The sequence below is a fragment of the Oryctolagus cuniculus genome, chromosome 1 (genome assembly GCF_051225735.1).
Source record: "Oryctolagus cuniculus isolate XC-2025 breed Fujian yellow rabbit chromosome 1, ASM5122573v1, whole genome shotgun sequence".
Taxonomy (NCBI): domain Eukaryota; kingdom Metazoa; phylum Chordata; class Mammalia; order Lagomorpha; family Leporidae; genus Oryctolagus; species Oryctolagus cuniculus.
The window spans coordinates 225033975-225086893 of record NC_142867.1 but is presented as its reverse complement, the minus strand read 5'-3'; the positions used below and the strand labels follow the sequence as shown (position 1 = coordinate 225086893).

General features: G+C 50.8%; 2 protein-coding genes across 13 annotated transcripts; one reads left to right on the top strand and one right to left on the bottom strand.

Annotated features, from left to right (window-relative positions):
* The first annotated feature begins 2595 nt into the window (after positions 1–2595).
* Positions 2596–22850, top strand: PHF19 (PHD finger protein 19). 7 transcript variants are annotated; one of them, XM_051842548.3, is made up of 15 exons: positions 2596–2729; positions 5495–5695; positions 6304–6385; positions 9270–9365; positions 9755–9855; positions 10241–10389; positions 12801–12896; positions 13537–13605; positions 13775–13895; positions 15549–15616; positions 17461–17625; positions 18000–18087; positions 18693–18778; positions 19646–19741; positions 20553–22850. In XM_051842548.3, exons 2-15 carry the CDS (start codon positions 5510–5512, stop codon positions 20893–20895), a joined length of 1746 nt encoding a protein of 581 aa, XP_051698508.1. In that variant the 5' UTR covers positions 2596–2729; positions 5495–5509; the 3' UTR covers positions 20896–22850. The 7 variants fall into 7 exon arrangements, 5 of the variants coding, with proteins under 5 accessions (XP_051698508.1, XP_069912267.1, XP_051698499.1 ...); XR_007918105.3 differs by lacking the exon at positions 2596–2729 and adding an exon at positions 4813–5027 and having other exon boundaries at positions 17461–17600; XM_051842539.3 differs by lacking the exon at positions 2596–2729 and adding an exon at positions 4823–5027.
* LOC103352023 (protein CutA homolog) lies at positions 16373–52634 on the bottom strand. Of its 6 annotated transcripts, none has more exons than XM_089301666.1 (6): positions 52074–52279; positions 46253–46401; positions 39380–39439; positions 30383–30428; positions 30067–30116; positions 16373–17464 (listed from the first exon to the last, which is right to left on the bottom strand). In XM_089301666.1, the coding sequence occupies exons 1-6, from the start codon at positions 52254–52256 to the stop codon at positions 17044–17046; spliced, it is 909 nt and encodes a 302-aa protein (XP_089157792.1). In that variant the 5' UTR covers positions 52257–52279; the 3' UTR covers positions 16373–17043. The 6 variants fall into 6 exon arrangements, with proteins under 6 accessions (XP_089157792.1, XP_089157796.1, XP_089157805.1 ...); XM_089301670.1 differs by lacking the exon at positions 52074–52279 and adding an exon at positions 51649–51838; XM_089301679.1 differs by lacking the exons at positions 16373–17464; positions 52074–52279 and adding exons at positions 24066–26959; positions 52318–52620.
* Between the last annotated feature and the right edge of the window lie 285 nt (positions 52635–52919).

The window sequence follows — 52919 nt, the reverse complement described above, 5'->3', positions numbered from 1 at the left end:
TTCCACTCCAGTTCCCTGCTAGTGTGCCTGGGAGAGCAGTAGATGAAGGCCCAAATCCTTGGGCCCCTGTACCCACTTGGGAGACCTGGAAGAAGCTCCTGGCTCCTGACTTTGGGTCACCTGAGCTCCAGCCATTGCAGCCATTTGGGAAGTGAACGAGTAGATGAAAGACCTCTCTCTTTCTCTCTCTCTGTCTCTACCTCTCTCTGTAAGTCTGTCTTTCAAATAAATAAATCTTTAAAAAAATAAAAATTGGGGCTGGTTCTGTGGCGTAGCAGGTAAAGCTGCTGCCTGCAGTGCCAGCATCCCATATGGGCACCAGTTCGGGTCCTGGCTGCTCCTCTTCCGATTCTGCTCTCTGCTACAGCCTGGGAAAGCAGTAGAAGATGGCCCAAATCCTTGGTCCCCTGCACCCGGTAGGAGGACAAGGAGGAAGCTCCTGGCTCCTGGCTTTGGATCGACACAGCTCTGGCCGTTGTGGCCAGTTGGAGAGTGAGCCAGTGGATGGAAGACCTCTCTCTTTCTCTCTCTCTCTGCCTCTCCTCTCTCTGTGTAACTCTTTCAAATAAATAAATAAATCTTTTTTAAAAAATTAAAATTAAAAAAAATTAAAAATAACACTGGTTCCTTCATGACCGTGTTAAAACTGTTATCGTTTATCTGTGCAGTGGCCCTGTGAGATGGGATCCGATCATGATCCCCTTTGAACAGATGGGAGACCTGGCCTAACGGGGACTCACTCACCCCGGCTCTCACACCGGCTCAGAAGTGAGCTGGACTCAAAACCAGCTCTCCCCGTGTCCACGCACAGTCCCTTACACAAGCCCCTTCTTGCTTGTTTACACGTGTGTGGCTACTCGTCCAGCACTGACTCCCAGTGAGACTGAGGGCAGCTTTTCTCCTATTCCCCTGGACGCCCCAAGCCCCCAGCTCTAGTCCCACATTGGGGAGCCACACACTGGAAACAGTTTCTGGATGAAATTCAATAATCACCTCTGTACACCCACTGGGCGCCCGGGGGTTTGCATCTGTAGCTCATCTTCTAAACAGCTCTCTTTAGATGAGGAAGACAGGCTGAAGAGTTGAAGTGACCCTCTGAGGGTCCCTCAGCCAGGAATGGGTGGAGCTGGCCCGTGACCCTCAGAGGTGGGCACTTCCCTCTGTCACCTCTGCCCCCAGCATCCTAAAGGGGGGATCCATTCAGCCTGGAAGCCAGTGGCAGAGCCTTGCTCCCGTCATCAGTTCTGCCCCAGTTGGACACGTGTTCTTGGCAGAGCGTGATTAAGTAGCGCATTCCTGAAGGCCCATGTGGGACTTGGAGATCTGCCTTTGCAGACTGGGAGCCTGTCTGGTGGGGCTGCTCCCAGCTTTCTGTCCAAGCTCAGGCAGAGTGCAAGCAGGTGCTCAGGACTACAAGGTTCTGCCTTGGCTCAAGGACCCAGAAAGGGACAGTAAGGCAGGAGGGGTAGGAGGTAGGCAGCAGGGAGGCAAGTGGGGAACTCAGGCTGGGAAAGCCAGGCTAATCAGTGAGGCCAGCTGGACAGACCACACCCCAAGGCCAGGAGGCAGATGGCCAAGGGCGGGCCACTTGACAGCGGCCAGACTGAACTCTGGGGGGTGGGGAAGTGCTGTCCACTGCTCACACCCACAATGCACACACCCCTCTCTTGTGGCGTCTGTAGTGTGATGGCCCAGGGGTTGGTGGCGGGGGGGGGGGGGCGGGGGGGGCGGCGCAAGGGACAGATGGCAGGGCTGGGAGGAGGGGATGTCAGCAAGTGTTCTCACCACCCCTGCACCCCCCCGCCCCCCAAGAGGGAGTCTGGCTGGGGACTTGTCTGCCTCTCCGCCAGGGGGCAGGGACTTTATCTGATTGGAGCCCTGCCCCTTGCCCCCCAAGCCCCTTTGGCTGTGACTGTGTTTGTGGTCTGTCCCTGGGGAGCCGTTTACTCAGAAACTGTGCTTGTGGGCGCAGTGTCTGCTGCTTCTCTGGGTGCCTGATGCATTCCGTGTGTCCATGCCAGGCGCCCGGTACCTGTCCGCGCGTGCGTCCGTGTGCCCTCCCAGTGCGGACCGCGACTCCCTCCACCCCGGGTCTGTGCGGCGGACGCGGTGTGCCGTGGCGTGTGTCCGCGCTCCGGGCACAGTGTGGGTGGGGGGCGCCTCGCGCTATTTCACGCTCTCTCTACGGAGAGTGGCTGCGGAAAGCGCAAGGTGCTGCGCGTCCCGGGCCTTGTATCTGCATGTCGGGGCAGCCGTGCGCCTGGGCCCCGCGCGCGCGGCCGCTTCCGTGTGTGCCCGGGTCGGGCGCGGGCTCCGCGTCCCTGTGCGCCCAGGGCCGGCGGGCGGGGACCCGGGGGCGGCTCGGGGGCGGGAGCGGGCTGGCGCGGGCGGGCGGCGCTGCGGGGCCCGGCGGCCGCGGGCTCCAATGGCGAGGCCGGCGCTGCCCCTGCTAATTACATAAGCGGGACGTCAATAATTCGCGGGAAAACGCGAAAAAGATGGCGCCCCGCGCCCGGGGGGCCCCTTCCTGAGCGCCCCGGCCCCTCCCTCCTCCGCCTCCCCCTCCTCCCCGCGGCGCCCCCGCCCCGCCCCGCCCCCGCCGAGACCCCGACCCCGGCCCCACGGGCGGACACTCGGCCAGGCAGCCGCGGGCCGCGCGCAGCCGCCTCCGCCGCCGATGCGCCTGGTGGCCAGACTCCAAGTGGGACCGGCGGACACGCAGCCCCGCGGTAAGTGGCGCCGCGGCGGCGGCCCGGGCGGGGACGCTCCGACGCACCTTCCCCGCCCGCACTCCTCCCGCGCTCCCCGGACTCTCCCCGCACTCTAGCGGGGGGCACGGAGCCCAGCAGAGCGGCGCGCAGGGCGTGGGGGGTGGCGGTGGACGGTGCCCACCCGGGCCCGGGCCGTGTGGGGAGGGCGTGGGTGACAGGTCGCAGTTGCTGGCCCCCAGCCTCGTCCCTTGCTGTTGGGGGCTGGAAGGGAGGACCGAAGGGGACGTTTGGGATTTTGCTCACGTCCGAAGTCCCGCTGCGGCGGACCGGGGCGGGGAGCGCCCGCGGAGAGAAGCGCGTGCACCGCAGGGGGTCCTCCTGCGAGCCTGGCCCCCCCGCCTTAACACCCTTTTTAAAAAAGCCAACGGCCGCCCCGGGAGAGGCCCCGGCGCATGAATCATCTCGCTTCCTGCCCCCGCCCGGCCCAGCGCTCCGGGCGCCGCGGATTTGAACTGGACGCCGACGGGAACCCGCAAACAGGCACTGCTTTGCCGACGGGTTTGAATCAGCCAATCACAGCCCGCGGGGGCCCGCTCCGGGAGGACGCGGGCGGGCTGGGGGCCGCCACCCGGGGGCCCCCGCCCGGCGGGGAGGGCGGCGCGGCGACCGGGCCGGCTCCCAAGGCGCAGCGGGGGAGGAAGTGTCAGTTTGTGAACCTGCCGCGGCCGGGCCCCTGCCCCCGCGCCAGGGGAGCCAGGTGGCGGGGAGCGAGCAGGGATTCAGAGCGCGTCCCCTGCCCAGAGCCTTGGAGACAGGAGCGGAGCGAGAGCGCCGTGGCGGGGAACCCGGCCACGCCACGGTCCCGGGAGCCCCCAGCAGGGCCCTACCGGCCCCAGAGCCCCTCATGCGCGCGCGTGTGTACACACACACACACACACACACACACACACACGTCTGTAGTTTCACGCCTCATCGGCTGTAGACAGCGGTCTACGCGGGCTCGCAGGAGTACACCCGCGTACCCACAGGGGACGCCAGGTGCCCGGCATCACTGCTAAGCGGGAAGACGGCGCAGTGCACGCAGGGCACAGCGAGCGGGGGCCTCCGGCTGTGGTGGGGAGGGCGTGCAGGGACATGGAGCCAAGTGAGCCCCCAGAGGGGAGGAGGGGGTTTGGGGGAGCCCCGGCAGGTTTCTGGAAGGGAGCTGGTAGCCCTGTGGAAGTCTGGGGGGAGGGGCTCCCGTGCAGCCCTCGGTGCCAGCGGTACCATTCCGCCCTAGCACAAGGCGAGCACAAGGCTCAGGAAACAGGTATTGAAGGAGGGAGGGAGGGATGGGTAGATGGATGGAGGGATGGGTGGATGGAGGGATGGATGGGTCGATGGATGGATGGAGGGATGGAGAGATGGAGGGATGGATGGGTGGATGGATGGATGGGTGGAGAGATGGATGGATGGAGGGATGGATGGAGGGGTGGATGGAGAGATGGATGGATGGATGGGTGGATGGAGAGATGGATGGGTGGATGGAGGGATGGATGGATGGATGGAGAGATGGATGGATGGAGGAATGGATGGATGGAGGGATGGATGGAGGGATGGATGGAGAGATGGATGGATGGGTGGATGGAGAGATGGATGGATGGAGGGATGGATGGAGGGATGGATGGAGGGGTGGATGGAGAGATGGATGGGTGGATGGAAGGATGGATGGATGGAAGGATGGATGGATGGATGGATGGAGAGATGGATGGATGGATGGATGGATGGAGGAATGGATGGATGGATGGATGGATGGAGAGATGGATGGATGGAGGGATGGATGGAGGGATGGATGGAGAGATGGATGGATGGATGGGTCGATGGATGGATGGATGGAGGGATGGATGGAGAGATGGATGGATGGATGGGTCAAGCAAAGATGAGGGAGCCCCATCTCAAACCAGGGCCGAGGATGACTAAAAGGGCATGGATGCCAGAAATCACTGGGCTTGAACTTGGCCGGCTCTGGGAGCCCGTTGGTTGGAGAAGTCAGAGATGCATGGGGCTTGTGAGGACCCTGGCTGTGCTGAGACGGAGGGAGGGAGTGAAGGCAAGTCCGGGAACAGGCATCTAAGGGAAGCCGAGAGACAGGCAGGGAGAGGCTGGTGTGGGGATGCCCTGACAGCTCGGAGAAGATCTGCATCTGGGGGAAAGCACCAGCGGGTTTAAATGCCCCAGAACTGGTTTCCATTAAACCATCCCATAATTGAGAACAGAAAGGGGATTACAAAAGCCTCAGGTGGCGGTTCACAAGTCACCAGGAGTTTTCCTTTCAAGGTGAGTGTTCTCTGGAAAGATCTCAGTGGGCGAGTGGGTCGGAGGAGAGGGTGTGAAAACTCTCCAGCCGCTGCCTGAGAGGGCCCTCCACCCAGAGGCCTCCTGGGACAGGGAGTGGCTCAGGCCCCCAGCCAGGGACTTGGCTGCATGTGGGCAGAGGGAACCACTATAGAAGGCATGGGGTTTAGGTGAGGAGGGAGCAGGACTTAGAATCCGCTCCCCTGGCTGTGAGCCATGGCTCTGCCTCTGCCCCGTCAGCCACTTCTCCTTGCCAGACCTCAGTTTCCCCCTCTGAAAAGTGGGAATAATAACGTCCCCCTCACAGGGTTGTCATGAGGATTTGGTGAGCTATTAGGCACGTGTGGCACACAGCCCATGGAACAGAAATGACAGCTCCCTTCCTTTCCCTAGAGGCTGTCTGGGGCCGGGAAGCAAGAAGTAAAAACTCTCTTCTCTTTCTGTCCCAGTGTCAGCAGAGGCTGATGGAGACTCGGGCTCTGGAGCCAGGGACTCGGGACTCCTATGGTGTCACCAGCCACCTCCCCAAAAAGGGGGCCCTGGCGAAGGCCCAGAACAACTTCAAAGACCTGATGTCCAAGCTGACGGAGGGCCAGTACGTGCTGTGCCGCTGGACAGATGGCCTGTATTACCTCGGGAAGATCAAGAGGGTAAACCTTTCTTCTCAGGCCTGGGGCTCTGCGTCTCTCTGCTCGTCCCCTGGCCTGGCCTCAGAGCAGCGCTCAAGGAAGGGGGGCTGATGGGAAATGCCCTGGTGGGCCTTCTTGCCCAAAAGGAAGAGGAGCTGGAGCCTGGCCTTGCAGGCACCAACCAGCCTTAGCACCAACGTCAGCCAAGCAGTTCCTTAGAAAAGGCTCTGTGTGCTTTCAGCACGGACGACCATCTGCCTCCTTAGTGTCCCACGAGGGAGGCGGGGGCCCAAGCACTTGGGCCATCTTCTGCTGCTTTTCCCAGGCCATTAGCAGGGGAGCTGGATCAGAAGTGGAGCAGGCAGCCCATGTGGGACGCCGGCATTGCAGGCAGTGGCTTTCCCTGCTACACCACCACGCTAGCCCCCTGGCCTGTTCTGTTCTCAGCACTCTTACCAAGTGTCGCCCCCACCCCAGTCCCTGAGTGTACAACGTCAGTGGCCAGGAGTGCACCTCCCTCCAGGAGCTGCCCTGCTCCCTGCTTTCTGGAGCCCGAGGAGAGGAAGACTGCGTCCCAGTCCAGCCTTGTCCGGCCCTTTTGCTCACACCGCCCCCTCTCTGTGCCCCAGGTCAGCAGTTCCAAGCAAAGCTGCCTGGTGACTTTTGAAGATAATTCCAAATACTGGGTCCTGTGGAAGGACATACAGCATGGTGAGTGTGCTAACCTTTCGGGGACCCCTCCTTCCCCGGGGTCTCTCTCCTCTGCTGGCTTCTGCATTTCCCCCTCACTCCCCCCTTCTTATTCCTGGCATCTGCCCTTTGCCCATAAGCCCCACCCCCCTGAGATGGTGGTCAGATGACTGGCCGTGAGACATCTGCTGTCCCCTGGAGTGGCAGGACAGTGGCCCTGGGTCTCAGGCCTGTGTTTGCTTCCTTGCCGCACTTCCTCTCCTGCTCTGGGCCAGGATGGGAGCGAGGAAGAGGTTGTTGATCAGAATGGTCACCGGGGGATCTGAGCAGTGTTCCCCTATCAACATGTGAAGAAACCTGGCGGAGGCAGCTCTATCCCGGGGCGGGGAGCTGAGCATGGGGCACACAGAAAGAGAGCAGAGGAAGACAGAGTAGAGATGGCGAAGCCCAGTGGAGCCAGGATGCAGAGCGACCTGGGTCCAGGCACCATCCCTGCCTGCAGAGAGCTGAGGTTGTCTTCCAGAGGAGGCAGACCAGGGGCATACGGGCCACCCTTCTCCCTCCCCATGCACACGACAGACCTGAGCAGCTGTCACAACACTCATAGATTCTCAACGTGGATCCCCGAGCAGGCGCTACCAGAGTTGGCATGAGAGAAGAAACCGGCCGGCGCCGCGGCTCACTAGGCTAGTCCTCCGCCTAGCGGCGCTGGCACACCGGGTTCTAGTCCCGGTTGGGGTGCTGGATTCTGTCCTGGTTGCCCCTCTTCCAGCCCAGCTCTCTGCTGTGGCCAGGGAGTGCAGTGGAGGATGGCCCAAGTGCTTGGGCCCTGCACCCCATGGGAGACCAGGAGAAGTACCTGGCTCCTGCCTTCGGATCAGCGCGGTGCGCCGGCAGCAGCATGCCAGCCGCGGCGGCCATTGGAGGGTGAACCAACGGCAAAAGGAAGACCTTTCTCTCTGTCTCTCTCTCTCACTGTCCACTCTTTAAAAAAAAAGGAAAAGAAAAGAGAGAGAGAAGAAACCTGTGTTCCCTCTGGAAGGCAGAGGCGGGTCCTAGGGCCAGAGAGACCGTGCACCAAGTTCTGGCCCTGCCACTTGGGGGCTGCAAGTAACATAACCTCTCTGCGTCTCTTTCTTCATCTGAAAGGAGGTGGTGAAAGTCCTGGCTTCGTTGGGTGGTTGGGAGGATTAAATGAGATAATCCACGTAAAGTGCTTATCCCAGTGCTATTGAGTTACAGGGAAGCAATTTCTGAAGAATGTGTTACCGTAAGAGATGATTCCAGGAAGCCTGCCAAGGAGAGGCCACAGAACCCAGCCAGTTAGAACAGCTTTCAAATAGTCCCTTTCTCCAAGAAACTGTGGCCAGTGCAGACTAGTCCTGCTCCAAGCCCTTCTCGCCCTACATTTATGATCTGAGGATCCGAAGCAGTAAGGATTCCCTGTGCTGGTTACCAGCCGGAGAAGATCTGATGTTGAGGGCCCACCGGGTGCCAGGCACCACGGGGGTGTAGGGAGACAACTTGTTCCCCAGCCATGTGACTGCTCCTTCCGGGCAGATCAGTGGCGCCCTGGCGTCTCCCAGGATGAGTGCATATGGCTGGTCACTGCCCTAGTTATGGATCTGTTGCTTCATTAAGCCAGCTAGGACCCTACTCAGTAACTCCGATTTCCTGGGGTCATATTGGGAAATAAGGGGCAAGGTCCCACACCTGCTGTGTGCCACTCAGTATGAGGCACCAGGGCTGCAGACTGGAAGAGACATCATTTCTGCCCTTTAAGATAATTTAGCCCGCTGGGAAAATAAGACAGAAGCACCCATCAAAATGTATTTAATGTATACATTTAAAGCTTTCACACATAAAGACATATCTATTCTTCCCAGAAGAAAAAAAGAAAAAGAGCAAGAGGGAACCAGTAAATTAAAAACAATTGTAAAAGCATATTGGCCAGTCACCATGTGTGGGTTTTATTTGGATCTTGATTCAAAAAGAACACACTTAAAATTGTTAGAATATTTTAATTTAAGAGACAGGTGGAAATGTGAACACTCACTGAATTTGTTGATATTAAAAAATTAATGTTAACTTTTAGGTACAATAAAGGAATGTAGCTATGTTAGAGCCCTCGTCCTTCAGAGAGATGCATACTGAAATATTTAGAGAAAAATGATTACGTATCTGGGACTTGATTCAAAATAATTACAGGAGGGAGAAGTTGGGAGGAATATAATTGAAACAAGACTGGCCATGAATTCATAATTGCTGATGAGAACATGGAGTTTCATTATAGTATCCTATTATTATTCCAATATTTTTTTTTTTTAATATACTTAAGAGGGGAAGAGAGAAGGAGAGAGAGAGAACGAGTGAGCTCCCATGTGCTAGTTTACTCCCTGGATGCCCACAATGGCCAGGGTTGGGCGGTGGAGGGACCCAGCTACTAAAGCCATCACTTTCTGCCTCCCAGAGTGTGCATTGGCAGGGAGCTGGAAGTGGAGCTGAGACTCGAACCCAAGCACTCAGATTCGGGGCATGGGTGTCTTAACCACTATGCCAAACGCCTCCATAATACATGTTTAGCATTGTTTAATATAAAACAAAAGGAGCTAAATTGGGCAGGAGCGGGAGCACGATGTGATTGAAAGGACAAAGGATCTGATGGCAAACAGCCATAGTTTGAGTCCTGCCCCTTCACTTACTAAGCTAAGTGAGGGACCTCACCTCTCCGGTGGGTCTCCCCTGTTTGAGAACGAGGTGTTAACAGACATCTCAGTGTGCTCTGTGAGACTCTGCGAGGTGGCAGATGGAACCCAGTAGTAGGCCTAGCACCCCAACGGGGCTACAGTTTTCAAACCCCTTGTCCCTGGGAAGCAGACCTCACCGGAGACGGCCTCTCTTCCAGCCGGCGTCCCAGGGGAGGAGCCCAAGTGCAGCATCTGCCTGGGGAAGACCTCGGGACCACTGAATGAGATCCTCATCTGTGGGAAGTGTGGCCTGGGTGAGTGGGGGGGCAGGCCACCCGGGGGTCCCCTGCTTCCTGCACTGGCCCTGCAGGGCACTGCTCCAGACTGTCGGGGCCTCAGCAGGCCTTCTGGAATCCAGAGTGAAGGGGTGGGAGCTCATATCTCTGCAAGGGAGGCCCAGGGGTGGGGGCGAGGTGCTGAAGCCAAGTGTCTCTCCACTGGCCAATGCTGTCTTCTAGTCCCCAAACTGGACAGCGGCTTGGCCATCTTGGGACATGGCCTCCCAGCCTGCCCCCCCACCCCCCGTAACTGACAGGCAGAGCTGGTAGGAGGTGCCACAGCCCAGCCAGCCCTGCCGCCTGCGACCAGCTGGCCTGGAGCCACCACTCCTCTCCGGCACTCACCGCCCCCTCCTCTGCTACAGGCTACCACCAGCAGTGCCACATCCCCATTGCAGGCAGCACGGACCGGCCCCTGCTCACGCCCTGGTTCTGCCGGCGCTGCATCTTCGCGCTGGCTGTGCGGGTGAGCCCTCTTCCCAGCCCTCCGCACCGCAGACCCCCAGCTCCCCACAGAAGGGCCAAGCGGGGGGTTCGGGGCAGCGCGACCTTGACCCGGCCCTCTGGCCGCGCCGTGCCTCAGTTTCCCCCGCTGCAACATGGGCATGGGTCAGGGGGCAGTCCTCCCAAGGTGGAGAAAGTTCATGGGGGGGGGGGGCGCCCACACTCGGCGCACACTGCCAGTGGTTCCCTGGTTGCCCGGATCACTGTTGACTGTCTGCAGCGGAGAGCCTTCCCGGATACCATGGGTTGGGGGTGTGTGAGAAACAGGCCCCCAGTTTGTCTCACGCCGGCAGCATCTCCTCGGAGGCACCTTGGGGGTGACTCCGGCCCTCTCCCCCCACCCCCAGAAAGGCGGCGCGCTGAAAAAGGGCGCCATTGCCAGGACGCTGCAGGCCGTGAAGATGGTGCTGTCCTACCAGCCGGAGGAGCTCGAATGGGACTCGCCCCACCGCACCAACCAGCAGCAGTGCTACTGCTACTGCGGCGGCCCGGGAGAGTAAGGCCCCTGGGAGAAGCCCGGGGAGCGGGCGGGGCCGAGACGGTGGAGGCGGGGCTCCGAGGGGGCGTGTCTGAGGCGGAGCCGCTAGGGGCAGACCTGGAGTGCCAGCCCTGGGGGCGGGGCCGCGAGGGACGGACCCGAGTGCCAGCTTAGGGGGCGGGGCCGAGATGGGCGGACCCGGAGTGTCAGCCTCGGGGGCGGGGTGTCGGCCGAGTGGGCGGGGCCTCGAGTGTCAGCACTAGGGCCGGGCTGAGATGGGCGGACTCGAGGTGTCAGCCTCGGGGGCGGGGCCTCGAGGGACGGACTCGGGGTGTTGGCTTCGCGGGCGGGGTGTCGGTCGCAGGGGTGGGGCCTAGATGGGCGGACTCGGAGTGTCAACCTCGGGGGCGGGGCCTCGAGGGACGGACTCGGGGTGTCGGTCGCGGGGGCGGGGTGGCGAGGGGCGGGCCCTGAGTGTGGGCCGCTGGGAAGGGTCTGAGGAGGCCGGGCCTCCAAGGGCGGGCCTTGAAGGTAAGAATTCGGCGCAGTGCCCAGGGCACTCACCGGGAGAGCTGGGAGATAAAAAACCCACGCACCGGGCTCTAGGTGGCGTCCCGCACTCCGGGGCAGCGGGTTGGGATGGAGCCCCGTGGGAGAGGAGGTGTTGAAGCGTGGTTAGGAGCCTAGGCCGGACACGCTGTCCCGACTTCCCCGGACGTCCAAATCCTGGATTGTCCCTTGTTAGCCAGTGCCTGGCACTTGGTAAGCACTTCAGAGGTGTGAGCTGTTCACTGGTGGCGGTGGTGGTCGTGGTTACTAATGCATGCAAGTTGGGATCACCTCTTCGTGGCCGGAGCCTGTGAACCAGGCTTCTGGTGAGGTACTAAGAACCTCGGCCCTAGAGATGTGCAGGCCCCCGGGGCGTGGGGGTGGGGGCTGGGCGTCCTGTGTTGGGGTTGCCGTGGAAGGGGGTCTTGTCCTGGCCGTGGGACCAGAGTCTGATTCTCCCTGACTTTCCTGGGCCTCCACGTCGCCATGGGCAGTTGAGTCTGCTCTCTCGGGCTGACGCACAAGCCTGGTGGAAGAACCACAGAATAAGAGGAAGGGCTTCTGCCCCTAAGGAAACAGCCCTTAAAAGCTGCTGAAGTCGTGAATCTGTGACCCAGGCTCTGCTAATGCGCACTAAAGACCTGGAGCCTCCTAGCTCAGCCGGGCGAACTTGGGCAACTCGCTTAAATGGGCTCAGTTACCTCAGGGCCGTCAGCTTCCTAGGGGGATAACGGAGAGATGCTTACTGGATACAGCTGGGAGTCTGGGTAACCAGGGGGCTGATTTCTCTACCTGGGGGACCCTGGTCCCAGGATGGCCCTCTCTTGGGCTGTTTTCCTGTCTCTGTTTCTCTCTTCCTACCACCGTGGATAGATTTTGCACGCCCTGAGTGGGACTTCAGTAGGTAGGAATTGCAGAGGCAGGCACCACTTCCCTAAGGCACCTTGACACTAGCAGTGCTTCTCCACGCTCAGTGGGCACACATTGAAGAGGACCAAGGAATCTGCATTTTAACCTGGGCTGCACCTGACAGGGTGTGCACAAAGCACTGATTGTTCTTAAGGGAGTGCTGCGTTGCACTTGGTTCGTATTCTGTGTTTCTTGAATGGTCCTGGTAGAGTAGATATAGTACCAGATGAGAAAAACCCGCCCCCGTGTAGCTTAGAGGAGCTGTCACTCATGCTCCGTGAGGTCTTGCAGGCAAACCTTTGCCTGCCAGTGATGTCTGGGAAGCAGCGGGTGGGGCACAGTCCACCACTGTGGCAGGGCAGGAAGAAGAGATTGGGCTTAGACGTTAAAGACGGCAGAATCACTGCCTGTCACTTGCTTTCTAAACGACCTGGAGCAAGGGCAGCCTGTGACCCAGCTGCACTATGGGAGTCAGTGGCTCGTCTTTTTTTTTGTTTTAACAGGCAGAGTGGACAGTGAGAGAGAGAGACAGAGAGAAAGGTCTTCCTTTGCCGTTGGTTCACCCTCCAATGGCCGCCACGGCTGGCGTGCTGTGGCCGGCGCACCGTGCTGATCCGATGGCAGGAGCCAGGTACTTATCCTGGTCTCCCATGGGGTGCAGGGCCCAAGCACTTGGGCCATCCTCCACTGCACTCCCTGGCCACAGCAGAGAGCTGGCTGGAAGAGGGGCAACCCAGACAGAATCTGGCACCCCGACCAGGACTAGAACCCGGTGTGCTGGTGCTGCAAGGAGGAGGATTAGCCTAGTAAGCTGCAGCACCGGCCATGGCTTGTCTTTAACCAGATAGTGAGCTCAAAGGAGAGAAGTCTGTGCTTGGCTCGAGAGCAGAGTCCTCTTCTCTTTCTGCTGGGGGACGGTGAGTTGATGTCGGGAAAGGTTGCTGAGGCTCAGCCTGGCTCTGTCTCTCCAGGTGGTACCTGCGGATGCTGCAATGCTACCGGTGCAGGCAGTGGTTCCATGAGGCCTGCACCCAGTGCCTCAATGAGCCCATGATGTTTGGAGACCGGTAGGTGCTGACTTGGTCCAGCTGGGCCCCTGAGGGTGAGGTGCGCAACAGTAAATTGGCAGCAGCAATGCGTTCTGGTGGCCCGGCAGGCCCCACACATTGGAAGTGCTGACCTGTCTACTGGGGGCAGCTCAGGGAGGGGAGGCCTGGCTGAGCTGGGCCACAGCCCTAGCTGCCATTGATTCGTGAAGTACCTGACACAAACCCCTGCCTTCCCTAAGACCCTTCCCTTCAAGTGTCTGGGGAAGGAGGGCAACACAGCCCTTCTCTGACCCTACCCAGGGTTGTTGTAGAGGCCACGTGGGAAGTGGATAACTTGGTTCAGCTTCTAACCAGTGGGGTTCAGCTAATGGAAGTCATTGTACATGTGAAAGCTGATGTTACGTGTCCTTTGGTTGGTGTCTCTGTCTCTCAGAGGGAAGAAGGTGACGCTGCAGCCCATTCTGGCCCAGAGCAATGATATTTGGGAGGGGAGGTTGGGGTGGGAGAGTACTTCCTGGTTTCTGCCCTATCCTTACCACCCAAGAGAGAGGGCACTGACTGTGGGAAGGTGAGGTAGATCCAAGGGGGCCAGGAGGTCAGCCTAGGGTGGGCTGTCAGAGTCCCTCCCTCCACAGGGTCCCTCTCCACCCACCCACAGGTTCTACCTGTTCTTCTGCTCCGTGTGTAACCAGGGCCCAGAATACATCGAGCGGCTGCCCCTGCGATGGTGAGAGGGTAGTGCTTGGCCTAGACCCACCCTGCTCACTCCCTGCAGCTCCCCTCCCTCCGCCTGCCTGCAGGTTGCCCCCCATCCTCAGCCTGGACCCAGGAGGCTGTGGCCCTGGCTGCACAGGCTGCCACCTCACCTGGCTCCACCTCTTTGCCACCTTGCCCAGGGTGGACGTGGTTCACTTAGCCCTCTACAATCTGGGGGTGCAAAGCAAGAAGAAGTACTTTGACTTCGAGGAGATTCTGGCCTTTGTCAACCACCACTGGGAGCTCCTACAGCTTGGCAAGGTAGGCAGGGTCACGGGATGTCTGAGTGGCAGTCAGAGAGGTTCGCCTGGGGTCACACGGGACGGGCCCAGAAGATGTAGGTCTCTGAGTTTCACCCTCAAGCTGCTGCATCCCTGAGTCCAGGCCTTGGAGCTTGTACCCTAGAAGGGGTTTCCTGACCCTAGATTTTGAGTGGGCAGGGTGGGGCCTCACCAACTCAGCCTGGGGGAGCCAGGGCCATGGGTCAAGGTGTTTGGCCCACTCCAGACTTCCTGGCTAGGTGGAAAGTGAAGTGGGCCTGCCCCCTACTGATTCTGTTCTGAATAGAACATCACTAGGGGAGCCAGATCTACAGAACAAAGTAACAGACTTGCAGACGCTCAGAGCTGGAGGGCGACTTGCCCCGTGGTCAGTGTAGCTCCGGGGGTGAGCCCTCCCGGTCACTCCCACACCGGGGCTGGACCCCTCAGCCCTAGTGACATCCTAAGGATCCTCTCCACCACATGCAGAGTGAGGCATCGTCTCTACTGCTGCAAATCCTTTGAGAATGTTTTTAATTTATTTACATTTTATTTCATAGACTTGTATATACATAAAATGTATGACAAACATTTATACTTAATTAGCAGATACTTTTTCTTTCTTAAAAGTATAAAAGTGCAACATTATAATTTTTTAACTTTATTTAAGATATACAAGTTTCATTTATGTCATATGTACAGATTTAGAAACATAGTGATACTTGCTGCCCACCCTTCTCCCTTTCCCATTCCCACTCTTAATTTTTACAGGGATCTACTTTCAGTTTACTTAATAATTATAAGTTTAACCCTACACTAAGTAAAAGAGTTCAACAACACTGTTGCTCAACAGAAGACACAAGGGCTGTAAACAATCATCAAATCTCGATGTCCATTTCACTCTAATGTATTACATAGGTACTCTATTAGTTATCCCTGATCAGGGAAAACATGAAATCTTTTTAAATAAAATTAATCTTTATGTTTTTAAATGTCTTCATTTATAATGCTTGAACATTTATAAGATATATTTATTATATGCCCTTAAAAGGTAGGCAGAGTTGGCATTTTTAAATTTCAACTTGTCATATTTATAAAAGATCATACATGTCCTGGTAGAAACTATTTAATGTGCCAAAAGGCAGAAGGCGGTGTACTCCAAACATCCATACTCCCACATCCTACCACGTAGAAACAATGAGAAATGTTTCCTTCCAGTCTTGCTACATGCATATTTTTTCTTTGCATGTGGCTTAGTCTGTAGTTTGAAGTCGTCGCTTCCCCACACTACTCAAGTCTGCATAACTTTTAATGGTTGCTTCGGTTTCCATCATGGTTTGACTCCTTGCTGTGGGCACAGAGTTTCTTTACCATTTTGCCCAGCATTAGCAGCAAGGCCACAGTGAACACTTGTGCAGGTTTGTTCCATATGCAGTTGTGCCAGAGTCCACGGAGTGGCATCAGGGGTCAAGGGCATGGATGTTTTTCTAGCTCTTCATACATTTAAGCCAAGAGTTTTCCTCTCCATTTGCGGATAGGGAAATGAGCTCAGAGAGGTGAGAAGACTTCTCTGAGGTCATGGAGTAAAGAAGGGGTAGGGGCTGGACCTCCCCGGACGCCAGGGGCCTGGGTCTGACTGCCCTGCTCCCCTTAGCTGACCAGCACCCCCGTGACGGATCGAGGACCGCACCTCCTCAACGCTCTCAACAGTTACAAGAGCCGGTGGGTACAGCAAGGGGAAGGGGTGTTGGGGGGCCCCACACAGGTGGGATTTCAGTCTCAAGGTCTTCCTACCTCATAGACTAGGCCCAAGGTGTGCTCCCTGCTGGTCCTCTCCCCTTCTCTCTGACTATATAAACCTTTCCTGTCCCTCAAGATCCAGAGTACTTCCACCTCTTCTGCAAAGCCCACCCAGCAGCCTGACTCCTGGTCCTGACTCAGCCCCGTAGAAGGGCTGCACCTGCAACCCTGCTCTCTGAGGGCCCCTCCTGCTCTAAGCAGCTGGGGTTCTGGGCCAGGCATTAGGGGATGGAGTCCCTCTCCCAGGTGGGCTGCAGCCTCCTGACTCGACCCCCAGTCCTTGTGTTCCCAGCCAGAGTTCCCAACACACAGCCCAACCACCTCTGCCCAATCTCCTCACCACTGCAGCTCATTCATGATCAGACTGGGCTGTGTCTTCCGCCACTGTCCCTTTGCTTTCCTGCTGGGGTGCCAGCCCTCCGGAGCCCCTGGCTTCCCTCGCACTTTGTTCCTGCTCTCTCCTCTCTCTACTGCCCTCTGTCACGTGCTCCCTAGCAAGCGCGTCTTCAGTTGGGGCTCTATGACAGGACCTGTATGTTGCTGAGGTGCGTCGGGAATAAACGAGATCCCTGCTTCTGCGAAAGCTGTCCTGGCACCTCTCACAGTCTTGCCCATTCTTTAAGTTATTTTTTCCTTTTTTTTTTTTTTTTTTTTTTTTTTTTTTTTTTTTTTGACAGGCAGAGTGGACAGTGAGAGAGAGAGACAAAGAGAAAGGTCTTCCTTTTGCCATTGGTTCACCCTCCAATGGCTGCCGCGGCCGGTGCACTGCGCTGATCCGATGGCAGGAGCCAGGTGCTTCTCCTGGTCTCCCATGGGGTGCAGGGCCCAAGCACCTGGGCCATCCTCCACTGCACTCCCTGGCCACAGCAGAGAGCTGGACTGAAAGAGGGGCAACCGGGACAGAATCCGGTGCCCCAACTGGGACTAGAACCTGGAGTACTGGCACCGCAGGTGGAGGATTAGCCTATTGAGCCACGGTGCTGGCCTATTTTTCCCTTTTTTTTTTTTTTAATTTATTTTCTTGAGATGCATAGTTACAGAGAGAGAGAGAGAGAGAGAGAGAGAGAGGTTTCATCTGGTGGTTCACTTCCCAAATGGCTGCAGTGGCCAGAGCTGAGCTGATCCAAAGCCAGGAGCTTCCTTTGGGTCTCTCAGACCGGTACAGGGACCCAAGCACTTGGGCCATCTTGTTTTCCCAGGCCATCAGCAGGGATCTGGCTCAGAAGTAGAGCAGCCGGGCCTTGAACTGGCGCCCATATGGGATGCCAACGGTACAGACCGATGCTTAACCTGCTATACCTCAGCACTGGTTCCCCGCCCCCATCCCCCCCCCCCCCCCCCGCACATTCTCACAGTGTGAGACCCAAACACAGCCCTGCCCCTCCTGCCTTCCCCGTGCACATCCCCTCCATGCCTGGAGGTGATTTCAGTCTCCTGGGGGAGGCCAGAGAACAGGATCCAGTGTTGTCCACCAGCGATGTGCTACAGTGAGCTGGAAGAGGCCTTCCTGTAGGAAGTGGGCTGGGGGCTGGCTGAGGCAGAGGAGAAAAGGCATCAGAGCTGCAAGAACCACACGTGAGCAGGATGGAGGAGAGAGGAGCCCAGGCATCTTCTCTGCACCCCACCCCCTCATCCCACAGGCTTTGAGGGGTGGTGGCTCCGGAGGCCGCTCTGGAGTTTGGCTCTGGATCCAGAGAGCTTCCTCTAGCGTGTGACGCCGCTCCCCGGAGGATGGGCTGGCAGACTCCAGAGCTCTCTCCCCTCAGGTTCCTGTGCGGCAAGGAGATCAAGAAGAAGAAGTGCATCTTCCGCTTGCGCATCCGCGTCCCCCCCAACCCGCCCGGGAAGCTGCTCCCCGACAAGGGACTGGTGCCCACCGAGCCCGGCGGGGCCGCCTCTGAGCTGCGTAAGAGAGGAAAGAGCAAGCCTGGGTCAGTGCTGGGGTCCCAGGGGGCTATGCAGTGGGCCCAGAGAGTACGGTGGCATCCGAGTAAGCCAGGAGGACTGCACCAGCGGCCAGTCCAGGCTGTAGGCCCCGATGCTCGTTCGTTGGCTCCTTCCACCACAGCCCTTACCGCCCTACTTGGTCCCAGCCTTGCTGGATTAGGGCTGGGTCTGTGGCCCAGCTGAGCCCTCCTCCTGGGTGCCTTTCTGCTGCCCACTGTTCGCCCTCCACACTCATGCCTCAGGACTTGCCCTTCTCCCCCAGAGCCCACCCCCGCAGTGCTCCTGAGGCCCCTCCCTCCAGGCCGCCCCGGCCCTCTGGCTCTGACTGGGCCACCCTCTTCATTTTCTGTCTTCACAGTTTGTTGCCTCACGAATTCCAGCAGCAGAAAAGGCGAGTTTATAGAAGAAAAAGATCAAAGTTTTTGCTGGAAGATGCTATTCCCAGTGTTAGTTCCTGTTTTCTTACTCTCCACTTTCACACGCAGGGTCAGCTGCAGTAGGGACTCCTGTGTAGAGAGCTAAGTTGCCCCCCCACCCCACCCCTTGCCCTGGGGACTCCCCCACAGGCTGCTTCCTGTTACAGCTCAACAAGCAGAAGCCAGGCACTCCAAGAACACTCCTCCTCCCAACCCAGCTTCTCCCAAGAACACAGCGTGGGGAGACGGAGGGCAGGGTGGGCCAGCGACTTCCCTGAGGTCACACATCAAGGCAGTGCAGAGCCCCGCCTAGCACTCAAGGGAGCCCTGAGGTACAAGAACAGTGCTCCGTCTACCCTGCACTTTCCGGGTTACAAGACAGTGAAGCGGGGCAAGGGCTGTTGTATTCATTTTGCATTTGAAGTAACTGAGGCCCGAGAGGTAAAGGTCATCCAGTTAGTTGGCTGAGACTAGGACCGGGGTGACAGGCCTTACCCCAGGTGGGGCCCAGCCCTTGGCAGGGCTGATTGGACAGCAGGCAGCATGTGTGGCTCGCAGCTGGGGAAGGGTGCTCGTGGGGGGCAGATCTGACACTTGCTGATAGACCCTTCTCCTTTCTTCTCCTGTGTCCACAGAGTGACTTTACCTCGGCCTGGAGCACCAACCACCACCTGGCCAGCATCTTTGACTTCACGCTGGATGAAATTCAGAGTTTAAAAAGGTAAGGTAACAGTGAGGTGCCCAGCAGAAGCTCTGGGATGGAACCAAATGGGCAGGCTCTAGAGGGGCGGAGCAGAAGCCCCCAGTTCAAAGGGCCCCTGTTGCAAGAGGCTGCCCAGAGGGGGTCTCTACACTGGAGCCTCCAGCCCTGCACCCCAAGCAGTGTTCTGGGTGCCTTAACATGGCCCCCACCCTCACACTTTATCCACAAGTTGCCATGGCTGCCCTGTGTTCCCTGTGCTGCTTAGTGCGCACACCCTCTGCCTGGAATAACCTACGAACCCCTCCTCCACACCTGAAACCCCGAGACCCTGCTTCTTCCAGGAAGCCGTTCCCCGTCAGGCTGTTGCACACAGCACCCCCAGCTTGTAACAAGCAGAGGAGGGGGGAACACCCTCCATCATTTTGTTTCCAGAATTGCTAAGGGTCACTCAGTGTTCAGCTGAGGGCCCGGAGGAGGGAGCAAGGCTCACAGCTGAGCCCTGGCCCCTGCCCGCACACCAGTACTGTGTGGCTTCAGCTGAATTCCCTAACTTCTGAGAACCTCATTGGTTTTTCACAAGCAAGATACTGCAAAGTGCTTTTGGCCCATAAGCAGTGTAGTGCCCAGACCATGCTTGTTATTGTCACCAGTGTGTATCACCACACGGGGTGGGAGGCAGCAGGGAAGCCTTGGACTTTGTAGACTGGATGAGTAAAGAATGGACAAGCAGGTGTGGTGTTGGGAAGCTCACCTCCACTGGGATGGAAGGTGCATGACAGAGTTGGGGGACAGCTGAGACTTCCCAAGGATTGCCAAGGGCCGCGTCGGCAGGACCTTGCTAGGCCAGGCCAGGCCAACAGCAGGCTCACCCTCTCTCCTACGCAGTGCCAGCTCAGGCCAGACCTTCTTCTCGGATGTGGACTCCACCGATGCAGCCAGCACCTCTGGCTCCGCCTCCACCAGCCTCTCCTATGACTCCAGGTGAGCTTCCTGGAGGTGTGGTTTCAGGTGTTACAAACACTACCATTCCCCATCCCCACAAGCTCCCAACTCTGATGCTTGGCTCACTGTGCGCATCAGAATCTCAAGCTGGGGGAACTTGGCTTTCTGAGATTGTGGGTCTGATCCTGGGACCACTGGCTCCAAGTCCCTGGAGCTCCGTGGGGGCTACACGTAGGCACTCACACTGCTTGGGTTCAGACCCTGTGCAAAGCTCTTTGCCGACCATTCTAGTTCTGGGAATATTTGACCAGAGATTCTGGGCCTCTTTGTGCTGATGTTCTATGTTTGTGCCTCCCAGGGTCTGGGAGAGAGGACAGAGAGGTGTGTCTTGAGGTCTTTGTCTCCAGACATCTCTATGGCTTTCTCTGTCATCTCTGATTTTATTTCTTCTGTGTGAACCTAAGTGTCCATTTGTCTCTCACAGCCTCCTGTGCACGTGTGTGTGTGTGTGTGTGTGTGTGTCCATCCAGGCTCTGGGGTACAAGGTCATCTCAGCTGTAGCCCCTCGCCCCCTCCAGCTTGAAGTGAATCCTGGTGGGGAGTGCGGCAGGGTGAGCAGGAGACGGCAGGAGGCACAGAGCTGGCAGTATATGGTGCCGCAGTCAGCGTGCGCTTCAGCGGACACATCCAGCTGGCTAGTTCTCCGGAGCCTCAGCTTTCCTCCTCACAGGGCCCGAGACGATCCACACCCAGAGCTGGCACACCGCCTGGCACCCAGGAGATGGCTCTGGGAGAGGCGTTCATTCTGATTGTTTCTTCTTGTGTCCCCCCCCCCCCACACCGCCGGCAGACGGACAGTGGGCAGCCGCAAGAGGAAGCTGGCAGCCAAAGCCTACATGCCACTGCGGGCAAAGCGGCGGGCGGCCGAGCTGGCTGGACGCTGCCCCTCGGACAGCAGTGCGGAGGGGGCTTCGGGCCCCGAGCGTCCAGACGAAGGCATCGACAGCCACACGTTTGAGAGCATCAGCGAGGATGACTCATCCTTGTCACACCTCAAGTCCTCCATCACCAACTACTTCGGTGCAGCCGGGCGGCTGGCCTGTGGGGAGAAGTACCAGGTGCTGGCTCGGAGGGTCACGCCTGAGGGCAAGGTGCAGTACCTGGTGGAATGGGAGGGGACCACCCCCTACTGACTGGCCCTCAGGGGGTGCCAGGAGCCCTGAAAACCAAAGGAGGGACCGCAGAAGCCATAGGCTCCCCAGTTTTCTGTAGGCTGGGGTTGGAGAGGGAAGCAGGACAGAGCTGCAAGTGCCTGGCTAAGGCTAAGGACCCTGCCTGTCTGCCAGGCCAGGGCAGGGCCAGCGCCTCTCTGCTGTGCCAGTCCCGCCCATTGGTCGCCTAGGGCTCATCGCTCTTTGCCTTGTCTCCAAGGCCCCGCTGGCTGTCAGTGTGTCTACTCCCTCCCTTCTCTCCATCTCAGTATCTGATCCTCTGGTGTTCCCCTGGCTCTGTGGCCTTTCTCTTGAGGCCCCAATTCTAAGTCCCTTCCCCTCTCCTTTGGGTGTGTTTGTGTGCACATCTGTCCCTCCACTGGATACCTTCATGCCTGACCGTGGCAGCCAGTCCTCCCAGGGACTACATCATGACAGCAGGGGCCCTGGAGGAAGAGTGGGTGCAAGAAGGCCTCTAGGAAAGCATGGGTGGCAGAGGCCCTGGCTTGAGGAGTCAGCAGCAGGGTCTCTGCCTCCCAAGGCACCAGCATGAAGCCAGCTTTGGAGGTCACAGAAGTTGCGCTTCCCCAGGCATCCCTTCCCCTGCTTTGTTGCCATGAGTAGGGCCTGGCCTTTCTGGGGAACCAGAGGGAAGGAGAGGCAGGCACAGAAGTCATGTCCTGCTAAACCTCAGAGTGGTCACACTGTTCCCTGTGCCTCTCACCCCTGGACTTACCACGTACAGCCAAGCAGCACCCGTCACCTCCATCTGAACACGTACACAACAGCCAGCCATTCCTTCCAGGACGAGCCTGGCTCCTGCCCTTGGCTGTCCTGTGGCCCTTTCCAGGGCCGTGTGTTGCAGCTGAATGTGAAAGCCCAGCTCCTGCCCCCTCCTCCAGCCCTTGTGGCCCCCATAGGGAGGCACAGAGGAACTCATGGCCTCTGCCAGCAGTAACAGTGACAATCACTCTTTGGATAGGTTGGAGCTTCTAAGGGGCCTGCATGGTTCAGTCTGCTAGAGGGAACTTTCTGTCAGCAGGGAGCATCCACAGATTCTTAGAACTGACATTCAAACTTGGGCCCATCTGGAGGGAAACCAAAACCGGGAGGGGAGGAACCCCTCATTTTTGCTGCTTCCAGAGATAATAGAAACTGACCGGCTTGATTGGAAAATGGAAAAAGTGCCTTGACTGGGGGCAGGGCACCAGATGGGGACCAGCCTGACCAGCTGCTGCTGTAGCCTCTAGCTTGGCTGGGTTTGCCAGCCACCAGCTGGAAGGCCAAGGTGGGTGGAAAGAGGCAGCAGCTAGGAGAAGATGGTTTTTCCCTGCTTAGGCCTGACCTTTCCCTGCTGTGAGTGTTTAGGGGTCCCTGAGGTAGGTTAGATGCCCCCGCCTTATACCTCAGTTCCTATAGTGCCTTAAGAGACCTCACCTTCTGCACACAGCCCACCTCTGGAAAAGCTGGTGTTGGGCCCGACTCTCCCCATGCTCAGCTCCACAGCTGCTGCCTCTGAGGCCCCCTGCCTGGAGCCTGTGGGAGTGAGGCCAGCCCAGGCTCAGCAGGGGGGTGGGACCCAGATCCAATCTGCGGCTTCCTGCTGTCTCCAGACAGCACAGCGGGCCTGCCTTCCAGGTTTCTGCACAAGCCTGGGTGAGCTGGGCCTGTGCCAGGACATCTGCACCTCCCCCTACTCGAGCTCCCGAGGCTCTGAGCTAGAAGGGGGAAGGAGGGAAGCAGGTGTCTTTCCCACTTGGGAAGACAGCCCGAGGCCTACCAAGGTCACCCTGACTCCCACCCCAGCATTTCATTCATACCAGATAATAGCTGCATTACTGCCAACTGACCTTATAACCCTGTGCACCTTCTAAGATTCATGGTTTTGAATTGCTGCTTTTAATAACATTTGTTATATTAAAGTTATAATTAATGTGTCTGGTTTATAGTGTAACGCTGCCTTCGAGAAACTGCTTCACTTCTCAGTGAGGACTTACCCGCTGTTGGGAAGCAGCAGGAAGAGGCTCTGGCTCCTGCTCTTGGCTGCCTGGAGGTTAGGCACCACAACATTCTGGCCCTTACTGGCAGGCAGAGTGGGGACGTGGAAGCTGACCTGGTCCAGCGCTACAGCATTTGGCTTGGGTTGCCTCAGGACGCACAGGCACGTGACTCTGGAAGTCTGGAGTGACTTCTAGGCTCGGCTGGTTCTGCCCTGTACCAGTTTGGTCCTCTGCTTCGGTTTTCTGAGCTTTCGGTGCTGAGTTAGTGTCTGCCAGGCTCCCAGGTGTGCATATAAGGGGTCTTTTAAAAGTTCATGGAAAATGTATATTATGGGAAAACTATGAATGGATTTAAATTTTTTGTTGTTGTTGCATCAAAATAAACATCCTTTACTTCCATTTTCCGTGGACTTTTTGAAGTACCCTCGCATGTGACTTTAAATTTAGGGCAGTTTGGAAAAGAGAAAACTAATATATGCAAGGGTAGGGGAAAACTGGCTCTAGATGTGAAGGCTATGGGCTCAAATGAATTCCATAGTGTTGGGTATAATGTAGCCTCCTGTTAGCTCCCAGTGAGGGGCCTGGGTGTGTCAGTAACAGCTGCCCTTCATTGAAGATGGCTCCTAGCGTCTCCTGTTCCTCCTATTTCAACCTTTTAGCTGCCTTTGGAGTAAAACCATTCTTGGGGAGAGGGAGCAAATGGGATTATTCTCTGGGCTGAAATCATTGAAGGGCATGAAGTGTCAGAAGACCTGGGTTCCAATTCTTGCTCTAGAGTGAGCAGCTGGGTGGACCCTGCCGAGACCAGGGGCCTCCCAGGCTGGACAGTACCTGCTGCTCTGTGGTCTAGGTCAGTGTTTCCAAGTCCATAACAAACACTTCCCTTTGGAATTTAGGAACAAGAACCTGCAGTTGGCAGAAACTGCCCGAACTGCTTAAACAGCTTAAAATACTTCATTCTTCAACTCTTCCCCTTATCATGGATATCTGACAAAACTTGTTTAATAGGCATATTAAGCTTAGTATTTACAAAGAAGTGTAGCCTTCATATAATATTTAAAGACTGGGAAATGCCAGAGAACATTTATTGGGTGGTATTTAAATAATGTCCTATTCATGTATCTTAGAAAGGATAACAGTGTCTACAATCAGTCATGTGTCTAAGTTGCCAATTTATTTTGCTTACAGCACACAGGAACGGTCTGTATAAAGGATCCTATGTGTACAAAAGTGTTCATACCATTAGCAGACAGGGCCAGACACACACACCTATGACAGGACAACAACCTAAAACAAGACTGATGGATAGCTAGTGACCATTTCACTCTCACATGCTCCTGTCTTGGTTCTCTTCCCTTCAACTGGGCATACTGGTGTTCCCTCTTCTTGGTATTCCTTTGGTGAAAATAAGATTCCTTCAAACCAGTCACCTCTCTGTGCTCATAGACTGGTGTTCATGGGATAATTACGATACCCTTCCTCATTTCCTCAACTGGTTTCCTGTGGATTCTGGAGTCCTACTTCTAAGAGGTGCTGGAAAGCAACTCCCACTTGGACACACTGGTGCAAGTCTATGCCAGCTCCCACACCACCACTCTGAGTGGGGGGCCAGACCACTTACGTCGGGGTTATGCTGACCCTAAAGGTTACTGAATGCTTCTAAATCTATTCCTTCATCTGTAGAATGTGGGTACTACCCCACTCCAAATCTGTGGAAGAGCAAACAATGCAACCTACACGTTGATGCTTTAAGATCTAATCTCTCTTTCTGCAGAGTTGGCTGTGGCAGGTCTCTGGCCTACAAAGGGACTTACCCAGCCTCGTTCAGAGAGAGGCAGTAAGCGCATGAGGCTGAGAATCAGACATGGGTTCATGTCTAGATCTGCCCCTCAGAGTCTCATACGGGCTGATCTGAGGTTTCATCTGTAAATAAGGGTAACACTGTGTTATGCAACAACCTTAACCTAGCAGGGTACGGGCAGAGAGCTAGTGTTTAGTAAATACCCCACTCCCTTCCCATCTCCTTCAATAATCAACCTTGATGTCGCCAAGGCAAAGGCAAGCCACCAACAGTTTTCTAATAACATGCAGAATGAACACAGAAAATGAACCAATGAAGACCACAATCTCCTTTGAAATTAGTTCCACATGAAAAAAGTTCAAGGAAAAGTGGGATTTTGCCTATTCCACCATTTAAAGGTAATTATGTACTTGTAGAGACAGATTTGTTTGTTTAACTCCTTCAAACATCAGGGTAACTTGTTGCCAGACCCTCTGCAAGAGCTCAGATAGATTCAGATACGGCTCTGACTGTGACACACACAGATAACAGAAACACCAAGGCAGATTTCCTTCCACAGGGGAGCCACGCCTCACCTGCGGCAGGCAACTGACAGACATTCGGGCACAGCACAGTGCAGCCATCCACCTACCACACTGGGAGGCAGGCCTTTCTGGGGTCCCTGGTACATCTTAAGTAGTTTACACAATACTTATATGACTATGTATCAGAAGCTAATCTGTTACAAAAAGCAAAGGACCTCACCACCATTATCACTCTGTTCTTATTCTTCCCCTGAGGCAGCCCCCTGAAGGCCTGGCCCCACCCCCACACAGCCTCAAGTCCCCACAAGCTCTTCACAGATGGGCCCTTGGGGTTCCACCCCATGTGCTATTTGGGGATAAGCAGGGCAGGTATCAGAACCAGAGGCTGGTACCACTTTTCTCACATGCTTTCCCTTCAGGAGAAACCCAGGATATCACAGCTGCCCGAGGACCACTCTCTGCAGAACAGAGCTACCTGTGACGGATTCTGGAAGGGCCTGGGTCTAGTGTCTTCTCACTGCTTGGGGCTCAGCAGTCACTACCTTCCCTCCCCTCCCACCAGAGGCCTGTGGAGCCAGGACAGGGGAACCCCAGAACCAGCGTGAGCTACTTTGGCTGGCCTATGTACACCCAACACACCACCATTCACGGGCCTCACTGTGGTTCAGTTTCCACAAGTAACCTACGCATGGAGAGTGGCTTAGAGCAGTGGCTTACAAAGTTTTGACAAACTTTTTAAAAACGGGTTTTGTAAGTGAGCACAATACATGTTTTTAAAAAGGTACATGAGCACCAGTAGGAATATGGATGGGAGACCTCAGACCCTTCCCTCCACAGGCAGCCCCCAAAGTATCTCCTGGGGCTCTGTGGAACCCAGAAAACACTGGCCTAGCAGGTTCCAGGGCTCTCTTTCTGTGCTCCAAGGAAAAGGTTAGTAGGGCAGCCTTAGAACCTCCCTCTCCATCACCATCTCCTGATGGCAGTCACAGAACAAGAGTCAACTCGTAATTTCCAATCTGGGAGGCTGTGTCTCAGCTCTAATATTCCCCCAGCCATTCCCAGGACCACCTCTGCAGGACTTAGGAGCAACCAGAGCCTCTTTAGCTCAAAGACTACTCTTCATTCCTGAAATTCCACCATTAGCAATTCATCCTTGAAGAAAGCAGTTGCCAGTTTCCCTAGAAAGACACGATCATCCTACACCTCCAGGTTTAGCAAGGGCCCATTCTTCCCCAGAAAAACAAGAAGGTAAACATACCCTAGGCACTCAAGGTAGGCCAATGACTAAAGACAACAAACTTCCCCTCCCTGCTACCTCCCTGCGGTCTGTCTCTACACAGAGCCATCCTTGCCTTCCCACCCTCTGGCCACGTGTAAGCATGAAGCACTCAGAGACAAGTTCCCCTGGGTTCTTGATTGGCCTGACTGGCCCAGCCTTCTCTTCCAGCCTCAGGAGCCTTGGGCCTTCAGCCTCCACAGGTTGGTTAGCGCCTCTGTGCTGACAGGAACCTGGAGTCCAGAGGTGCTGGGAGCCAACAAGAGGCCTCTATTCCCCAGAGTATAGCTGATGAAGGCTAGAGCTGATGTAGCCAGTGGCGTACGCAGAAGCTTCTCCCACTCAGTCTTCCTCCATACCCTCCTCAAGCCACTTTAAATACTGTACATCTCCTTGGTCCATGGGAAGACTGAAGACCTCTGGGATTTCAAAAGGATGGACCAACCTTTGGAAAGAAAGCAGACCCCTGTTGAGTGACGATGATTAGAATCAACCCACGCTAGAATACCCAACTGGCCAGCTCACTGGAGGCCCTCTACAATCTGCCACAGCCATCCTGTCTAGCTGTGGCTGACCACTCCTGAGCCCGTGTCCCATCTGTTAGGTGGTAAGTTGGGCCAGATGGCTTCAGTCTCATGAACGTGGGTTCAAATTCTAAGTCTGCCCTTACTAGCTGACAAGCGACAAGTCACTAAATCTCTCCAGAGGCCTTTATGATAGAGGGAATAAAAACAGTACCTTCCTGATTGGGTTGCTGAGGATTAAATAAGATGAGGTATATGCGGTTACCCGTGCATCAACTGGCACTGCATGCATTCATTAAATGTTAGCTACCGGGGCCAGCGCTGTGGCGCAGCAGGTTAAAGCCCTGGTCTGAAACGCCGGCATTCCATATGGGCACCGGTTCTAGTCCCAGCTGCTCCACTTCCGATCCAGCTCTCTGCTATGGCCTGGGATAGCGGTACAAGAAGGCCCAAGTCCTTGGGCCCCTGCACCCATGTGGGAGACCCAGAAGAAGCTCCTGGCTCCTGGCTTCGGATTGGCGCAGCTCCGGCCGTTGCGGCCATCTGGGGAATAAACCAGTGGATGGAAGACCTCTTTCTCTGTCTCTACCTCTCTCTGTAACTCTGTCTTTCAAATAAATAAAATAAGTCTTTAAAAAAAAATGTTAGCTACTGTTTCCATTACCATCCCGCACACATTGCTGTGCCTTTCCCAAACAGTCCCCGTCCCCAACACTCCTGTATTCTCTTCTGCACCTACAAAGTTCTCCCTGCTCCGGTTGGTCAATCACACATTATTCTATCCTTCAAGGCCCAGCTGAACCGCTGACCTTTTCTAAGGCATCTCTCTCTCCTCTCCTGTTTCTTTCACCGGCCCCTTGGCACATGGTGCAAGTTATCTTCACTTTCTCGGCTGAAGAAACATGAGGGCTGGGTCTCAGTTCCCCATCCTTGTAACAGGGGTAACAGTCCTTGCTTCCTGTCTGCTCAGTGAGGCACTCTCAAGCACTCATGAGCTTACACGCTTCACCAATCACAAGATGTATTTAAGTGAATCAGCATTTAAAGCTGGTTAATTTTATCCAGTGCCTCAGGATGACAGATTTTGGTAACTTAATTCATGGAGACCTAGACAAATGTACATAAGCGATTTTACAAGCAAACATACAGAATTCAAAGAATTAGCATTTTTAACACTTTACTAGAAGAACAGATGCTGATAAACCACTTCCTGTATTAATTCAGTACATTTAACAATCTATTAGTATGATCCTGATTTTATAAATAGGGCAGCCAAATCACGGAAAGTATTAGTATTTTGCATGTACTTAGGGTACAACTGCTAGTGGGAGGGCCACGTTTTGACACAGGTCAAGTTCTGAATCCTGAAACTGTTCTTCATCAGTTAAACTGTAATCTCTTGACGGTGATGGTTCTACCAAAAGTGCTTCCTTCCCTCACCTCTGATGAAGTGGTGATGTGAGGGCCTTTTCTACAGCCCTTATTTCACAGAATCCTAGTTCTCAAAAATGTGACAGGAAGAGGTTTTATCATCCAGATAGGTGGTTCCCATCCTTGGCCACATGTCAGAATCAACTTGGGGTACGTTTTTAGTACCATACTCAGTCTCCACCACAGCTGACTTCATCAGAATCTGTGTGGTGGGACCTATGTTGGTTTGTTAGAATCACCTGGTGGTATTTTCCAGTACTTAGCCAGCACTGAGAACCGCTGGTTCTGACCAGTGCTCCTCAATAGTTGACGTGTACAGGAATCAACTGAATTTTGATTCCAGTGGAATGAGGAGATTCTACAGTTCAAGCAAGCTCCCAAGTGATGCCAATTCCACCAGCCACTGAATGATAAGGGGTTAGACCAGTGGTTTCCAAAGTGAAGTTCAGTGGCCTTTAGCAATCTCTGAGACTCTTCATGGGGTCCACTGGTCAAAACTATTTTCATAATAATTCTAATTTGTTACTTATGTTTTTATTGTGTTGACATCTGCACTGATGGAAACTGATGGTATGCAAAGATGAGTAAAACTGCAGGCACCTGAACGTGAGCCAAGACAGAGGCACCAACCTGTATTCACTGCCACTGTATTCTTCACCACCACACTTCCATTGTTAAAGTCAGCTTCACTTAACATTTTGATCAAGTGACACAAGTTGCTATTTTTATTAAACTGAAACCCTTGAATATATGTCTTTTTAACATTCTGTGTGATAAAATGAGAAACACATAGCAAGCATTTCTGCTCTACACCCAGGTGCAATGGCTGGTGTAAGCCTGACTGAGTCACACACTGAACTAGACACTTCTCAGGAAGCACTATTTTGCTTTCAAGCCTGAATGACCACAATTTGTTATTTTAAAAAATTATGATTAGTCAGGCTTTGGTATTAGGTAGATATTTTCCCAAACACAACAAAGTGAATGTGTTGCTCAAATGATGATACTCTACATCAGCTACTGTCAATGAGAAAATTCCTGTTTTTAAGCAAAAACTAAAGTTTTGGGAAATTTGAATTTATCACCATGAACTTGAAATTATACCAATATTTAAAGATGCTTCTGAGGAGAGCCAATTGTCTTATTAAGGTAGATTTGGCAAAAGTGTCAATACTACCATCCTTCTATTTTATAGAAAATATGATTACTTTCCATTAAAATACACAATCTATGTATAATATACAATGGGTTTATTTTAAATGAAGTAAAAATATTCTTTAAATTTCTCAGCTCTAATGTCTAAAACAGTAAATATTAATATAAACCACAAATAAAGTTCCTTAGGATCTCAATCTTTAGACATGTAAAGAGGTCCTAAGACCAATATTTAGAAACCCATTGTTTTAAACTGTCTAATCTATGACCCCCATTTTATAGATGGAGAATCTGAGGCTCACAGAGGGACAAGGACTGATTCAGAGGCACATGGAGGTTGGTGGTGGGACTCCTGGTCTCCACTTTGCAAGCTGATTCACTTAGTAGCCAGTACATCCCGGATGGCCGAGTGGTAAACACAAACGAAGAGACGCTGCCTTACCTGACGTAGCTGGACAGCATGAAAACCTTGGAAGTCTTTGTCTTTATTAACTGTAAAAGAAGAAAACACAATGATGGATTTTAGAACCTCAGGCCCAGCTCTGCCGCTGCTCATTCATCTGGCCATTTAGGAGACAGCACTCCTTCCAGGCTACCAGGCCCTGTCACTAGCTCACAACTGAACCTAGACCATCTTACATGGGGGAAAGACTCTAGATCACTTGAGTTGGGCAAATTTTTAATTGCAATTTCAGAACAATGCCTTGGCCTCATTCATTCCCCTCTCATTCCCTCCCTCTGCCCCCAGCCTCACTCACCAACAGGATCTCAGTGGCTTCTTCTATTTCTCCCTTCCAGAAGTACCTGGAGGGGAGAACCACATCAAATTATGATACTCCCAACAGGAGCCTACTGAAGCGTCACCTGGCCCAAGCAGGAGAAACTTTTCAAAATCTTTCCAAGCCCATATAAAGAGGTCTTGAGTTGGTCAGAACTCCAGAGGTCATCTAGTCCAACCATTTTTGATGTGTGCATCTAGTATCTGCTGGAACGCTCCTGGGGGTAGGAGGCTCACCACTTCAAGAAGAAGTCCATCCAACTTAAATGGTTTCATAAGAGACTTTGTGTGTGTGTGTGTGTGTGTGTGTGTGGTGCTAATACCTGCCACCTGGCTGTTTTCCCCAACTGGCCACATGAAGTAGCACCACAAGTCAGCCTTGTTGAAACTCCCAAGTCTTCTCACCTTCAAACTGGACATCTGCAGCCCTTTGAATGCTCACGGCATCCAGGCCTTTTGCAGTCCCATTACTTTTATCACTGACTCTTAAAGTTGACTGCCCATGTACCCATTGGTAAATTAAAAAAAAAAAAAAAAATTCAGAAGCCTTCATGGGAAAAGTGAGCCTCATTAGATAGCCAAATTTTTAGAAGTGAAAAGTCATTGACAAGTACAGAAATGTCACTTGGAGGATTCCAAGATGGCAGAATAGGGAGGGAGCTTACTGTTCTAGTCTATGAGAAGAGTTTCAAAAAAAAGTGGAGAATATGCAATCTCAAAGAAGTGTTAGGGAGAAAACTGCAGAGGAAACTCCACGCAAATTAGAGGGACACTGTGGCTCCAAGTGGAGGGAGGACCCCAGCAGCCAGGAGCTTCAGCACTAGCTTTGGAGAGTGAGGGGACACCAGATGGCAGCAGCTCAAGCCACTGGCGATAAAGCTGTGGGAAGAGCCTGGTGTGAGTCTGGCTTGGAGTCCTATAGGGGACAGTCAACCTGCCAACCTAGAGGGAAAAAAAAGGGGGCACATTTCCCTCTCCCTGACCACCCCGCACTGGTGTCCTGTAACCAGCCGAGGGAGGGCAGGTGCTGTTTTGGACACATGTAATAGCTGTGCCAGCTCATCTCCACACGCCCAGCAACCAGCCAAGAGCAGAGGCCTGAATCTGGATGGGAGAACTGACAGGGGGCTGGTTGCTCCTGATTGTGGGAGCATTGTGTGCTGGGACTGTGAGAACAGCGGCTGTGTGGAAGGGCCCAGGTTGTGGCTAGGTCTTTGGGCAGTCACTGTAGGTGGCTCCACATGCTCGAGACTCTGATTCCTTGGTGAGGGTCATTGCTGTGAGATCTGTGCTCACACCAGGACTGCACGGATCCTTTGTGTGGTTCTTGTGGCAGCATGGATGGATATTGTACCCACTGGGGCTAGCACCCAGGCATTGGTCTCCTTCAGGGAGAGGAGGTGAATGTGAGCCTACGCCAACAGAACTGATCAAATCTTCTCTGATTAAAAATAAATAAATAAAAGAGCTCTACCACGCCCAACTTCAGTATCACCTTGAACAGAGCTCCTTGGCCACACCCAGCACACGCCTCTATGTATTCACTGAAAGAACAGATACCCCACTAAGCCACAGAGACATAGTCCAAAAATAAAAGCTATCACAAGGAGAAAAAAAAAAAAAAAACCCAACCAGCATTTCCACAAAAGCCTAGAAATAAACGCAGCAATTCAAGAAACAAGAATAAGGAAGACAACATGATACCCCTCAAAGGAACACAAAACACTTCAATAATATTATGTAAAGATGAAGACGCTGAAAAAATGCCAGAAATAGATTCAAAAAATTGATCATAGGATTACTTAGAAGTAATCAGAAGCAAATCCATGAACTAAAGAAATCCATACATGACCTGAATGAAAATTTTTCCCATGAAATTGAGATTTTAAAGAGAAATCAAAACGAAATATTGGAAATGAAGAATTCAATAGATCAAATAAAACATGTGGTGGAAAGCCTTAACAACAGAATCAGTGAGGCATAAGAAAAAATATCTGAGTTAGAAGAAAAATCTCTGGAAATTTTATAGTCAGACCAAAAAAAAGAAAAAATTGGAAAACGAAAAAACAGTGTTGGAAACAGCCCATAAGATACTATCAAACAACCCAACAAATGGGTCTTAGGAGTTCTTTAATATGTGGAAAGAGAGAATGGATTAGAAGGCCTTTTTAGTGAAATAATTACAAAATTTGGCGAAAGAAAGGGACGTCCAAGTAGAAGCAGCACATAAGAGTTCCTACTAGATGTGACAAAAAAAGATCTTCACTACGACACATTGTAGTCAAACTCCCCACAGTAAAACATAAAGAAAATATTCTAAAATATGCATGAGAAAAATTGAGATAACTTTCAGAGGAACTCCAATTAGATGCACAGCTGACTTCTCATCAGAAACCCTACAGGCTAGGCGAGAATGGCAAGATATAGTCCAAGCCTTAAGAGGAAAAAACTGTCAGCACAGAATACTGTACCCTGTAAAGCTCTCATGAATAAAGGTGAAATAAAGGCCTTCCATAACAAATAGAAATTTAAAGAATTTGTCACCACTCAGCTACCCTTACAAAAGATGCTTAGGGATGTGCTACACACGGAAACATGGTTAGCATTGTGAAACAAAGTGAAGGCATAAACTCTCCCAGTAAAAGTACAAAGGAAATCCAAAGTAAACAATAGGAATGTTTATGAAAAAATGGTAGGGACAAGTCATTACTTATCAAAAGTCATCTTGAATGTAAATGGCCTCAACTCTCCAATTAAAAGATACAGACTGGCTGAATGGATTAAAAAACAAAACCCATCGATTTGCTGCCTACAAGAAACACATCTCACCAACAAAGATATAGGAGACTGAAAGTGAAAGGTTGGAAAAAGATACTCCATGCTAGCAGAAACACAAAAGAGCTGTTGTAGCCATCCTAATACCAGATAAAATAGACTTTAACACAAAAACTGTTAAAAGAGACAAAGAAGTTCTATAGAACTTTTCATACAATAGTTGTAGAATACACATTCTTCCCACCAGGACAAGGAACTTTCTCTAGGATATACCACATGGTAGGCCATAAAGCAAATCTCAGCAAATTCAAAAAAAGTGAAATCATACAATGCATCTTTTCTGACCACAATGGAATGAAGCTGGAAATTAACAACTCAAGAATCTCTAGAATATATGCAAACACAAGGAGACTGAACAACATGCTCCTGAACAAATAGTGAGTCATAGAAGAAATTGAAAGAGAAATAAAAAAATTTCAGATAATGAATGAACATGATAATACAACATATCAAAATGTATGGGATACAGCAAAAGCAGTGTTAAGAGGAATGTTTATAGCAATTGAGGCCTAAGTCAAGAAATTAGAAAGGCATCAAATAAATGATTTATCAGTGCATCTCAAGGACCTAGAAAAACAACAGCAAACCAAACCCAAAATTAGGAGAAAAGAAATAATTAAAATTAGAAAATAAATAAAAAGATTGAAACAACAAAATGATCAGCAAAACAAAGAGTTAGCTTTTTGAAAAAAAAAAAATTGACATACCATTGGCCCAACCAACAACAACAACAACAACAAAAAAAAAAAAAAAAAAAAAGAGGGAGAAGACACAAATTAATAAAATTAGAAATTAAAAAGGAAAGGTAACAACAGATGCCACAGAAATCATCAGAAGTTACTACAAAGAGCTATATACCAACAAACCAAGAAACCCAGAAGAAATGGACAGATTCCTGGACATATACAACCTATTTAAATTGAGACATAGAATACTTAAACCGACCAATAACCAAAATGGAAATTGAATCAGTAATAAAGACCAATAAAACCTCCCTGCCCCCCAAAAAAGCCCAAGACCAGATGGATTCACTGCTGAATTCTACCAGACATTTAAATAAGAACTAACTTCACTTCTTCTCAAGCTATTCAAAACAATTGAAAGGGAAGGAATCCTCCCAAAACTCCTTCTATGAAGCCAGTGTCACCTCACATCCTAAACCTGAAAAACATACAACAGAGAATTACAAAGAGATACAAAAAAAACTACAGACTAATTTCCTTGATGAACACAGACGCAAAAATCCTCAATAAAATGCTAGTCAATCAAATCCAACAACACACCAGAAAGAATATTCCCCAGACCAAGTGGGATCCCCACTTTATTGGTATTCAGGGATGGTTCAATATTTGCAAATCCATCAATGTGATACATCGCATTAACTAACTGAAGAAAAAAACCATATGATTATCTCAATAGATGAACAGAAAGCATTTGATAAAATACAACATTCTATCATGATGAAAACTTTAAGTAAATTGGATATACAAGGAACATTGCTCTACACAATTAAGGCGATTTATGACAAACCCATGGCTAGCACCCTATTGAATGGGGAAAAGTTGGAACTATTCTCACTAAGATCCAGAACCAGACAAGGATGCCCGCTCTCACCATTGCTATTCAATATAGTCCTGGTCTTAGCCTGAGCCATTAGGCAAGAAAAAGAAATCAAAGGGAAACAAATCAGGAAGAAGAAAGTCAAACTATCCCTATTTACAAATGACATGATTCTATATACAAGGGATCTAAATAACTCCACTAAAAGACTACTAGAATTCATAAGAGTTTGATAAGGTGGCAGGATATAAAATCAACACACCAAAATCCTTTGCATACACAGATAGCATACAAAAAGCCTTTGCATACACAGATGTCATGGCTGAAAAAGAACTTCTAAAGATTAATTCCATTCACAATAGCTTCAAAAAATATCAAATATCTTGGGAATAAATTTAACCAAGGATCTCAAAGATCTCTACGGTGAAAATTACAAAACATTAAAGAAAGAAAGAGAGAAGACAAAACAGAAAAATCTTCCATGTTCATGGATTCGAAGAATAAGTATCATCAAAATGTCCATACTATCAAAAGCAATTTACAGATTCAATGCAATCAAAATACCAAGGACATTCTTCTCAGATACAGAAAAAAAATGCTTAAATTCATATGGAAACACAGGAGACCCAGAATAGCTAAAGCAATCTTATACAACAAAAACAAAGCCAGAGGCATCACAATATCAAATTTTAAGACATACTACAGGCAGTTACACTCAAAACACCTTGGTAATGGTACAAAAACAGATGAGTAGACCAATGGAACAGAATACAAATACCAGAAATCAACCCATGCATCTACAACTGACTTATCTTTGACAAAGAAATTAAAATCTATACCTGGAGCAAGGACAGTCTCTTCAACAAATGGCGCTGAGAAAACTGGATCTCCACATGCAGAAGTAGGACGCAAGACCCCTACTTTACACCTTACAAAAAAATACACTCGAAATGGATCAAAGACCTCAATCTACAACCTGACACCATCAAGTTGTTACACAACGTTGTGGAAAACCTGCAAGACATTGGCATAGCAAAGACTTCTTGGAAAGGACCCCAGAGACACAGGCAATGACAAATGGTATTACATCAAATTGAGAAGCTTCTGTACTGCAAAAGAAACACTCAGCAAACTGATGAGGCAATCAACAGAATGGGAGAAATTATTTACAAACTAGGCAGCTGATAAAGGATTAATAACCAGAATATATAAAGAGATTGAGAAACTCAACAACAACAAAACAACCCAGTAAAGAAATGGGCAAAGGACTTAAACAGGCATTTTTCAAAAGAGGAAATCCAAATGACCAACAGACACATGAAAAAATGCTCAGGATTGGGGCCGGCGCTGCCGCACAACAGGTAAATGCCCTGGCCTGGAGCACCGGCATCCCATACGAGTGCCAGTTTGAGACCTGGCTACTCCACTTTTTTTTTTTTTTTTTGACAGGCAGAGTGGACAGTGAGAGAGGGAGAGAGAGAAAGGTCTTCCTTTGCTTTGCCGTTGGCTCACCCTCCAATGGCCACCGCGGCTGGCGCGCTGCAGCCAGCGCACCGCGTTGATCCGATGGCAGGAGCCAGGTGTTTCTCCTGGTCTCCCATGGGGTGTAGGGCCCAAGGACTTGGGCCATCCTCCACTGCACTCCCTGGCCACAGCAGAGAGCTGGCCTGGAAGAGGGGCAACCGGGACAGAATCCGGTGCCCCGACCGGGACTAGAACCTGGTGTGCCGGCGCCGCAAGGCAGAGGATTAGCCTATTGAGCCGCAGCGCCGGCCTACTCCACTTCTGAACCAGCTCTCTGCTACGGCCTGGGAAAGCAGTAGATGGCCCAAGTCCTTGGGCCCTTGCACCCACATGGGAGACCCAGAGAAAGCTCCTGGCTTCAGATTAGCGCAGCTCCGGCTGTTGTGGCATATTGAGGAGTGAACCATTGGATGTAAGACCTCTCTCTCTCTCTGCCTCTCCTCTCTTTGTAACTCTGACTTTCAAATAAATAAATCTTTAAAAAAATTTCTTAGGATCACTAGCCAGGGAAATGCGAATCAAAACCACAATGAGGTTTCAACCCGTTAGAATGGCTTTCAAACAGAAATTAATGACAATAAATACTGGCAAGGAAGTGGGGAAAAAGGTACCCTAATCCACTGTTAGTGGGAATGTTAACTGATACAGCCACTGTGGAAGACAGTATGGAGATACCTCAGAAATCTGAATATATATCTACCATATTACCAGGCCATCCCACTCCTGGGAATTTACCCAAGGGAAATGAATCAGCATACCAAAAGGGTTATCTGTACCCCCATGTTTATTGCACTCAATTCACAATAGCTAAAATATGGAATGAACCCAAATGACTGTCTACTGAAGACTGGATAAAGCAGTCATGGGATATGTACACCTTGAAATACTACACAGTGGTTAAAAAAATGAAATCCTATAATTTGCAACAAAATGAATGAAACTGGAAAGCATAATAGTGAAATAAGGCAGTCCCCAAAAGGCAAATATCATATGTTCTCCCTGATCTGTGGTAACAGAGCACCTAAAAGGTAATCTATAGAAGTGAAATTGACACTTTGAACAGCCCTTGTCTACTGTGGAGGAACAGTTTTGTTTTTTTCTCTTCATACTATTTGTTGAACTCTTAGTACAGAGTTAATCTTATGTGTATAAAGTTAATTGAAAATAGATCTTAGTAACAAATAAGAATGGGAATAGGAGAGGGAGGAGGCAGAAGGGTGAGAGGGCAAGTACACTGGGGACAATCACTGTGTTCCTGAGGTTGTAGTTATGAAATGTATGAAGTCTATATATCTTAAATAAAAGGTCTCTGAGGGGCCAGCGCTGTGGCGCAGCGGGTTAACGCACTGGCCTGAGGCGCCGGCATCCCATATGGGCGCCGGTTCGAAACCCAGCTACTCCTCTTCCAATCCAGCTCTCTGCTATGGCTTGGGAAAGCAGTAGAGGATGGCCCGGGTCCTTGGTCCCTTGCACCCCTGTGGGAGACCCGGAAGAAGCTCCTGGCTCCTGGTGTCGGATCGGCTCAGCTCCGGCTGGTGCGGCAGTTGGGGAGCGAACCCATCAGATGGAAGACCTCTCTCTCTCTCTCTGCCTCTCCTCTCTCTGTGTAACTCTTACTTTCAAATAAATAAATAAATCTTAAAAAAAAAAAAAAAAAGGTTTCTGCGAGGAAAAAAAAGTTAGTGACAAAATGTTTAGCAGAGTATGAGAACAGCATCATGGGAAAGGAAAGAAATTTGGCCTGGAAAGATCACACTGACTCATAGTGAACTGCAGATGATCTAGGCCACTGGCCCTGTCTGCGCCACTGAGCTGTGGTAAATGGATCAATTACAAGCAAAGAGGGACACACGAAAGGAACACTAGACTGAAATTCTAGTCCAGTTCCCAAACAGGCTTCCAGACTTGCTGAACATGAATCACCGTACATCTTTTTAAAAAGTCAGAAACCTAGCCCCACTCTCAGGGAGACTGAGTAGATCTAGGCTGGAGCTCACAGATTAAAAACATGGCCAAACCCAGGAGCCACAGCTGTAGATGGTGTGTACTATTGAGGGAATGACATCACTAGGGGTAAAGGTAGCTTTTGTCATATAGCACTTTCCTGTTCTGATCTGCAGACAGTGTATTATTTCTTTTTTGGAAGTAGAACTAGGGAGACAAAGAAAGAGATAAGAAAGGAGATGATCAGAGAGTAAGACGTAAGACAAATCCTACACAGCCAGTGCTGGGAAGCAGAAACATATCTAACAAGGGAAATGGTACAGACCAGGCTTCTAAAGCATAAGTGTTAATGAAGGAAAGTCAGGCATCACCCAGCAGCAGCCTCTCATGTATGCAGAACTCTGAGTTTTCTAAAGAACTCAAAAGCAATAGAAATTGTTTTCTCCTATACACTTTGCTGGCTTGCAAATGAGTATTTGGCTGTTTATTTCTCATTACATAGAAGCCAGAGTATTCAGACTTTCAAACTGCAATATAGGTTACTTTTCTCACCTCCATTTATCCAAGATGATTCTTACCTGTTAAAAGTTGTTTCTCTCACTCCCTTTAGTCTGTTTATATAGCTCTAAGTATTAGTCTAGGGAACTCTCTACTGTTACAAATTTAATATTTGCTTAGGTACTGCCTCTTGAAGACAAAATCCATTTTTATAATTTCTGTTCACTATTACTTTAATTTTTCTTTCTTGCCCACAGACTAACAAATTCTTTGAACATTTTTTTTAACCACTCTGTATATTAGGATGGAATGCCTAACATAACTTCCTTGCTAACAACAGGTTAACTAATCTGATCAACAAATGTGCAAGAGATTCACTATTTCTAAACTGTAGCTCCCCCATTACCTTCTCTATACAAATCTATTTTTGCTTTTCTTGAATGACATAAACCCACTGATCAACCTCCTCTGACTACAAATCAATTGTGAACTGCTGATTGATTAAATGCTTTTGAGTTATCCTTCGACAACCCCCCATTGGTTCAGTGCTCTTTCAACCAGCCAGAACCTGATGCTAGCACTCCCACTCCCCACCACTGGCCATGGCAAAACTCACAGTGAAGCAGCTTTGGGCAGGATGTTCACAGAGGCAGCCAGCTTCTTATCCAGTATCGCCCTAAAGAAAAGGGAAAAGGATGGCAGTCACTGGAGAAGATTCAGGATCTCCAGAGAAGACATGGGGGACCGGAATTCAGGAAACCAGAGTCGAAGTAGACAACCATGTAGACGTCCTGCTGTGGTTTGGGTACCCCCTTGTCCCCACATTCATATGTTAGAAACTTGGTCCCTCAACTCCTATGTTAATGGTATCTGGGAGTGGGGCTTTTAGGAGGCGACTAAATCAGATGAAGTCCTGAGAACGGGGACCCATAAGGGCAGCAGTGGCTTCCTAAGAGCTAGCACACTTGCTCCATGTCTCCAGGGGATGCAGTCCGTTACAGAGCAAGAAGACACTTACCATGTTAGTTCCACACTCTGGGACTCCCCACCCTGTAGGACTATAAACTTAATAAGCCTTTGTTATCTATGAATTAGCCAGTCTGTGACAGACAGTTATAGCAGAGAAAGGACTTAGACATCACCTCATCACCCACCTCCCTCAAACCAGCATGTTGCAGAACCATCATGCATTGCCTCTGAAGACACAGTAGTTTCTAAGTCCTTTTTCTGGGTGAAGAGAAACTGAGAAGCAGCTACGGGGAAGCAGTTTTAAGGACAAGCTGAGGCTGCTTGAGAAACAGGGATTAATCAGCAGTGGACTGAAAGAAGACCTGGGGTTGGGTCTGCCATTATGGCACAATAGGTTAGGCTGCCGCTTGAGATCCTTGCATCCTGTACGGGTGCCAGGTCAATCCCTGGCTGCTCTGCTTCCAATCCAGCTCCCTGCTAATGTGCCTGGGAAAGCAGTGAAAGATGGCCCAAGTGCTTGGCCCTTGCACCCATGTGGGGAGACTTGGATAAAGTTCTAGGCTCCTGGTGTCAGCCTGGCTCAGTCCCAGCTATTGCAGCCAGTTGGGGAGTGAATCAGAAGATGAAAGATTAATCTCTCTAACACTACCTTTCACATAAAATAAATAAATTTTAAAAAGAAAAAAGAAGACCTGGGCTCCATTCTCAGCCTATAGTAGGATGGCTGTGTGGCCTTAGGCAAGTTTTTTCTTTCCTTTCAGAACGAAGTATTTGAGTATCTACTCTGAGACAGGCGCATCCCCCTCTCCACCTGACTCTCCGATTCCCCTGCTGTACAAGCACAGGCCTTGGTTAGCCTTTTTCACCAGCAAGAACTCCTTTCATTACGCCACCTTCTGCTGGTCACCTGGGAGGTGATTCTGGCTGATACTCAGCGCTTCTGACCTGCATGTGACCACACGTCAGAGTACTTCAGAAAGCTTACTGGAAAAGTAGAATTCAAAGATAAGTTTGAGTCTAAAAAAATTGAAATCCAGGTAAAATCTTTTCGTAATATGCATTTTTCATGAACTTCAAGACGTCTCGCATAACTGACACAATTCCAAACAAAAGCAAAAAAAAAAAAAAAGCATCATATCCAGCGTTTGTTTTGGCAAAAACAGGCTCTTTTTCACCTTGATTTTTTTTTTAGGGTTTCTATGACAGCCCCAAGAAGCCAATCATCTCCTTCGCTGACTTCTAACACTTTTTAACACATCCCAGGCTGAAATTCCTGGCAAGAGAATCTTTACAGTTCCATCCAGCTTTCTGAGTCCTGTGCAGAGTGCTGGTGAACACAAACATGTGTCTGAACTAGTACAGGTGTCGCACAAACAGAAACACACCAAGTCATCCACACAAGCAGTAAGTGTAGTCAGCCATCCACTTCCAGCCCTCAGAGTCAGGCAGGCCCTCAGGTCCCAGAAGGCCAAGGGGGCCTGGCCTCAGTTCTCTAAAGTGCTTGGACTCTGACAAACCAATCTTATCTGAGTCCTGATCACTGGTCCCTCCTTTCCTCGGCTGTTGCCAAGAGAACTGACCTACTTTCTCCACCCCAGAGTCCCAGGCTGAACAGTGCTCTATTTTAAGGTCCCATGTTAATGTGACTTGACCACCGTTGTGGTTCATTTGCAAAGTTCCAGGAGCTAAATAAATCCCTGATTAAAGAGAGAGACATACAGCACAAATTTGTAAAGTAACTGCTCCAGGTGTCACTCAATCATGCCATGAGAAATTGCCTCCTGCTGGATCTGAAGGTGGCACACAAACATAGAGGTGAGTTACACCGCTAGAGAAAATAATCCCACTGCCTCACAGCCCTCTCAGTCTCTCCAGGAGTAAGAAAAAAGGCTGCGATCACTGCAGCCTTTTATACCTTGGGTAAAGATTACTGAACCAGGGGCCAGCTCTGTGGCACAGCAGGCAAAGCCGCTGCTTGTAGCACCGGCATCCCAGATGGGCGTCAGTTTGAGTCCCAGTTGCTCCACTTCCCATCTAGCTCCCTGCTAATGCACCTGAGAAAGCAGCAGAAGATGGCCCAAGTCCTTGGGCCCCCTGAACTCACATGGGAGACCCAGATAAAGCTCCTGGCTTTGGTCTGGCTCAGCCCTGGCCATTGTGGCCATTTGGGAAGTGAACCAACAGATGGAATCCTTCTCCCTCTCCCTCTCTCTCTCTGTAACTCTGCCTTTCAAATAGGTAAATAAGTCTTTAATTAAAAAAAAAAGATTACAAAAACTGTGGATGAAGACTATTATTTGAAAAGCCCCTAGGCCAAAAGAGAGAGAGAGAGAGAGAGAGAGAGAGAGAAAGAGAGAGAGAAAGAGAAGGAGCACTGGTAACTTTTTTTAATTTCAAAGATTTATTTATTTGGAAAATCAGAGTTACACAGAGAAGAGAGGCAGAGAGAGAGAGACAGAGAGACAGAGAGAGAGAGACAGAGACAGAGAGGTCTTCTATCCAATGGTTCACACCACAGTTGGCTGCAATGGCCGGAGCTGTGCCAATTTGAGCCAGGAGCTTCTTCTGGGTCTCCCACATGGGTGCAGGAGCCCAAGGACTTGGACCATCTTGTGTTTTCCCAGGTCATAGCAGAGAGCTGGATCGGAAGTTGAGAGGCCGGGTCTAGAACCAGCATCCATATGGGATGCCAGCGCTTCAGGCCAGGGCACTAACCCGCTGCACCACAGTGCTGGCCCCAGTAACTTAGTTTTTTTTTTTGTTTGTTTTTGTTTTTGACAGGCAGAGTGGACAGTAAGAGAGAGAGAGACAGAGAGAGGTCTTCCTTTTCCCTTGGTTCACCCTCCAATGGCCGCTGCGGCCAGCGCGCTGTGGCCGGCGCACCGCGCTGATCCAATGGCAGGAGCCAGGTACTTATCCTGGTCTCCCATGGGGTGCAGGGCCCAAGCACTTGGGCCATCCTCCACTGCACTCCCTGGCCACAGCAGAGAGCTGGCCTGGAAGAGGGGCAACTGGGACAGAATCCGGCGCCCCGACTGGGACTAGAACCTGGTGTGCTGGCGCCGCAAGGCGGAAAATTAGCCTAGTGAGCCGCAGCGCCGGCCAGTAACTTAGTTTTTTTTTTTTTTTTAAGATTTATTTATTTATTTGAAAGAGTTAACATAGAGAAGGAGAGGCAAAGAGAGAGAGAGGTGTCTTCCATCCGCCGGTTCACTCCTCAATTGGCTGCAATGGCTGGAGCTGCGCCGATCTGAAGCCAGGGGCCACTTATGGGTCTCCCACGCAAGTACAGGGGCCCAAGGACATGGACCATCTTCTACTGCTTTCCCGCGCCATAGTGGAGAGCTGGATTGGAAGTGGAGCAGCTGGGTGTCAAACCGGTGCCCATATGGGATGCTGGCACTTCAGGCCAGTGCGTTAACCCACTGCGCCACAGCGTTGGCCCCGGTAACTTAGTTTTAAAGCAGGCACCACCACAGACTCATGTTTGAGGTACTCAAGCCTAGGGAAGCAGAAGAGAAAAGTACAGAGCTGCTTCTAGAAACTAAAGTGGCTACAGACCAGTGACTCACAGACCAGATACATGGTTTGGCTCTCATGGCATTTAAAATAATTGTGACTCTATTAATATAATAAATCTCACATTAAAAAACTATGGGGATTGGCACAGTGGCGTAGTAGGCTAAGCCTCCACCTGCGGTGCCAGCATCCCATATGGGTGCTGGTTTGTGTCCAGCTGCTCCACTTCTGATCCAGCTCTCTGCTATGGCCTGGGAAAGCAGTGGAAGATGGCCCAAGTGCTTGGGCCCCTGCAACCACGTGGGAGGCTGGGAAGAAGCTCCTGGCTCCTGGCTTCGGATCAGCCCAGCTCGAGCTGCTGCACCCATTTGGGGAGTGAACCAGTAGATGGAAGACCTTTCTCTCTGTCTCTCGCTCCGTCTGTTACTCTACCTATCAAAGAAATTTAAAAAATCTTTTTTAAAAATATGGATTATCAAACTTCTTTAAAAAAAATGAGTCTTACCACATTGGGCCTGCAGTCCTGCAAGGCCACATCAAACTAGAGCTGAGCAGCAGCTACTCTGTCTAGGCACGCAACCTGCTCTCAGTGAGCACAGCTCCCCCTGCACCCTTTGCTGCCAAGCCCTCGGAAGCACAATGGTAGCCATCCACCATCATCCTTGATGGTGCACCCTGGCTCCCTGACTTACTGAAATCACCTGCTGGCAGGCATTTGTGTTCATGACCCTGGCCAGCCAACTCCCTCTCTTCATATGAAACCGAAGCCCAGAGAGGAAAGACTTGTCTAAGTCATATCTAGAGGTTGCAACAAAAGAATCTAGAATCCAGGTCTCCTGACTCAACTATGATTTTTACCCAAGCTCCTACAAGAGGTTCTTCTAGTTAAGAATGTGTCAATGAAGAGATCAAAGACTATTGCCAGGAGCCATAAATGAACTGCACTTGAACTGAGGGGTGGCAGATCAAACTCTAAAGACTAAAGAAAAAAAGACATCACACTGGAACCAAAGGACCTGGCCCCAGTGCCAATTCTGCAGCTGAGGTGGGATTCTTGCCAGTTCACATCTGTGGCACTGTCACCATCATGCACCCCTTTATTCTCCTTCTACAAGTCTGGGACGCTAAGCCTGCTTGCCTCTCTCCTAACCAAATCACTAATAAAAAATACTAAACAGCACATGTTGGGGTAAGAGTTCTGTCACGGCACTGTAGGCTCCACTCAGGCTTTAGTTCAACTTGGTGGACCCAACACCCACACTGCGGCATCCTTGTTATAGTAGGTCCTAGAAATGACAGAAAAGACACTTCTTCTGCCGAGCCAGAACAGTGATGAGGACACTTTCTGTCTCAGCAGCAGCGAGGAAGCCCTAGAAAGAAAAGCAGCCCCGACACAGGCCTGGGGCATGTGGGGCCACTGCCCAGTACGAAGGCAACAGGCCACCTCAGCAGAAACTCAGAGACAACCACCAAGGGGAAAGGCGAGAGTGCAGGAGCAGTGGCCCCCACCCCTAATCTCCCTAGGGCCTCGCAGATGAGATGGGAGGTCCAGTCTCTAGGCAGTAAGTGTGGGAGCCTTATTCAAAGAGACAACACAGTGTCCAAGCAGTGACAGCCATAGACAAAAACAAGAACACATACCTAGGTTTCTAGAGTACCCCAGTTAGTAGTATGACCCCCAGTCCACACTCTCACCAAAGAGACTGATGCAAAATGCAAATTCCTTGCAGCTACTCCCGCATCTCTCCACAAAACATAATGAAAAAGGTGAGAGGTTATGATGAAGAATCACGAAGCACTTGAGGAAAAACAGACAACCTTTAGCAAGCGAAAGAATACACAGGAGAAGGAGCGGTTAAGAGAACATTCAAAATCAATATTTTAAAATAAGCATGGAGATGGGTGTTTGGTCTGGAGTTCATGACACCCACATCCCCTATCAGTCCTGGTTCAAGTTTCAGCTCTGGCCCCTGATTCCAGCTTCTTGTATGTGCACCTTGGGGAGCAGCAGGTGATCATGCAAGTAGCTGGGTCCCTCTCAACCATGTGGGAGGCCTGGATTGAGTTCCTGGCTCTTGGCTTTGGTTTGGCCCAGCCCCAGCCATTGTGGCCATTTGCGGGTTGAATGAGAAGATGGAAGATCAATCCCTCTACCTCTCTACCTCTCTCTCTCTCTCTCAGTGCCTTTCAAATAAATTCTTTTAAAAATGCAAAGTTCATAGAAAACAGAATGAAAAGATAAATTCATATAAATAAAGAACGCTGAGTTACAAAGCAAGGAGGGAGTAAGGTGCCAAGTCTACCTTCCTGTCCCATAACCCTCTTCAAGACTGCCACCTGTAGGAGAGAAGGGAAGACATTCTGACAAGCATCTACAGACTGCATTTAATGGGTCCGCCCTGTACATATTCATATCATTTAATCCCCCAACAACTCTGTAAGGCAGGTGATATTGTGCCCTTTTAAATTTAGAAAACTCATGCTGAGAGAAGGGAAATAACTTGCCCAAGGTCACACAGCAGGTGGCAAAGCCAAGATTCAAACCCTGGTCTAATTCCAAGTCTAGTCCACCTCTTCCCACACCACAGCTGCTTCTAGAAAATTATGCAGTACCTGGAATGGCCTCTTCCTTGCTTGTTGTCATAAATACTTCTGGGATTGAGCAAAGAGAATGGCTCCACAAAGAGAGCTGGGCCAAGAATTAGGAGACGTGAATTGTCAACCTGCAGGGCGATACTAACCTTTACAGCTTGAGCAAGTCACCTATTCCTGGGGGGCTCCCTTCCATTTTATGCTGTTACATGTAACTCGGCATCTTCAGGCCCAGCTGCAGGATAAGTTAGGGACCATTTAGTTGTGAACCTCCTATCACTTCAAGCAGATAGGTGTGTGTTTTCTCACTGGACAGATGGGGTTGTCAGAACTGAGAGCGAGGACCCAAAGTGATCCTCTGGGGCATCTGTAGTTCCCTGAGCCTTCCGGGGAAGCACCTTCACCTTACCTGGCAATGTCTTTGGCAATCTGCTCGTTTGGACAGTTGACAAAGACAACGGAGTGTGTGCCAGAGACATAGCTGCCGGTGATGGCTGAGTGCAGTTGCAGACCAATGGTCCTGAGCGTGGGGTACGTCAGGAAGGAAGTGGTCAGGATCTACGTGGTGGCAAAGAAAAGAACGAGTCAGTAGAAACATCACCAATCCAAAGCCTTACAGCTCAAGCAGACTGGAACCAATGCTGGGATTATCTTTTCACCCCCACTCCCCATCTATAAAACGTTACCAAGATCTGCATTGAGCATTAGTGCTTAAACAAAGTTTTCATGCATCAATTATCTTCCTCTGCATTTTTGCAGATAGGAAAAAAATGGAGGCTCAGAAATCAAGAAACTTGCTAAAAAATGACAAGGCTTTAACTGATGAAGCCACAATCAAGATTCAAGTCTGGATGACTTGAAATCTATCTTTATTGGACAAAACTGCTATTGGAGGTGATACCTGCTGGCATCTACTGAACTGCTAGCCTCCTGGGGATTATGAGTTATAAGCTCTTACATCTTTCAATATTGCAGAGAGTAATTTCTTTTAAGGTTTATTTATTTGAAAGAATTGGGCGGGGGAGGGCTCATCTGTTGGCTCACTCCGCAGATGGCCACAACAGCCAGAGCTGGGCCATTCTGAAGCCAGGAGCTTCTTCTGGGTCTCCCATGTGGGTACAGGGGCCCCAAGCACTTGGGCCATCTTCTGATGCTTTTCCAGGTGCATTAGCAGGGAGCTGGATTGGAAGTGGAGCAGCCGGGATTCAAACTGGCACGCATATGGGATGCTGGCATTACAGGCAGTGGCTTTACTGGTTATGCTACAGCACTCCTGAAGGAGTAATTTCACTTCATATCCAGTCTGCATTGCCTCAGTGTACAGGGTAGGGTGAATACGAGAAAATGAGGCTAACCAGAATCTAAAGCAAAGGGTCAAGCCAAGATTTGGGGTTTGTACTTAGGTGACAGGGTGTTTTTGAAAGCTTAAATATGGGGCTGCCGCTGTGGCATAGCGAGTAAAGCTGCCGTCTGCAGTGCCGGCATCCCATATGGGCGCTGGTTCGAAACCCAGCTGCTCCACTTCCGATCTAGCTCTCTGCTATGGTCTAGGAAAGCAGTAAAAGATGGCCTAAGTCCTTGGGTCCCTGAACCCGTGTGGGAGACCCAGAAGAAGCTCCAGGCTTTGGATCGGCACAGCTCTGGCTGTTGCGGCCAATTGGGCAGTGAACCAGCAGATAGAAGACGTGTCTCTCTCTCTCTGTAACTCTGACTTTCAAATAAATAAATCAATCTTAACAAAAAAAAAAAAAAAAAAGCAAGCTTAAGTAGGCAAGTGATAATATGCTCACATAGAATACAGAAATGGAAGTGGGCAGACGGGGAGTAACCAAAAGGCAGCCTATGTAGCAAGCTATTTCAATGATCCAGGAAAAAGACATTAAAATCCTTAACTAAGGGGACAGGCACTTGGTACTATGATTAAGATGCCACTTAGGCTGCCAGCATCCCATTATTGGAGTATCTGGGCCCAAGCAGCTTCCAACTCAGTTTCCTGCTAAAGCATAGACTTTGCAGGCAGTAAGAGATGGTTCAGGTACCTGGGTCCCTGCCACCCACAGGGAAGACCTGGATGGAACTCCAGGTTCCTGACAATGGCTTGGTTCAGCGAAGGCTGTTGTAGGCATTTGGGGAGTAAATCAGTGGATGGAAGATCTCTCACTCTGCCATTCAAATAATTCAAATAAATAAACTGAAGCAAATTCTCAGCTAAGAATCATGTGAGAAGGTAAAATTTTTTCTAGCATTTTAATGACAAATATGTAAAATACAAGAAAACAAACCAGAGGACACCTTCCATTCCAGGGTTTTCTGCTTGGGTAATATAATGGAGCTTTTAACAGGGATGGGGGAAGTTGCAAGGAGTCACACTGTGGCTTAGGGGAGGCTGAACAAGGGCCTGCTTCTCTGGCCTCTCTGCCCAGGGCTCGTGTCTGCTGAAACGAACCTCTGTCCTCCCTCTCATTTTTACGTTATTGCCTGGGTCCTGACTCCCACTTCCTGGCAGGACCTGAGTAGTGTTTTTATGTCTTTAGCTTCAGTTTGACTTCAGGCTTGTCTGGGTTGGGTTTCTCATTCCCTCCCTCCCACCACCGCCAGCAGTGCCTCCAATTCATACACTATACTACTCCTCTGAAGTAAACTAGGGATCATACAAATAAAAAAAAAGTACCAGGCTTTTCAGAAAAGCTTTTACTATTATTATTTTTTAATGACAATTCAGCCAGATCATAGCAAAGGAAAATAAAAGCACCATAGAGCAGGATTTAAACCCCAGGGCCAGGGGTAGGCATTTGGTAGGGCAGTTAAGATACATCTCTTATCAGAGTGCTTAGGTTCAAGTCCTAACTCTGTTTCCAATTCCAGCTTCCTGAAAACACATAGGTGACGGCTCAAGTGGCTGGGACCCTGCCACCCAAAAGAGAGACCCAGGTTGAATTCCCAGCCCCTGGCTTTGGCCTGGCCCAGCCCTGGCTAGTGTAGGAACTGGGGAAGTGAAACAGCTGATGGAAGCTATATGTCTGTTATCTCTCCCTTTCAAATAAAAAAAAAAAAAAAGAATGGAAACTTTTTAAAAATCCTAGGCCAGCACTGCTAGCTGCTTGTAGCCTTTGGCAGGTTACTTCCTCTCTTCCTTCCATAAACATCAGAGACTGGAAATCATGACACTCGTGCTATCTACTTCAGAGACACCATGGTTTGTACAAGATAGGAAGGGCAATGTGTAATCATCAATTCAATAAAGGACTGTGTCTTGCTCCTACTGTACCTCCAAGCACAGTTCACAGCATACAGCAGATTCTAAGTAAGTACAGTCTATTGAATACACCAGCAAAATGCTATTACGAAGACTAAATAGACTTGAGGGTTGGGTTACCTGGTGCAAGCAGTGCCTTTGGCAGGGAACTAGACACACTGAAACACTGTAAGGTGTGCGTCTACCTGACTCTAAGGTGGCTTCCGGCACAACCGTTACAATGGCACTCCTTGTGCGGTGGCAGCCCAGAGACAGGAGCGAAGGTGCTACAGTGACTAGAAGGGGAGCAAAGCACCGTGCAAGCCTGCCCTCCAGCCAAAAAGTCACGCCTAGTGCTGAACGGGGGCATTTCAGCCGGCAGGCATCAGGGGGAAACAGAAAACCTCAGATGGGCCTACAGTCAAAACATCAACAGGCCAATGGGCTCTCAGGCATCACCTAAGAAAATCCTTCATTTAACAGGTGAGGTAACAACCAAGGCACAACCCACTGAAGCTCTGTGACAGAACCAAGACTTGCCTCTGAGAGTCTTCTGGGGTCTATGCATTGCGATGAGCATGACTAGGGGTTGAGACAGTGGGCCACTTCAAGTTTCATCCAATCTGGTGAATCCCAGTTTGGGATGATTTTGTCCCCAAGGGACATTTAGCAATGTCTAGAGACAATTTTGACTGAGAGGACTGCAGAAGAGATGCTACTGGTACCCAGTGAGTAGAGGACAGTTCGCCGTTACACATGCTTCTGACCACACTGAAATACAAGGAGTTGTTCCTATATGCCTCCCGCATTGGGCAGGAACTCTTCATTCTTACTCATTTCTGTATTCTCAGCACTTTACAACTCCTGGCGAAGAATATATGCTTGAGAAATGTTCGTGGACCTAAATAACAGCGTATCAGAAGCATGAAAATTCATTTTGATATCAACAGCAGACTACAATAGATATTATATGAATGTAAATTGATGAGAAATGCAAACATCACAAGATTCCTTAACATTTATTATAACTGGAAAAGAATACATTTTAAAGAAAAGCCTTTTTATAACAGTTTTTTGTATTTCCTCTACTATATATCTTTTTAAAAATTTTACATTCTTACAAAATATTTTATGTAACTTTTTAGTTATTTCCTATTTCTTTTTTTTAAGATTTATTTATTTATTTGAAAGTCAGTTACACACAGAGAGAGAGGGAGAGGCAGAGAGAGAGAGAGAGAGAGAGAGAGGCCTTCCTTCTGCTGGTTCACTCCCCAAATGGCCACAATGGCCAGAGTTGCACCGATCTAAAGCCAGGAGCCAAGTTTCTTCCGGGTCTCCCACGCAGGTGCAGAGGCCCAAGGACTCGGGCCATCTTCCACTGCTTTCCCAGGCCATAGCAGAGAGCTGGATAGGAAGTGAAGCAGTCAGGACTCAAATCAGTGCCTATATGGGATGCTGGCACTGCAGGCGGTAGCTTTACTCGCTACACCCCAGCGCTGGCCCCATCCTATTTCTTATTTATTGCCTTTTCCCCTTTTTGGTTCTCGCAAATCTGCATGTTCTTCAAGAGGTTATGGTTGACTGGACTGCCTGTGAGAAGATAAAGAGGTTTCACTAATCACCTAGCCCTGTGGCACTGAACTTCTCAACCACCTAGTGTCAAAGAATCTGTAAATGCACCAAAAAGACTACAGCGGGGCCGGAGCTATGGTGTAGTGGGTAAAGCTGCCACCTGCAGTGCCAGCATCCCATATGGGCACCGGTTCGAGACCCAGCTGCTCCACTTCCAATGCAGCTCTCTATGGCATGGGAAAGCAGAAGATGACCCAAGTCCTTGGGCCCCTGCACCCGTGTGGGAGACCCAGAAGAAGCTCCTGGCTCCTGGCTTCAGATCGGCCCAGCTCCCACTGTTGCCACCATTTGAGGAGTGAACCAGCAGACAGAAGACCTCTCTCTCTACCTCTGCCTCTCTGTAGCTCTGCTTTTCAAATAAATAAATCTTTAAAAAGAAGAAAACAGAGTTTACATATTTTCCTAGAACTTAGAGAAAACAAACAAAAACACTTAAATTTCACAGAAGAGGAAATAAAGGCCAGTGAAGGGTTGAAATCACCCAGCGAGTGAGCAGCAGCGGGCTTCCGGTCCTCTATCACAGGGCTTTCCACCTCCCCCTCCACTACGGGAATTACTCTGCACTCAACACTTTCCGCTTTAAGGTGTTTCAGAGAAGAGAAAACAAGTCCCCTAGGAAATTACAGAAAAGCGAGACGGCAACTGCAGCATGCAGAGAAAACGATCCTACCCTGCACACTGAGTTCTCAGGACTCACCAGGACACCTCTTCTCCCCCACTCCAGGAAGCAAACAGCCCAGCCAGCCGCCCCAAGGCAGGGAGCAGAGGTGTGTGGTAACCTGGAGAACCACCCCCACAATCTGCCTCCAAGTATTTTACCTGCCTGCTCCCAGTTCAAAACCCCAGAAGCAGGGTAGAGAAGTGCACTGTCTTCCCTTCCTTTCACCTTCAGTCCCCAGGACGAGGGTTCCTGCAGCGTCACAGCGTGGGGCACTCACCAGCAGACATATAAGGACAGACGGCCGCGGACAGCCTGGCTGAGGGTACCACGAGCTCAGCCACTCCATGGCGCCGCTGGTAGTTCAGAGACCCAGCCGCCTCGAATTACTGTCTCCCGCGAGGTGCGGCTGGTGGGCGGGCACTGCGGGCCTTAACTGCCCTCTCCTAACACCACCTGTTGCCTGCTCCGCCCCGCCCCAAACCGCGCTGCCAGCCCCCGGCGCCGGGCCCAGCCAGCCCAGCCTGCCCAAGACTGCAGAGGGGGCCCACAAAGAGGAATTTTCTCGGGGCACTCCTCTCCCTGGGAACTCACAGCCCAGGTAGACCTACAACCCTTGCAAAGAATATATTATTTTCGCTTCCCACTCAAACAAAATCATAAAATCCTCGAAAATGTACAAATAGAAAACTTTTCTTACAAGACCTTCAGAAATCGCCGCACACAAACAAAACTCATCCGACTCCAAGAGCCCAGCCCATCAACGAAAACAAACGAGTGAGGCACACGGCTGCCTCTCCGCTCCCCAGACTCCCATCTGGATCTCCCTTGAAATCCTCCTCGCCTTGGAACACGCTTGCGCCCTACTTTTCTCCCTAGTGAACCCATTCCCCTTCCCAGGTCAACTGTTCTGGGTAGGCTTTCCCACCGTCCTCCCCTCCCAAGGCACCTGGCAAACACCTAGGTTGAAGCAGTTAACGTGAACCATGGGGAGCTGCAAACAAACAGTAAAAGCAGCAACACACCTGTAGCCCTTTGGGAGTGCATAGTGCACCGTTGCCAAGGTTTCCAGATTCTTAATCCCACTTTTCAATGTGAAACACCTGAATTTAAAAGCAGTAACAGGGGCAGGCATTTGGCCTGGCAGTTAAGATGGCACAAGTTCGCACCAGAGTGCCTGGGTTCAGTATCTGGCTCCAGCTTCCTGCTAACGCAGACCCTGGGGGGCAGTGTTGAAGGCTCCAGTAACTGGGTTCCTGCCATCCACACAGGAGACCTGGACTGAGTTCCGGCTCTTGGCTTTGGCCCTTGGGGGCACTTGGGGGAAGGGACCAATGAATAAGAGCAAACACTCGCTAATAAGTATTTTAAAAATAAATAAAAACAATGACAATGGGGGGACTGATTGCAAAGGGACGTAAGTAAACTGAAAGAACTGTTCTGCATCTTATGGTGGCTATGGGTACATTAAGTATTACAAATTCCAACCAACTGAACACTTCTACAGGTGACTTTTATTGTATGTGAATTAGAACTTAAAAAAGGGGAAAT

Bases quoted from the DNA above. Each gene is read 5' to 3' on its own strand.
- PHF19 (XM_051842539.3), top strand. From the start codon at position 4,920: ATGCCCCAGAACTGGTTTCCATTAAACCATCCCATAATTGAGAACAGA. The intron at 12,897-13,536 runs GTAGGTGCTGAC...ACCCACCCACAG, and splicing joins CCCATGATGTTTGGAGACCG to GTTCTACCTGTTCTTCTGCT. The intron at 15,617-17,460 runs GTGGGTACAGCA...CTCTCCCCTCAG, and splicing joins CTCAACAGTTACAAGAGCCG to GTTCCTGTGCGGCAAGGAGA.
- LOC103352023 (XM_089301666.1), bottom strand. From the start codon at position 52,256: ATGGGTTCACTAGGGAGAAAAGTAGGGCGCAAGCGTGTTCCAAGGCGA. The intron at 39,440-46,252 runs GTAAGGTGAAGG...CCTTTTCTTTAG, and splicing joins ATTGCCAAAGACATTGCCAG to GGCGATACTGGATAAGAAGC. The intron at 30,429-39,379 runs GTGAGTTTTGCC...TCTCCCCTCCAG, and splicing joins CTGCCCAAAGCTGCTTCACT to GTACTTCTGGAAGGGAGAAA.